At 43.0% G+C, this 60,948-nt stretch overlaps 1 protein-coding gene across 1 annotated transcript; it reads left to right on the top strand.

Annotated features, from left to right (window-relative positions):
* Positions 1-2,063: 2,063 nt before the first annotated feature.
* On the top strand, positions 2,064-29,518 carry WSB1 (WD repeat and SOCS box containing 1). The gene is made up of 9 exons (XM_089678512.1): positions 2,064-2,255; positions 5,281-5,449; positions 7,000-7,268; positions 17,470-17,601; positions 20,064-20,164; positions 22,693-22,865; positions 24,484-24,597; positions 27,829-27,936; positions 28,547-29,518. Exons 1-9 carry the CDS (start codon positions 2,216-2,218, stop codon positions 28,707-28,709), a joined length of 1,269 nt encoding a protein of 422 aa, XP_089534638.1. The 5' UTR covers positions 2,064-2,215; the 3' UTR covers positions 28,710-29,518.
* Positions 29,519-60,948: the final 31,430 nt, after the last annotated feature.

Below are 60,948 nucleotides of genomic sequence, written 5' to 3'. Positions count from 1 at the left end.
CCCTTTTAGATTGTAAGCTCTAATGAGCAGGGCCCTCTGATTCCTCCTGTATTGTACTGTCTGCCTTCATGTAATGTGCTACACAAACTTCTGGCGCTATATACTGTAAATTAATAATGTGTTTCGCGCATGAGTATTCATTCCAATGTCCAGAATGGATTAAAGTGGAGGTCCAGTCAAAGCTACCAAAAAAAGTCAGCAATTACAAAAACTGTAGCTGCTGACTTTTAAAAAACAGACACATACCTGTTCCAAGATCCAGAGGTGTACTCATTGCAGCCAGTTTCACTGGCCGTCCTTGCTCCCCAGTGCTGGCATCTTCAGTGGGGGCTCCAGGCTGTGACAGCTTGCAGCTTCACAGCTGGGTGTCCACTACGCATGTGCGAGCAGTGCTGCACCTTGTGAATGGCCCTGTAGTCTTCTGGGACCTGTCACATGTCCCAGAAGACTACTGGGAGGACAACTTCCAGTTCTGATTGCCTAGGTGATCGCAGCAGAAGTGGGAGTGGGTACCTGTCAAAATTGGGTACCCACTCCCCAAAGGTGGCAGTTTCTCACAGGGATCGGGGGACCAGTACTTAAGGCAGAATTTCCCGTTTTGGGTGGAGCTCTAACCACTTGCCTACCTGGCAATTTCACTTTCTTCCTGCCCAGGCCAATTTTCAGCTTTCAGTGCTGTCGCACTTTGAATGACTATTGTGCGGTCATGCAACACTGTGTACATATGACATTTTTATCATTATTTTTTAGACAGATAGAGCTGTCTTTGGTGGTTTTTCTTAGTTTCTAATATAAAATTTTGCAAACAGGTAATTTTTCTCCTTCACTGATGTGCGCTGATGAGGCTGCACTGATATGCAGCACTGATGGGTACTGATGAGGCGGCACTGATGAGGCTGCACTGATAGGCAGCATTGATGGGCACTGATAGGTTGCCCTGATATGCATTGACAAAGAGGCACTGATGAGGCTGCATTGATGTGTAGCACTGATGGGCACCAATAGGCGGTACTGGTAGGTGGCACTGACTGGCAGCACTGATGTTCACTGACTGGTGGCATTGATGGACACTGGCAGTACTGATGCACACTGTTGGTGCTGGGGGCTGCCTCTGAATTTTTATAATACATTTGTTGATCACCGGCTTTCCCCTACAGCCGATAATCAGCAACTGTATATACATTGTGATCAGCTCTGTCATTGGACACAGCCAGGGGCGGACTGATAACTCATGGGGCCCCCAGGCAATAGGGGATAATGGGGCCTCTGTGTCCTCGCCCACACCTAAAAAAAGCCTATGAAAAAGCCAATTAAAGGTACCAGGGGCATCTCATGGGGCCCCCTACTGACCCCGGGCCCTCGGGCAGTGCCTGAATGCTCGAATGGTCAGTCCGCCCCTGCACACAGCTGATGACGTGGTAAAAGGATGCTGTGATTGGTCCTTCACCATGTCATATGATCAGCTGTGTCCGATGGACACAGCGATCACAGAGCTCGCCGGGTGCGTGGTTCTGGAGGACATCATATAATGCCCTCCCAGAACTAGATGGCTGTGCTGTAGCCATCATTCGGCTATAGTCTGGTTGTCAAGTAGTTAATATTCAAGCCAGTGGAATGAGTGAACGCCTATATGTGCTTGCAAACCGCAACTTTAGGTTTGTTTTTGAAGCTGCTTTCTCCTCTGGAGGAAATGTGGAGGAAAACAAATGTCCTGCATGCACTGTTGCATCTCCTCATGCCTTTGCGTGTACCAAGTTGCCAACTCAACCAATTTATTTGCCATCTTTGTTCACGTAGGTCAGCGGTTAAGCGTGCAGATTCGTTTTTACACAGTAGTTGTAATAAAGCCGAATACCCCTTATATATTACATCGTAAGCGCCTCTGCATTCCACACACATTACTAAACGTCCTAGTTACTGGCACAGTGCCCACATAGAACATGGCGGCAGTCTTTACAACATTCCCTAGGGAGAGGCCAACGCCTCGAGCGTTCCTTACATCCAATAGGAAAGAGACATGCTTGTCCCGCCCAGCCGGCCGTTTTTCCGGACTGCATGAGCCATTTTGCAGTCAGTTATTAGAGTGTGAACGTGAGGAACGGACGGGAGGGGGGAAGTATTCGTTTGGCGGAGATTGTATTGAACGAGCCGTACTGATATTTTCAGCAATATTTCTCGAGACACGTTCTTCCCCCGACGTCTGGTTCCTATTTAGATGGCAAGCTTTCCCGACTTTGTAAACGAAAATGATATAGGTGAGTATATCCTCCTGTGCGCAGCCGTACTAGGCAATCGATGGAGGTGATGAACACTGTCCGACGTCACGTTAGCGGATTTCATTGTAATGCGGCGTGTGAGCGCACTGCTCGGGCTATGCTTAGTGCTGCACGGGAATGGAATGGGGCTGGATGGACACGGCTTCCTCCATGTGTACCTCCAGAATACTGCAAGGTGATTGGTCACTGCACCAACCCTGGGGTTAGACCGAGGAGGCTCATTTATTAAAACTGGAGCACTTAGAATCTGGTGCAGTTGTGCATTGTAGCCAATCAGCTTCTAACCTCAGCTTGTTCCGTTAAGCTTTGACAATAAAACCTGGAAGCTGATTGGTTTCTATACAGAGCTGCTCCAGATCTCACCCTCTCCGGCTTTAGTAAATCAACACCAAGGTGTCTATTCTATACACACAATGCTTTTATACACCATAGATTTAGGTCTGATCAGTAATACAATTGAAAAGATTGATCTACTTTCCTACCATTGGATTGTGCACCTAGGCCACTCAGAATATTTTTTTTTGAGACTGATCAGTGACACAGTATGTGTCTTTGATCCATAGATTTCATCATATTACTCGATTCTGTAAAAAAACAAAAAAATTGTTAGACCACGTCTTCGGGCATATGACTGCCATAACACACACCTGTCGGTAACCACGACGAGCCTCTGCGATCAGACCACAGCTGTGTTGGCAAGCCTGGAGCAGCTGTGCGTGGCAACCAATCATCTTCTGCCTTTTATTTTTGAAGACAGATCGAACAAGCTAAAGATACAAACTGGTTACTTTGCTCTGCTGCTCTAGGCTTAATACATTCCCCCACGTTTATTGGTGCGATGATCTCCAAACATCCACCATCTCGTATGTGTCACCCTAGTATGTATAAGAAGCAAGGATCTAGGCGGTAGATTTGCGTGGGTCATCTCATCAATAAATGGATTCAGTGTGTGCTGACTGGCTGTATGTGTATAATAGCTGGATTAAGTGATCGTTTCTAGGAGATCAGCACAGCTGACAGTAGGTGGGGAATATTAGGTGTCAGAGCTGGTGGGCTGTCAGCTGCCTTCACTTTCTGACCTTCCTGACCTGCACTTTTCAGTAAGTAGGATTAAAGCTGGCTTTACACCAATAAAAATTGCGCTTTTTTTTTTTACATTAGTATACAGGATTTATGTAGCGCCAACAGTTCGCTCAGCGCTTTACAATATAACGGGAGACAATACAGCAACAATACAAGAGGGAAAAGAGGGCCCTGCTCCTTGGAGCTTACATTTGATTTTCTTATGGGAACAAATCGACTACCATTTTTGATTGGACAAGAAAATTAGACGGCTCGGGGATAAAAAAAATGCTTATCTGATTGACAAGACAGGAAAAATAATTGATCTTGCATTTGTATACTGTTGTAAGGATTGGAAAAATGTTAAAGTTCTATACTTTGGAATGGCAATCAAATTACATTCTGAATGAAATGGGCTGACTGCATGTTGGCATCATCAAATGATCTGATGAATATTTCTGAGTCTAACCATGTATGGCCAGCTTAAGTCTCAAAGCTTTAATACAAGAATAAAGATCTTTATTTTTAAATCTCATTGGGATCAGCTGCAGATAATTGCTACTTTATGAAAAGGATTAGCTTTTGGTGTTTTAGATTTGGGACCATTCAATCTGATTTATATCATGTTATTGGTCCTCTAACACAGCGCTTCATTTTATGGCTTTGTTTTTCTATACATGGTCACTCCTTATTAATTGCAATCACTATTCTACATCAGGCTAATCATTTTATCACAAGGCTTCTAGTTTTTTTTTTTTTTTTGTGTGTGTTTTGGTGGACTTTTTTTTTTTGTCTTTTACATGCTTGCTTGAGTTAAATTTAGTGTTGACTGTAGCGCCGTCGTCTGAGATGTCATTGTATATGTTATGTTTCCCATGTCAGCACATTCTGTATGTTCCCCCTCCCCCTTTTTTTATGTGGAATTTACTTCACCTATTTCTGCTTCTTGACACTTAGCCAACCAAAGCCCTTCATTCCTACCCTTCCCCCTACCCTCCCTTCTTCTCCCATCCCCCATATGACACACACACACACACAGGCACGCACTCCCCTCCCTGGACACCACCCTTTCAGAGCTGTAGCACTATCCTGCTGTATGAAGGATGGAAATTGCTGCGTTGGTCATCGTGCCATTTAGTTTGATGTTCTTTTTCTTAATGATTGTTTAATGGATCCTGTCGTACCACATTAAATATCTGAACTTCTTTTCTTCATACCTTAGTTTGAGTTTCGCCTTGTTGCTTTTGTCTCAATGGAATTAGAGTTGAGCTCCAAGTATGATCCTTATTGTATATTATTATTATATAGTGCCAACGGTTTGCGTAGTGCTGTACATTATAATGGGAATAGTTGCATTGCTTTAGCTTGGCACAGTGCAAGTCTGAGTATCTCATACCTGAGAGATTGCAGTGAATGGTGACAATAACTGTAGTAAGGGGTGCTACTACAGTGATGACCTCAATCTTCCAGGATCTTTGCCAAGCGGCTGCCCTACTGCACACTGACTACATGGGATCACTCGCTTGGCACTGTTGCTATTACCTGCATACCCTTTTTTATTGATATGAAGTGTTTGCTGATTGGATGATGTCGGGTTCATGATGTCACTACCCTACCTCGTCAAATCAGAGAACTCTTTGTATTAATAAAAAAAAATATGTGTTCTGTGAATGACAGCAGTGCCAAGCGAGTGTCCCCCTGTTATTACTATGCAGAAAGGCAGCTGCTCAGCACTGGACACAGAACACTGTGGTCACCGTAGTAGCACCAACTACAACAGTGATTTGCAAGTTCCACAGTAATCACAACAGTTGGGATGAGAAACACCATCATAGTTTGTATTAACCTGAATCTCTAAGCATGCAACAAATATATAGACTTCATTTATTTTCTTTTGACTTATAAGTAAACATTTCACTAAATATCTATGATCTCTTTTCAGCAAGATCACGGGCCATTGGGGAACTTATATCACCGACTTCTCCATTTGAACAGAAGTATGGCCGTGAAAACTGGACAGTGGCTTTTGCTCCAGATGGCTCTTATTTTGCTTGGTCTCAGGGTCATCGAATTGTGAAACTGGTTCCTTGGTCTCAGTGCCTTAAGAATTTGTAAGTTTTTTTCCTTTTTTTTTTTTTTTTTTATAATGCGATTAGTTTCTGTGCAAAATTTAAATGCATATAGACCCCTTAATTGGGACCCTTATAGCCCAACTCTAAGAAAATTAAACACACTGCATATTACCCCCCTTCAAGGGTTAAATGCTTGTTTAGCCTAGGGGCAGAGTACTAATGCTGCCTTCACACTGATCTGCTTTTGCGTTTACAAAAAGCTGAAGAAAAACATGTGACCATGTAATCCTATGGAACTCTTCCCACACTGATTTGTTGCAGGTCTGCTGCATTTAGTAAAATCCTGCTTACTGCATTTTTGGTGTGGTAAAAAAAAAACGCACCAAAAGTGCACCTCCCCATTGAAATTCACGGAAGACGCATAAAAAACTGCAAGAGTGGATTTTTTAAAATTTTCTTGGAGTTGGGATTTAAAGTGTAAATGGTGTAAAAGTGCAGCCAATCAGATTGTATCTTTTATCTTTTTTCATAAACTAGTGTAAGGGAACGTTATTTACTAAGTTTCTATTAGATTAGTGCCTGATAATGTTCTTAAACAGAGGATGGTCAGTTTCACTAAACAATAAATTTATTATTAGCCGTTACCTAGCGGCAAAACATTATTGGTCAAAATTATGGCTAATTTATTGAGTAAGTTTAGGTTGTAAACTGAGAGTATATCTCTATTTTATGTTCACGAAATATGCATGCAATGGTGGGAGGCATTTAATTTTTTGTAACCGGAAATGTGCAGTGTGTACAGAAAGTTTATTATTTCCATATGGGATGGGGGGAGGAAAAAAAAATTCTGTCTAATGGACAGTGGCAGAAACATCTCTCAAGACAGATCTCTCTTTTGAGCAATCTCCTTAAATGTCTGAAATTTAAAATAAATATCCTTTTCTGTTTGCCCTCTTATGTCAATGGGTAGTTTTTAGTAGTGTGAAAATATAAAACTTGCAACTTTCTATGATACTGTGTGATGAATTAATGCGGCACATCAATCGTGGACAGTTGTCAGTACCTCTTCACACAAAGCTGTACTTCAACAGGGAAAGTAGTATACGTGGCTCTTTTCCATCATTGTTGTATTGACAGAATGCTTATAATATGAGAAATGTCAACTTGAGTTCCTATGTGTTCTAGGGGAGGAGTACATAGGGGCAGTCCTTTAAAGATCTTCTGCTTTCACAAGAGGCTTTCCCCACGTCCTGTTAAACTGTAGCTGAACTTGTTAAAGTGTATATGTAGTCAAAACCCAACTTTACAGTTTTGAATAGAATAGAGAAGGATTAAAAAGTTTTTTTGACTATAGTTGAGTTGAAATATGCTTTCATAATATGTTGTTGCTATATTATGACAAGCTGGTAGTTCTGTTGGTTCTATGTGCACAACATATCAGTTGACTCACAGTTTAGAATGAGAGTGCTTCTCAAAGTCATTAAGATAAACACAGTGATTGTTTCCTGGGGGCAAAAGGCAGATTTGTGTAGATGTGTAATGTGACCTTGAGCTATGCTTTCATTCATCAGTGTTTTTTACTTTTTCAGTGCTGCTGGCAATACAAAAAATAGTGTTAACTTGACAAATACAAGGTTGTCACGACAGAACAGTGATGTAGCACAGAGAAACAAACCACAGGAGCATACCATAGACTGTGGGGATATCGTGTGGAGCCTGGCTTTTGGATCCTCGGTGCCAGAAAAGCAGAGTCGTTGTGTGAATATAGAATGGCACCGCTTCAAATTTGGTCAGGACCAACTTCTCCTTGCCACCGGGCTGGGCAATGGGCGAATCAAGATCTGGGATGTTTATACAGGTACCCCGAGTTCCTTGTATCCTCCATAGATGTTTTTTCTATATACTGCAAATTCAGTAGTAAAACTTGTATTGCTGGTATATGTATGAGAGTTGTCACATCACTCTTTTATGGCTTAGAACAGCACCTAGTGAAAGACTCTATGCAGTGTTTCACAGTCTTAACTTGGACCTGAGAGGCACATCCTGAACTGCAGTGTATTTGAGCTGTCCTCTTTCTTCTCTTGTAGAACATATCACTTCTATAAGTCATTTAATTTGCATGACCTATCTTATCTGGCAGTAAATCCCGATTGTTGCTGGTTTATAGTTATCTAACAGGAAATATGGATCATGTGACACTGTGTGCACCAGCAATTCGTTTTGAAGAATTCCTGTGTTGTCACGAAAAGTTGAAATTTGCCACACATTTAAATTGCAACCAAAAAGCATTTTTTTTACATATTAACGTTATTTGTGGTCCACATGCTTCTTTCATGGGAATCTGATCATATTTAAAGACATTGCTCAACAAAACAAAAATTTCTACAATCGAGCTATTGTAATCCTCCTTGTGTGTTTTGTGGTTTTTGTTTTTGTTTTTTTCCTTTTACCCTGTGACTCACTTACCACAGGCATGATGTCATGGGTAGCTGATTCTTGTGACCATTATGTCATCCTGTTCAGTCACCTATGGATCACCAGCTATGATTAATGCATGATTAGTGCAGCTCCAACCAAAGCTTACAAATCTCATAGAACTTCTTAGCTTTAAATTGCTGTTTTGAGGTTTGTTTTTCTTGCTGGAGAGCTTTTTCCTTTTATAGACAGTGTTGTCCTGAACGCATTAAGTGGAAATTGTCCCAAGATGGCAGATTGCAATTAAAAACCCTTTCTCATTCTATCCCCAAACATTTTCCATAGTACTCTCAGAATTTCTTGCTTTTTTTTTTTTTTTTTGCATTTAACATAATATAGCGAAGGGCTCTTCTAGGAATTATGTATGCAGAGCGTTTACAGCAGTGGTTCTTAACCTGGGTTCGATCGAACCCCAGGGGTTCGGTGAGTCAGTCTCGGGGGTTCGGCGGAGGTGACCCACACCCGACTCATATGATTTGTGATGACATGCCCCGCTTGTCCATCATTGGCTGCAGGTGGTCACGCAACATGTGTGCCGGGCGCCCGCTCCCCTCCCTCCTCTCGGGCGGCAGGGACTCAAATGCAATGATTGGCCAGTCTCGCTGCCACTCACATCCTGATAGCCAGTGATTGGCTGTCAGGATGTGTGTAGGCGGGGCAGCGTGACGAACGTGAGAGGAGCTAGGCTCCTCTCACAGTCCGCCCTGAAGACCGGAACGGCGCGCGAATACAGCGAGAGGAACGCGTGGAGCAAAGGTAAGTGAATTGACACAGGGGGGACTTGGGGACTTAATATGGGGGATGAATTAATATGGGGAATGAATTACTATAGGGGGGATGAATTACTATATGGGGGATGAATTACTATATGGGGGATGAATTACTATATGGGGGATGTATTACTATATGGGGGATGAATTACTATATGGGGGGATGAATTACTATATGGGGGGATGAATTACTATATGGGGGGATGAATTACTATATGGGGGGAGGAATTACTATATGGGGGGATGAATTACTATATGGGGGGATGAATTACTATATGGGGGATGAATTTTCATACCGTTTGTTACAACATATCTTTGCGAGCAATCCTTTTCGAGGATGCTGGACATAAAGACGAAGAAAAGGAACAGACTTTGTTGCGAAAATGACATGAGAGTGGCACTTGCCAAGGTAATGCCGCGCATTTCTGAACTGGCCTCTGAAAGACAACAGCAGAAGTCACACTGATTTGCGGTAAATATTCATTATTTTGTTTTTGTGTGAAAATCATGTTTTAATGGTTTTTTTCTTAATGGTTTTGTTCATTTTGTGCACCTATGTATAAATATATACCTATGTTTTGAATTTTAAAAATCATATTTTATTTTTCCAATTAAGAAGGGTTCGGTGAATGCGCATATGAAACTGGTGGGGTTCAGTACCTCCAAAAAGGTTAAGAACCACTGGCTTACAGTATAAAGCAGGAGTCCCCAAACTTTTCAAAGGGTCTGTTTACTGTTCTTTAGACTAAGGGGTGCTGGATTTTGGCCAGCTGAGGTAGGAAATGTCCTGGGTGCAGCATCAGTGAGAATAAACATGGCCTCAGGGTTGGTGATCAATAGGAGGCGGAATAGTGCCCCATCATTTGGTATTGGTGGAAGGAATTCTACACCAAATGGCCGCAGTTTGGAGACCCTTAGTATAAAGGCAAAAAACGTTTTGGGATGGAATGAAGGAGGGTTAGAACACCAAGTTTCTTCTCTGTCTGCGTCCTTGTTAGGGAGATTCACCCTATTTGTCCTGTGTTACTGTTATCCTCAAAAGTGACAGTATATAAAATTCCTTACGTTTGTGTGTCACCAGAGCAGAAATAGAGGGGGAAGTCTTCCAATGGGGACATTAGTTCTGGGGACCCTGTTGATAACTAAGGATTCCCTAATTTTTGAGGGATTTCCTCTCACTTCTTGTTATGGCTATGAAACCGGACGTAAGGGAAAGGGGAGACATGACTGAAACCTTTTAAATACATCAAGGGGGTGAATATGGTTCAAGAGGGCAGGATTTTCAATATGAAACCAAGATCAAGAACACTGGAGCATGACATCAAACTAACTGAAGGAAAAAACTAATTGATGCTTGGAATAGACTTCTAGCAGCGGTAGCGAGTGAGTCAACAGTAAATGGATTCAAACATGGAAAAAATCATATATTATATTTACTGGGGAGACGCAGATGGCCAAAAGAAAAGCTGTCAAGGGCCTTTCCTTACTTTACTCTTTGGCAGTGTATGTCAGGAATGGAATAGCTTCAAGGAACCCAGGGAGAGATTAAAACTGTATGTTTCCCTCATACACTGAATGAAGAACTCAAAGTAAATAGGCTGCCTGCAATATAATCCTAGACCAACAGTGCTGTCCTCTGTGTGACTGTTTTCTCGATACAGCAGTGATCTCCAAACGGGCCGGATGCGGCCCTTTGCTTCCCTTTATCTGGCTCTCGGGGCAGTATTCCTTCCACTGACACCTACAGTGGTGCATAATTCCTTCATTGACACAAACTACAGTCAGGTCCATAAATATTGGGACATCGACACAATTCTAACATTTTTGGCTCTATACACCACCACAATGGATTTGAAATGAAACGAACAAGATGTGCTTTAACTGCAGACTGTCAGCTTTAATTTGAGGGTATTTACATCCAAATCAGGTGAACGGTATAGGAATTACAACAGTTTGCATATGTGCCTCCCACTTGTTAAGGGACCAAAAGTAATGGGACAGAATCGTAATCATAAATCATACTTTCACTTTTTAATACTTGGTTGCAAATCCTTTGCAGTCAATTACAGCCTGAAGTCTGGAACGCATAGACATCACCAGAAACTGGGTTTCATCCCTGGTGATGCTCTGCCAGGCCTCTACTTGAACTGTCTTCAGTTCCTGCTTGTTCTTGGGGCATTTTCCCTTCAGTTTTGTCTTCAGCAAGTGAAATGCATGCTCAATCGGATTCAGGTCAGGTGATTGACTTGGCCATTGCATAACATTCCACTTCTTTCCCTTAAAAAACTCTTTGGTTGCTTTTGCAGTATGCTTTGGGTCATTGTCCATCTGCACTGTATAGCGGCGTCCAATGAGTTCTGAATCATTTGGCTGAATATGAGCAGATAATATTACCCGAAACACTTCAGAATTCATCCTGCTGCTTTTGTCAGCAGTCACATCATCAATAAATACAAGAGAACCAGTTCCATTGGCAGCCATACATGCCTACACCATGACACTACCACCACCATGCTTCACTGATGAGGTGGTATGCTGAGGATCATGAGCAGTTCCTTTCCTTCTCCATACTCTTCTCTTCCCATCACTCTGGTACAAGTTGATCTTGGTCTCATCTGTCCATAGGATGTTGTTCCAGAACTGTGAAGGCTTTTTTACATGTCGTTTGGCAAACTCTAATCTGGCTTTCCTGTTTTTGAGGCTCACCAATGGTTTACATCTTGTGGAGAACCCTCTGTATTCACTCTGGTGAAGTCTTCTCTTGATTGTTGACTTTGACACACATACACCTACCTCCTGGAGAGTGTTCTTGATCTGGCCAACTGTTGTGAAGGGTGTTTTCTTCACCAGGGAAAGAATTCTTCTGTCATCCACCACAGTTGTTTTCCGTGGTCTTCTGGGTCTTTTGGTGTTGCTGAGCTCACCGGTATGTTCCTTCTTTTTAAGAATGTTCCAAACAGTTGTTTTGGCCACGCCTAATGTTTTTGCTATCTCTCTGATGGGTTTGTTTTGTTTTTATAGCCTAACGATGGCTTGCTTCACTGATAGTGACAGCTCTTTGGATCTCATCTTGAGAGTTGACAGCAACAGATTCCAAATGCAAATAGCACACTTGAAATGAACTCTGGACCTTTTATCTGCTCATTGTAATTGGGATAATGAGGGAATAACACACACCTGACCATGGAACAGCTGAGAAGCCAATTGTCCCATTACTTTTAATCCCTTAACAAGTGGGAGGCACATATGCAAACTGTTGTAATTCCTACACCGTTCACCTGATTTGGATGTAAATACCCTCAAATTAAAGCTGACAGTCTGCAGTTAAAGCACATCTTGTTCGTTTAATTTCAAATCCATTGTGGTGGTGTATAGAGCCAAAAATGTTAGAATTGTGTCGATGTCCCAATATTTATGGACCTGACTGTATATTGCCCTATATTTCCCACTGACAGCACCAAAGAGGCACTATTCCTATCGCCCAACGCATTACATTCAATCTACTAACACTGACATACAAAGCCATTCACAACGCTGCTCCAAACTACCTCACCGACCTGATACCCAAATACCACCCAACCCGTAATCTTCGCTCCTCACAAGACCCCCAATTTTCTAGCTCCCTGGTCTCCAGCTCCCACGGCCGACCGACTGCAGGACTTCTCCAGGACTTCCCCCATCCTCTGGAACTCACTACCCCAATCCATCAGACTGTCACCTACCCTCCTCACCTTTAGGCGCAACCTGAAAACCTATCTCTTCAGGGAAGCCTACTCCACCCTCACCTAACAGCCGATCTCCTCCACGCCTCCTACCACTCCATCCCCCACAGCCACTTCCTCCTGTACCACTATCCCCTCCCTCCTAGATTGTAAGCTCAAAAGAGCAGGGCCCTCAAACCCCTTGTGTATTGTCTTGTTACTGTATTGTCTCATGTTCTGTCCCCCACTATAATGTACAGCACTGAGCAAACCTTTCTGACGCTATATAAATACTGTATAATAATATAAGGGAATGTTAAAGGGCCAGAGACAAAGAGTGATAATATTGAAAATGCATCCTAAACAGGATGTGAAAGGGATATTAAAAAAAAAAAAAAAACGGGGGGGATTTCGAAAGCACAATAACAGTGCTGGATAACAAATGCATAACTAAGTGTAGACAACGGGTGATATTGTGATATGGGGGATTCTTGGCTCAATAGTAGATGCATTTTTTAGTGAGTTCACGCCAGACAGGAACTAAACTTAAGGGCCTGTTAGCCCACTTTTATTAAACAGTAATTGAAAAGTCTTTTCAACACAAGGTTTCCCACGCAGGGGGTTTCAACTTCACTCAAAATAATACACAGTGGAAATGCCGAGTCACCTGACTCTCTGTTTAGCAGTACCTCTGCTTGGCTGGGTCTCCCAGACCATTGACTATTCGGGCTCTCTCAGCCTAGGTGACAGCTCCTCACTGTTCAGGCCCCACACGGCCTCTTGACAGAGTTTTCCCTGTACCTTCGCTTGCTTCCTCCAGAGACTCACGGATTCCCTCCAGCCCCTTGGACTCACTGGCCTCTGCAGCTTCCTCAGTCTCCCAGACCTTCTCTTGCTCAGTCCTTGGGCCCAGAATCCCCCTCACATGGGTTGTAGTCTCCACCAAGAGTTTCCACCTCTCCTGACAGGGCTCTGTCTTCAGGCTTGTAGCAATAGCAACTGTTATTCCACCACCACCACTTGTGAGCTATGCTCAGATCTGTCTTATAACGATTGTGTGCACCTGGACACACACACGCACCCTGCAGAACTTCTGAAAAACCTGGACACAGGACTGAAGACTTGGTCCCACCCAATACTGTTTGGAGAATTCAAGCTTACAGCCCCGATCCAGACTTACCAAATCCAGGGAAAGCTTAAAGCGGAGTTCCACTCACCTTGTCAAAAAATAAGTCAGCAGCTACTAAAACCATAGCTGCTGACTTTTAAAGAATAGCCACTTACCTGTCCCACGGTGTGTCCCCCGCAGCCCATTTCACCGGCCGTCCTGTATTCCAGGAGGCCGGTATCTTCAGTGTGGGCACCTGGTTGTGGTAGCTTGCAGCTTGAAAGCCGGCTACCCACTGTGCATGTGCAAGAAGCGTTGTGCTTCATGAATGGCCCTGTAGTCTTCTGGAACCTGTCACATGTCCCAAAAGACTACAGGGAGGGAGAGAGGACACCTTCTGCTTTCGATCACCTAGGCGATCGGACTGGAAGTGGGAGTGGGTATCTGTCAAATTCGTTGCTACAAGGTGCTTACACTGGATCTCCAGTATACACCATGTTCCAAATTATTATGCAAATGATATTTTTCTCATTTGCCTAAATAATTGATGTAAATAAGTCAGCATAATTCTCATGTTATCAACTATTAAGAGTACAATTCACATTTTATTGAACAAACCTCCTAATGATAACAGGATTTTTGTTAAATATAAAAAAACTTACAATGCACTGTTCCAAATTATTACGTACAGTAAGTTTCTAAACACTTTATAGGTTGTAAATAACTGAAAATTGTCATTTGTTGTGTTTGCAGCATATTTACTGAAATCAAAAGCTATTTCAATCAAACTTTTACAACATTTTAACTTTTTAAACATTTTAACAGGTCACGTTACATTGTAACATAGGACCCCTTATTTGATAGCAGCTTCACAAGTCTTGCATCCATTGAACTTTGTGAGGTTTTTGGACAGTTTCTGCTTGAATTTGTTTGCAAGATGTCAGAATAGCCTCCCAGAGTTGCTGTTTGGATGTAAACTGCCTCCAACCCTCATAGATCTTTTGCTTGAGGATGCTCCAAAGGTTCTCAATAGGATTGAGGTCAGGGGAGGATGGAGGCCACACCATGACTTTCTCTCCTTTTATCCCCATAGCAGCCATTGATGCAGAGGTATTCTTTGCAGCATGAGATGGTGCATTGTCATGCATGAAGATGATTTTATTACGGAAAGCATAGTTCTTCCTTCTGTACCAGGGAAGAAAGTGGTCAGTCATAAACTTCACATACTTTGCAGAGGTCATCTTTATACCTTCAGGGGCTCTAAAAGGGCCGACCAGCTCTGTACCCATGATTCTGGCCCAAAACATGACTCCGCCACCGCCTTGCTGACGTCGCAGCCTTGTTGGAACAGGGTGGCCATCCACCAACCATCCACTACTCTATCCATCTGGACCATCCAGGGTTGCACGGCACTCATCAGTGAACAGGACTGTTTGAAAATTAGTCTTCATGTATTTTTCTGCCCAATGCAGCCGTTTCTGCTTGTGAGCATTGGTTATTAGTGGCCGAATAGAAGGTTTAAGCACAGTTGCAAGACTCTGGAGGACTCTACACCTTGATGTCCGTGGGACTCCAGAGGCACCAGCAGTTTCAAATATCTGTTTGCTGCTATGTAATGGTATTTTAGCAGCTGCTCTCTTGATCCGATGCATGGATCTGGCAGAAATATTCCTCAATGTGCCTTTATCTGCACGAACCTGTCTGTGCTCTGAATCAACCACAAATCTCTTAATAGTGCGATGATCAAGCTTACGTTTTTGTGAAATATCTAATGTTTTCATACCTCATCCAAGGCATTGAACTATTTCACTCTTTTCAGCAGCGGAGAGATCCTTTTTCTTCCCCATATTGCTTGAAAATGGTGCTCTGCTTAATAATGTGGAACACCGTCCTTTAGTAGTTTTTCCTTAAATTGGGCTCACCTGCCAACCTAATTATCACAGGTGTCCGAGATTGTTTTCAGTGATCAAAGGAGCCCTGACACACAATGCCATCCATGAGTTAAACTGAAAAACAAAATATTTAATCTTTGTGACACTTAAATACAATTTGCATAATAATTTGGAACGCGGTGTAAAGACCTGCAAAAAGAACTATGAAGACCAATATCGGTGGCCCTTTTTGTGTTTTTCTTTTGCTAGCATCAAGAAGTTCTTCCCTGCCTCCACACCCACCCCCTTTGCTGTCTGCAACCTTCTAGAACATGTCATAGGTCCCAGAAGGCTGCGGGACCATTCTCAAAGCACAGTACAGTGGGAAAGAAACCACTACAAGGGTAGGAAATATTTTTAGGTATGCTGTGTGAATTGAAACAAAAAAGCATAGTGGGAGCTTCTCATATTTTGACTGCAAAAGTGAAAATGCACTTTAAAGCTATTGAAGCCAGTGAACCAGTATGACAGCTAGCATTTTAGACAGATGGATAGGTAATGGCAGCCTATGGTGTTTTTTTGGGGGGGTTTTTTTTTTCCCCTCATGAAGTAAAACTAGAATGGAGACCAAGTGATACCAGGGTACATACTATATGTGACAGACTACGCTCACCCCATGGCACGCAGCAGTTTTTTGAGTAAAACTCTGCAAAAAATTGTCTGTCAGTATCTGAAAGAATTTCTTAGATTTCAAGGTGATTCTGTTTGACTTCATTTTAAGGTGAGCCACGAAGTAACTTTGTGATAAATTATTTTGTTTACTTTTTTAGTTTCATTGTATTTAAAGATTTAATGATAAACTCTTGTGCTTACTGTTTGCAATTCAGTCAACCTGATAACCTAAAGGTATCTGAAAGTAAATAGTAGGCAATGCACTTTGAGCTTTGGATTATTTGAATGTTTGACTACCGAAGTGGCTGAGAACTTTTGTTTCTTGATGTTTAGTCTACAATTGTTAGCCAGCATCTTCATTCATTTTTTGTTGTCTACCTATATTCCATTTTAGGTGACCAATTCCATTTATATGGTTATTAAAATCTTTAGTTTTCTAGGATACTTGGATTTATGTTCATTACACCAGTATACCCTGCTAAGGAGGAAGTGTTGGTTTAGGCGGAAGATGAGTTAGACTTAAATCCCATCTTGTAATGCTGTTCTGCAAACAAACTGGCCATATTTTCTCAGTTTGTCTGTTCAAACCTATCACTGATATTTGTAAACAAACCTCAACCAGGGATCTGCAAATTTGCTATGGTAGCATTACCTGGCTGGCACTTGGACAGTGACATTATCCAGGATCCCCTTCCAGTTTGTTTACAGCCAGGATCTGTCATTTTGTCGTAATCGGGCCTCCGGTCTTCTTGGCATATTGGAAACGGTGCCGAGTTGTTGGTCTTTGTTGGTGAGGATCTATATTGCTAGTTGAAATTGATGTTGGATTTGCCTGTTTTTGGGGACATGACTCATAATGGGGACAAGGTACTTTGCAAGGAGCATGCTTTGATGCCCCCCTCTTCCTGGCATGGTACCCTACCAATGGTGAAGGCAAGGGACAGTACACATTATATAATCGTGTGTGTGGTGGGTGGGGAGACAGTGTGAGGTTCCTCCTAAAATTCCAGATTTCTATTTTTTAATGGACTGAGCTGCCTGTGTGTAACAGGCCTACGTTTGTTTCTTCTAGACTTGTACTTTGGGTTAATTTGCTTGCTTGTACCTGAACTGCTTTGGTTGTAGTAAACAATCAAAATATCTGTACCAGCTGAGAGGGGAGACTTATTTCTCCCTCAAGCAGATTCATTTACAGGCAGGATGAATTACCTACTTTCTTACAAACATTCCCCAGTCTGGCAGTAAGCTGCTGGATCAGGTGAATGTTCTCTGATTTGTAGATGTGTTAATTTCAGCAGTGGGTCTTCTGCCCTCCACTGTATATCCCTACAGTGGACATACATGGCATTGTGTTTTTTGATATCAAGAATGTAAATGAATGGATGAAAAATGTCCAACATAAGTAAGCACATGCTGATTGTTACTGTCATTTTGTACATAATTTTTTTTACCTTTTCCTCAGGGAAGCTCCTCCTTAATCTGATGGATCATACTGAAATTGTAAGAGATTTGACATTTGCTCCAGATGGCAGCCTTATTCTTGTTTCTGCTTCCAGAGACAAAACACTCAGGGTGTGGGACCTGAAAGATGATGGTATGTTTCCAACTTCTTTTTTTTTTTTTCCCTCTTTGCCAAAAATATATTTTGTTTTAAAGGCTCCAAATTAATTGAGTTCTCCAGGCTAGCATTTCTAAGCGAAAACTGAACTTTGATGGATATCTATCTATTTATCTTCTCAACCTTAAAAGTTATACTTTAAAATGCATTGGTTTCCTGTTCAATTCTAGGCAGGCTAATAGGTCCAAGCCTGATGGTAGGTAATGGATTCTGTTGTGGTAATATTCTATTTGGTTTAGATTAGCAATACAAGATATAGCAACGGTCTAATCCAATCTTCAGGCAAATGTTTGCTACCTACCCAGCCCGATGGGTAGCACATAATCCTTAGTCATGCAGTGCAGCTTCTAAGATTTCCTGCCTATCTCCAGACTGCTCAATAAAGTCAGCAACATTATCTCTGTTAAGTTAGAAGGAAGGGGGATCCAGTAAGTATTAAAACTGAATCAGAATGTAGCAGTGATTTTTCTGGCTGTGCATTGTGACAGTTGTGTAAATCATAAAATGTGCTAAATTATATTCCATATTAAACACCACATGTTTTTAACTATGAGATTGGATGTTTTCCATTCAGTGTGAAGCAACCGGTTAATTTCAACCGCCTCCTGCCTGCCATATAAGGTAATGACGGGAGGGCAGCAGTTCTCTCATTCTGGGAGGACGTCATATGACGTTCTCCCACTCTACGTGCGTGGGGGCGTGCAGCGATCGGTGGTGCGCTGTGTACTTAGGACACAGTGGATCACCGATCACTGTAACGAGCCGATGATGCCGATGATCACATGTAAATAGGAAATGCCGGTTATTGGCAGTCCTCTCCTCCCTGACAGCTCGAGAGGAGAGTCGGTAATTGGCATTACTCATAGGGGACATCTACACTGATCATCAGGGCACTAAGCCACCTGTCAGTGCCCATCAATGCCACCTGTAAATGCCTATCAATGCCAAATACCAGTGCACATCAGTGCCACATATCGGTGCCTTTTTTTCTCTCTACATTTTCAGTCTTTTTTAGTTTGTTTAGCAAAAAATAAAAACCCCAGTGGTGATTAAATACCACCAAAAGAAAGCTCTATCTGTCTCAAAAAAAGATAAAAGTTTTGTTTGGGTACAGTGTTGCATGACCGCGCAATTGTCATTCAAAGTGCGACAGCGCTGAAAGCTGAAAATTGGCCTGGCCAGGAAGGGGGTAAAAGTCCCTGGTAGGCAAGTGGTTAAAGCCTTAGTGTAGCAAAAATTATAAACAGGAAAATCAGCACAAGGAGCGCAAGTTAGTCAGTAGGATGTATCCCTTGTGCTAATTCCTCCCCTTTTTGAGTATATGCTAATAAATGTACATTCACAGAGAAATATTCTGAATACAGGAGAACACATCCAAATGTCACTTTGGCAAATAACCAGTGTATAAGAAAAAGTACAACGAAGAAATGTAGACAAGGATCAGTTGCATCTACAGTGAATGTATTCAAAATTTTGGCAAACAGATGGCGTATTGACAGTTAACACATAACCAAACTGTAAATCATACAATGATCTAAGCAGAATAAACTGGAGGGGCCTGTGCCTGAAAAAACCCATCGCCCGTGTCCCATCTGCTCTTGTAATGTGTGGTGGCCAAGTATTAAATATGGCCGTCATGGCAATACTCAAATAAGGGAACTATATTGTAGATTAGAATCTGCTATCAAGAAATGGAGAGTGCCTGCAGTGGCTTGGTTAGCTAATTCCTCCTTCTTCTTTTTTTTTTTTTTTTTTTTTTTTTTTTAAGTTCATCCATCCCTGATTCAGATTTCTTCATACCTAGGCTATTTGTGCCTAAAGAAATAGTGGTAAACATTTACTTTTTGGTATGGGGATATTTTTCATTCTTAAGACAATTGGTGATCTTTTAAAATATCTGCCCCAATTACCATTGTTCCCCTGCTGTTAAACTAGTGCCAACAGCTTCTCTCTCTTCCCATTGAGATGGCTAAGATTTCAAGTTTGTGGAGTTATGTGCCCTGAGGATGGTTGTATCATGTATGCACACCCAACCACCATCTGATGTCTCTGACAATGAGATTAAAATATATCAAGACAAAAACCTTTTGTTTTGAATAGTGTGGGAAAGTGTTATAACTTGTTTGGTTGGAACTGGTCTCTTGGGCTCTTTTTAAAGGGGTTTTCCCTCTTTCTGTCCTGATGTTTTACCAGTCATGAAGTGAGGAGAACCCTGGGTAGCAGTAAAAGTTCAGCAGGGGTTCTAGTCTTTCCCCAGTCTGTCCAAAAAAGTTTTGGCTTGTCAAATGTTTTAATATGACCCCTCGTTTCTGTCTAATACATAAAGCTGACGTGATTAAGCTCACTGCTTCCTATTCACAACTGGAATATCCGTTTTTGTCTTTTGTCATGTTTGTTTATTGAAGATTAAATTGTATTTTGCTCTTTATTTTCTTCAGGAAATATGATGAAAGTGTTAAGGGGACACCAAAACTGGGTGTATTGCTGTGCATTCTCCCCTGATTCATCCATTTTATGTTCCGTTGGAGCTGGTAAAGCAGTAGGTGTCAAAGTCCTTTAATTTTAATTTTTTTTGTTATGAATCAATTAAAATGAGAATTAAAATCTTAGCATAAGTTTGCTCAGTGTCTTCTGTGATCTAGCATTTTGATGTGAAGCATTTGAATGCATGATTAAATGTTTATGAAAATATAAAATGGCATAAATAATCCATAATTTGCATTGCTTTTGGCAAGCTGATCCATTTCAAATATCTTAGTGAAAATTAGCAGTATCCATTCCCTGTGTCATGAGACTCATCCCTTGCTTTGCACATGCTAATATGGTTAAAGAATATCTAAAGCCAAAACATTTTTTTAATTTTTTTAATTAGTTTTGGGTAGTTTGGAAGGTTTAGAGCATCTGTCAGATTTTTATTGTTGCTTTTGTCCCCACAGGGGGATTCACCCTCTAATTGTCTTGCCGAAGGTTGTAAGGGAATTTTAAATTTTAGACAAATGTATATTTGAGATTTAAAAAGATTACAAGAACAACCATGTCACCATGGGTATACTAAACAAGTACATATGCAAACCGTGTCCCGGTACAAAGATCTGGTATGGCACTGGGAAAAAGGGAAAATGTCCCGATGAGACACAGACACTCCAATAGCCTGGGCATATGAGAGGGGACAGACCAACCAAGTTTCTCTGCTTACAGAAAGGAATATATCAGCCAGGCAAATGGACTCGGTGAACAGTGAAAGCAAGAAAGGAAAGCGAGGAAGAGATGAGACCGGAGTAGTGAGGTGAGGTTATGAGAGAGGGGGTAGATAAACCCATATTGGTAGTGGGTCTCGATCCGCAGGAACAACTCCTAGGGGGAGCCTTGGGAGTTGACATTTATGACTAAAAGAGCAATCAAACCGCTTTAAGTGGGAAAAATCCTAAATTTGTGTTGTCACCAGCACAACAGAAGAGTGAAAACCTAGCAGTGGAATATTGTTTAGTGGGACAACTGTCTGAGGGTTTTTTCCTCATTTAGGAGAGCTTTCTTCACTTCCAGTTGGGTCTACTATGGATATCTTCCCAGTTATAGACAGATGGCAAAAAGGTTGTTGCGCATCTCCTACTCTATCCAAGATTAGAAGAAAACGTTTCGGCTTTAGATCTACTTTTAAGGTGTATCTGAGCCAATAAATAGTTCTGGAAATGCACATTCTTTACAAATCCTGTTAGTAATTCAATATTAATGGCAGCTGCCAGAAATGATACATACTACTGAATCTGAATATAGTGAAGGGTACTGCTCCTTTTAGCCCATATGGCACAGATAATGATTCATGCCTGTTCATGTATATCTTGTTCTTTAATAGATTTTAGACATTTTATGTAATGAAAAATATTTGCAAAGTAGTTAGTCTAATGAATGTAAAACATTTTTTTCCCAAAGGAGCAGTACAGTTGTAGACTATATAATGTATTTGATAATTGATGTGCATATTTGTTAACCTTTTGCTATTATAGGCTGCGTGTTTTCCATAAGCTTCTTGCTTTCCCTGTCACAGGTGGTGGCAGCAATGTGGGTGTGATTGAGGTTAAGTTGGCACCACACACAGGAGAGCACAGTGGTGTTAGCTGGGCAGAGAGTGGCATCTCTGGCTACCAGGCTGGGGACGACCAATGCCATAGGACGAAGTAACCTTGCTTGCGACTGCAAGGTGTACTGTACGTACGCAGGTGCTGGTTGATGTCCACTTTCTGCTTTTTTTTTCTTTCTTTTCTTTTTTATTTTCATTGTTTGTACCTTTTAGATTGTATTTACTTTCATTGTCTAACACTCCAGTTAAATGGAAGTTTTATAACTAAATTGTAAGCATTTTCCTAGTTATAAATTACGTTTTATATGAAAATGATACTCTGCTTTCACTGTAATAGTATAATCTGACTTGTGAAGGCATCACACGATGGTCACATTCCTATATATTTATATTGTAACTTGTGAGGCTATACATTTTGATATATAAAAATGCTTGTTAAAGTAAGGTGTTAGTCTGTATTGTCCTTGTCTTGTTTGCCAAAAGTGATTTCTTTTGGCTGTCAATTCTCTCTTTTCTTGCAGTATCTGTTTGTCTTCCTGGGCTCACGTTGGTGATGCAAGCCTTTTGTATACAAGTGAACTTATTCTCTCAAAGGGAGTACAACTGGAGTAACCATATAATAACTTTTATACTATGTTCGTACAAATAGCTTTATTATTGTAAACAATGAAAACAGGGGTTGTAATAAAGAACCCATCTGTTCCTTGTGTTAGCCATAAAGCAACATAAATTCAGTATTTATATCTTATCTTGTGCATTTAATAGAACTTGCTTTTAGCAGTAACCTGTTAACTTGAGCTGATTTTTAGTTCTTGCATGCTTAACTTTTTAATGTTATACCATTAATCTATTGGGTATGACACTGAGCAGTTGCAGTATTTTTTGATGGTTAATTAATACTCTGATTATTAAATAATGTTAGCTTTATAGATCTGTCAGCTAGTGTGCTTCCCATTTCATGTCTATAACAACTTTGTTTTTCCTTTCAGGTGTTTCTGTGGGACATGGATAAATACAATATGATTCGTAAGCTAGAAGGGCACTACAATGATGTGGTAGCATGCGAGTTCTCCCCTGATGGAGCTTTGTTGGCTACTGCATCGTATGATACGAGGGTTTATGTTTGGGATCCCCATATTGGGTGTATTCTTTTTGAACTTGGGTAAGCAGATCCTTCTTTCTTTTTTTTTTTTTTTTTTTTTTTTTTTTCTTTTTTTAATAAATGAAAACAGTTGTTTTACATAGCTCATTCTGTTTGAGCTGCAGTAGATCCAGGTAATCCTACAGTTTACTCTGTAGACCACGGACTTCAAGTTAGAAAGCTTATGTCATGCCTCCCAGCTTCTATCAGGCCAGCGATTTTAAAGGGGTTAAAAAAAAAATGGAAACGCTACACAATTTGCAGTTGTGAAAGTGACATGTTTTGTGTTGCAGCGGAAGTGATGTAGTATTTTTTTTACTTCCGCTTTATGGTGAGACACCTAGCTAACAGGTGGGAAGCCTCACTTTTGTCATTCATTGCGTGCTAGTAATACGCAGTCATTTCAGAGCTTACTGAGCTTCAAAGAGAGCTGAAGTTGCCAATTTATATGCCGTGTTGTGAGGTACAGTATCAAAGGTTATGACGGTATATACTGTCTCTGGGAAAATGGCGTCTGATAAGTATAGGCTCTGCTGACATGGTCACCTGACCAAAAGGACATTGCGTGGGATTGTGACCCAGGATAAGAAAACAACTGCAAAAGTAACTGCAGAGCTCAATCTCAGTCCTGTGAATTGCATTTGTATTCTGACAGGTACCCAACCCCCCTCTTGCTTTTTCCAGGAGCTCTTGTAAACTATGTTTTACCCTGTAGTGGTGCTTCTGTTGCATTAATGTACAGGTTCCATTGAATTATTGCAGAATACTTTGATTCCATTGCTCTCTTGCAGATTTCTGAAAATTTCTATATCCTTTAACTGTTTACACCTGACTACCTCTATCACATTTTTAAAATTTGCTCACTGCTTCTTCAAACTTGTGAACACTTAAAACTCAAGTCCAAACAAAATAATTTTTTAGTTGAAATGCATAAATAGTTTCAAGACCGTTTCTGTCTTGCCTTATGAAGGTCCCAGATGTCTCTGCGGCTATGCTACAATTGAGTAGCAGCACTAGGGAACCACTCACTGTTAACTGTGCAGTAGATTTTGACTCACTCAAAATGCTGCCCTCACTTTCCCAATCTAGGTGTAGGGGATAAAAGGAGCATAACATCAATGTAAAAATGTCCTTAACTTGAACTTTTAACAAATACTATTATATGCTGGATATATGAATGTGCTTATTTTACTTTATTCTTTTGTCTGGAGTAATTCGTGATCTAATGGGCTAGTTTCCTAACTCCTTTTTGTTATGAAGGAGACTGACCCAGCAGTTTGAAAAGCCAATTTGGAAAACTAAGGAGCCTAATGTCAATATGTCAATAGAAATATGGGTGCTGCAGTATCAGATTTTTGTTTAATAAGTTATTAGTGGTAATTACCTCATGTCTTGATTTCTTAATGAGTTAATGACTTAGAGCAGACATGTAGCTATTGGACAGAAGTTCTGAACTTAAAAAATAACAAAAAATGTATGACTGCAGGTTTTGTTGTTTTTTTTATTAATGCTTGCAATCCATATGGGGAATTAGGTTTTATCATTTTATGCTAATATAAAATGGCGCAGAAACCTGCAATGCGTTATGAGTTTTATTTTTATAATTTAAATTTATTATTTTTTTATTTTTTTTTTGCAGGCACTTATTCCCTCCACCCACACCTATATTTGCAGGGGGAGATAATGGTCGATGGGTGAGATCTGTCTCGTTTTGTCATGACGGAGTACACATTGCAAGTCTTGCTGACGACAGGTAAGTGTCTAATATTCTTCAGACAGTGTATGACACAGACTGTACAGATGTAATGATGACATGACTTGGTGAGCCCCATTATACTGTTCTATGATTTCTGGTAGCACTGCAAATGAGAGAAGGGTATTATCACTAGTGTGTGCATATCGGGTGTCCTGATTCCCCACTGCCTACATGCTTGCTCCATATCAATGATTTACTAACGGAGGTAAACTTAAAGTGTTACTGAACCCACAACAGTAAAATCAATCTGTATATGCAGTAAAGCATGCTTGTTATACTCACTGAAACCTAAGGGGCCAGGGGTGTGGAAATTTTTGAGAAAAGTACTTGTCCAGGGACTAAATCGGTGCCCCAATCTACTTGTCCTGTTAAAAAAAAAAACATAACTTTTAACCAAAACCATTTTTAAATATGCTTTAAGTAATGTCTGGGTCTTTAAAAAAAAAAAAAAGGGGGGGGGGGGGGCTTTATTCCGACTTAAATGTTTAATTGTTTTTAACATTGCGCTGTTTATCTGCTCCTCCTCTCCCTGGGGAGAGACCATGCAGTGTAATGAGCACTGATTGGCTGCTCCTCAGGAAAGGAGAGTGTCGGGCTTATTCTTTATCCCTTTCGCTGCCAGAGCTGATTTTGTGTTTTTTGCACAGGTTTAAAAAATCATTTAAGGCCTGAAGATGACCTAAAACAACAAACATTATGTATTTTCTGAAATCAGAGATCCTAGTGAATAAAATAGTGATATTATCACAGAGGTCTAGGAAATGCAAAATTTCAGTAAAAAATACACTTAAGTTAATTTTAGGGCACAAAAAGCAATAAATTACCCTATTTTTTTGTAAAATGTAAAAGATGAAGTTGTACCAAGTAAATAGATATCCAACACGTCAAAGCTTAAATTTGCGTGCACTCATGAAATGGCAACAAACGTTTGTACCCTATATTTTCTATAGACGACACTTTTAAAGCCCCTTTTATAGGTCATCAGTTTAGCGTTACGGAGGAGGTCTGGTGCTAGAATTATTGCTCTCATGCTGGCGTAAGCGTCAATATGTAAAGTGTATCGCAATCGACAGTTTCATGTGTAGGCACCCGAGCGTGTGCTTTTACGTTTGTGCATGCATACATGTGTGGGGGGTCCTTCAAGAAAAAAAAATTTACTTTTACTTTTTTTTTTATCATAAAAAGTCCCCATGTGGTGATTTTTCTGGTGACAGGTTCTCCTTCCTTCCTTTTTTTTTTTTTTTTTTTTTGAGACAGCCAGGGTCTAAAATGTCACATCACTTCCAGGTCAGGAGAAGAAGGGGAGGGGAGCGGATGTGTCCACTCTCCTCCCTCCCCTATTCCACATCCCACCGCCACACACTGAGCCAGTCCCGGTCCCGCAGATGGGCAAGTGGAGTCCGGGACATATAGCGTACGGGGGGGGGGGAGAAGAGGCTGACACTGTGGGCTGTATGGAAGCAATCCGGTGGCAGGGCTGCCGCCCGAATGCTTCCACCTGACAGATGAGCCCCGCTGCTTTCCTGCAGCAGGGCTGAAGGCAAAAATAATTACTTGCCCAGCGCCCGCAACTACATGCGCTGGGCATCGGGCGATAGGAATTGCACATCTCTGAGGGATTAATCCTTGGCATTGCGTAAAAAGGCTGTTCGATCCGGGCTTCTCTGATCCTCCCCTTCTTCCACATTCCCCAATCCATCTGCTGATGGTACAGAGCCCTAGAAGGCACTCTGCACACGCTCAGTTTGGTTTGTATTGCTAGATAGTGTTCTTTTTTTGGGAGGGTGCAGGTGATCAGCACAGGGCCAGTCAACTTTGTTCAGACAGAAGGTCAGGGGTCATGCAGCCTCATAGGACAGTCAGAGGAGAATGAAATCTCCTCCTACAAGCTTTACCCAGTGTTTGTCCGGACACTGATAGAAGTCACAAGACTGCTATACAGTATACTGCTTATGAGAAAAGGTGTTTAGCAGTTTATATTTACCAGAATAATTGCATTTTCATGTTCTGTGGAAGAGCGAATATAGTGAATGCAGGGTCCTGGGTTTAGTAACCCTATAAAGTGCTTCTAAAGGCACAAGGTTTTTTTACCTTCATGCATTCTATGCGTAAAGGTTTAAAAAAAAAAACCCCTGTGAGTTGCAGCCTCCCCAGCCCCATCCCAATCCAGCAATGTCCACGAGAGCCTCGATTCTCCAGATGCTCACTCCAGATTGGCTGAGACAGCAGCAGGAGCCATTGGCTCCCGCTACTGTCAATTACAGTCAGTGGGCTAATCAGGATAGGCGGGGGGGTGTGGCCAAACTCTGTCTCTGTCAGAATAGACACTCAGAGCTGCGGCTCGGCAACATGTCTGCTTGGTTGCCCCCATAGCAAGCAGGAGAGAGGAACCAGGAGTGCCTGCGGAGGACCCAAGAACAGGAGGGTCCAGGCTTCTCTGTGCAAAACCACTGCACAGAGCAGGTAAATATAGACATGGTGGTTGTTTAAAAAAAAAAAAAAAAAAAGAGACTTTAGTATCACTTTAAGCATAGCAGGCTTGGTATTGAGTACACCTTTACAAAACATTTCTGCCATATTTGGGATAATTGTATCTCAAATGGTTCCCTTAAACTGCATTGCAGCAAAAAAATTGATTAGAGGCAGTTTTTGGCAATGTTTGCAACCTTTAAGGCTACGTTCACACTAGCCTTGTTAGCAAGCGGCAGGCAGGCGTTTGGGAAGCGTTTTTACCATTTCCCAAACGCCTGCAAAAATTCTGCACATTGCAGCACATGGTGCTGTTCAAACGGGAGCGTTAGCGTTGCGGCAAAACGGACGCCTCTGGTTGAGTTAGGAGGAGTTGAAGCCTCCTACTCAAGTCTCTGGTGCTGCTCTGCAAACGCCCGGCCGGCGTGTGCGGTTGCGGAGCATTAACACCATTCATACTTCATTATAGGCGTTTGTGGTGCGTTTTTAACGCTTGGCAAACGCCTAGCAACCACCGCTAAACCGCACACACGCCGTTTGTGGAGCGTTAAAAACGCTCCGCAAACGCCGGACCGAACCTTGTCGAATGTTATAGGGGAGTTTGACAAGAGTTGTAAAACAGTCAAGTGTGAACGAGCCCTAAGTAAGTCAGCGGTGAGTTTATTTGTAGCATTATTGCTAGAATTTGAGTTTTCTTGGTTTTGGTATTTACATATTTTTGCAGCTGTTCTTCAGTGTGAAAATTGTTTACTGTTGTAGGTTGGTGAGGTTTTGGCGCATTGATCGCTCCTATCCTGTTGAAGTTGCACCTATAAATAAAGGTCTTTGCTGTGCCTTTTCTACTGATGGCAGTGTTCTAGCTGCTGGGTAAGTTAGATTGTTGTAACTGTATTTCCTAACTTTGGTCAGGTATTGCTGGCTTTGCCTTACCACTTTCACTATTACCATGTGTATCGCCCACTTTTACTGCTGCAAGACATCTTTTACCTGTGTAATCTTTTCAGAGTGTTGGGGTCCAGTCAGCTCTGAAATCCCCCAGGGTCCCTGATGCAGCAAGCCTGCTGGTTAAATTTAGCATGCTTTCTCTAGGTACTGCCACTCCACTGATAGATGCTACAAATGTGGGCATATTCTTTTCTTTGTCTGTTCTGCTGTAAACCTCTGGGACCCCATTCCCAGCTTTGCATTTTACTACATATACTGTATTTTGGACTTTTTTTTTGGGGGGGGGGTGTTAACATGCAGATATTTTTGTTTATTTTTTTAAATGCAGGTAAAACACATTTAAGTGGTAAATGGGGCCCTACAATGTTGATGTATACCACCAATGGTTTAGATTCCACACTTCACAAAATGCTGGTTTGCTTTGCTTTGTTTTAGTGAGCCTGTGTATTGGAGGAAAAAAATTCAATTAATTTTGGAGCCAATGGCCTCCTGACTTTTTTTTAATTTTTTTTTTTTTTTTTTGTAATTGCAGAACTCAGGATGGAAATGCATATTTCTGGGCTACCCCCATTTATGTTTCCAGCCTTCAGCACTTATGTCGTATGGCAATAAGAAGAGTGATGACTACAAATCAAGTCCAGAAGCTGCCAGTGCCTCCAAAAATCATGGAGTTTCTTACATACCAAATTTTATGAGGAACTTTTATTCCATCAACTGGTTCCATTTGTTGAAACTGGCAACAACACACACAAATGCATTACACAATTTATGCTTTAAATGTTACAACCTATTTGAATATTTAAAGTACAGTATTTAAAAATATGGATGCATTTCTGATCATGCTGAGCTTTAAATGTGATTTAGGAATTTTCTACATTCCTACAAAAATTGGAATGTGGACTCTCAATCTGTACAACTGTGAAACTGTATATACATGTGTAAGCTGCTATATGTGCATTTCTGTTTGCTTAAATATTTAGAACTTTCAGTATGGCTTATTTTAGAATGTCTTTGTTCTATCTTTGTGTGTGATAAACCAGAGTCTGCTAGGTGTGTGCTGCAAAATGTGCACTGGGACTATCCATTCAATGGTGCTGTAGGCAAGAGGTGCCCTAAATGAGTTTTCCCCTAACTTACTTTTAACTTTACTCCCTTTTTTTGGGGGGGGGGGGGGGACTATTGTCACAAAATACAGATTAACTCACTTTTTTAGTTTTTACTTCAGGTCTTTCGATCTCTCCAGTCTGCACAACAGTTAAGTAAATGTTTTAGAGATGAGTTTGTGGGGTTAGATTGTATTGCAATATTCTACATGTGAGCCCTCATGAAAACCTTTTAGGGGTTTATTTTGGTTGGCTGCCAAAGATGAGCAAAGTGTTCTCTACTGCCTTCTGCTGTTTATTTGCACTTGCAAGTTAAACGAATGTATGTAGTGCACCTAATGCTAACCATATATTTTTGTTGAATTATGCCAAAAGGTCTATAAATAAACATTTTTTTGTAATCTTGTGGTTATTACTTCAGCTTGAAAATGTGTTGTTTTATATATACATCCGTCTTGCAATCAGTTTTATAAAATGGATGATCATCAATTTACATCGCCTACATCCATGTCAGTTCAAGTCTATTTTTCAAACTGAACAGCCAATGTCCAGATCCATTGAAATGGAATGGATGTAGACTGATGTAAACTGAATAGAACTGAACTGATATAAACCGATGTGAATTGAACTATTATAAACTGAAGTGTAAACTGAACTGGACTGAAGACAGATGTGCAAACTGATGTAAGCTCAATCAGTTTTTTCTTTTGGAAAAACAATGACTGAAAGGATGACGTCCTGTGTGAAAGAGGCATGAGAAAAACAAAAAAAACGAATGCAGCCGCCACTTCTAAAAATTGGTAAGCTGAAAATTTAATACATTTTGGGTTTAATGCAGTTTTACATAAACCCAGCCTAGTCTAGATGTAAACAGATTAAAGCCGCATTAAACCCAAAAGTAAACATTATATTGCAACTTACAATTTCATAGATGTGATGGCTGTATTAATTTTTCTCAAAAATGTCTTCAAGAACAGCCCCTTGAGACATAGAGCTTTGCCTTCTGGGATAGGAAACACGTAAGCCCATAACCTTAAAAGGCTGACCTCCAGGCCTCCTTTAGTATTAATGTTTCCACCAGAAGGATAGGTTACATGTTATAGGAGCCTTAGGCTCAAGGGGGTGCTGGTGGCTCCTGTTTAGGTAAGTACCTCCTCCTTGCCTAGAGCAATCCCTCAGTTTCAGTAGAGGAGTGGAGCTGCGCTCCTGTTTGCTTTCCAGTCCTCACAGGAGGAGGACCGCTGAGGGTGTCCAGTGCTACCGCCAGTGGCCAACTCAGCTTCCTTACGGCCGGGCGGTCGTGACTGTGACTACTGGGAAGCGGAGCAGCTGCGCTTCAAGCTGGTTAAACTGGAAGTTCCAGTCGTGGCGGTGTTATCGACGGGCGCCGGGAGACTCGTGATTCCGGTCTCCGACAGCGCAGGCGACAGTGCTCGGGTGGCTGGTGCAGTATGAAGAGACCCAGCAGAGACTGTGGCTACCACCTCACAAGGAAACTAATGGAGGACACTGCCCCCCAACCCCCCCCCCCCCCCCCCCAAGCCCAGGACAAGAAACAGAGTCAGGCTCCCAAAAGGAAGTGTGCAGTTTGTGCAGCAAAATTTGGTTCAGCTTGGAAAAACCCCTTATGTCGCAATTGTGTGGATAATCTAAGGATGAGTCATTTTACAGCCTGCCATAGGGTTCTCACCTTCATTAAGGATGACATAACTACATTTCAGTCATTTAGATCCCTGCTGTATAGAATGCAGATGCTGCTGGGGCCTTGGACCCAGTCTGCAGGTACTGCGGTGTCAGAGGCATTGAAAAGGGAGGAGGACCAGGATGAGTATCCTAGGCCCCTTGCTTCCTCACAAGCGGGGTCAGGCTCAGAGGAGGACAACTGAGAAGGTTGCTCCTCCAGGGGTTCCAGGTACAAATTGGCCCTTGATGTTGTGGATGACCTCCTTAAGGCTGTCTATGAAACCTTGGAGATCGAGGAGGAGGACATATGTCTGTCTAAGCATGACCTCACCTCAGGGTCTACATGCTAAAAAGACATGGGTCTTTCTAGTCCATAGTTCCCTGGTTGATACCATTAAGCTGCAGTGGGAAAACCCTGAAAGGAAGACCTTTTTTTTCTGGTACTCTTAAAAGGAGAATCCATTTTGAGGAAGACTAATCCTAGCCATGGAACAAAGTTCCAAAGTTGGACACCCCCTTATCTAAAGTCTCTAAAAAGGCAAACTTAGCATTTGAAGATATAGGGGCTCTAAAGGATCCCGTGGATAAGAGGAGAGAAATCTTGCTCCGGAGGGCCTGGGATTCTACCTCAGCTTTAAGCCGGCTTTATTGGCCACCTGTGTCACCAGAAATCTGAAATGCTGGCTTACCCAGTTACAGATGCATCTCTCAGCAGGGACATCCAGGCAGCAAATACTAAAGTCCTTTCCTTTGCTGTTTAGAGTGTTCGGTTTCCTTGCGGATGCCTCCAATGAATCAGTTAAACTAGCTGCGAGAACATCTGCCCTGGTGAATTCAGCTAGAAGGGCGTTATGGTTAAAGACCTGGGTAGGGGACTCGGCATCCAAGCTATGTCTTTGTGCCTTACTCTTCACAGGCGATAACCTTTTTGGTCCATATCTCAAGGACGCTTTGGTGCATACAGCCGATAAAAAGAGGGCGTTTCCAGAGAGTAAAAAGAGATCTTACTCCAGGAGGGTTTTTTTTTCAGAAAACGCAGGTCCAGCAATGTATGGATGTTCAGCCCAAGAAACATTGGACATGGTACAAGAACAAGGGTAAGAGGGAGATCTTATTCTCGAGGACGCTTTGGTGCATACAGCCGATAAAAAGAGAGCGTTTCCAGAGAGTAAAAAGAGATCTTACTCCAGGAGGGTTTTATGTCAGAAAACGCAGGTCCAGCAATGTATGGATGGTCAGCCCAAGAAACATTGGACATAGTACAAGAACAAGGGTAAGAGGGAGATCTTATTCAATCCTCAGGGCCCCGCCAAGTCTCAATGACTCGAGCATCACAGTGGGAGGAAGACTGGGGACTTTTCTCCCTCAGTGGGCTTCAATCTCCTCAAACCCATACATTCTGGACTTGATAGAAAAAGGGTACAGGTTGGAGTTTGACTCCATTCCCCCCGCCAGGTATCTGGTAACCAATCTTCCCAGGGATTGGGAGAAGGCACAGGCTCTGTGTGGCCTAAATGGAAACCTGGTGGATCAACGGCCCTTACTCTGGTTCCCTGCAACAAGCAGGGGATGGGATTTTATTCCCATGTTTTTGTAGTGAACAAGCCCTCAAGCAAGTTTTGTCTTATCTTAAAACTGCACCCTCTCAATCAGTCTTTAAGGTACAAACACTTCAGAATGGAATCGATCTTCTCTGTAAAAAAACATCCTTTACCCAGATTGTTTCATGGCTATACTGGATCTGAAGGATGCGTATCTTTACATCCCCATTCAACATGCATGTCAGAAATACCTAAGAATAGCAGTAAGGATTGGCACAGAGATCCACTACTGGTAGTATCGGGGCTCTACCTTTTGGTATGGCCTCAGCACCGAGAATTTTTACGAAAGTGCTTGCGGAGGCCTTGGCTCCTCTAGCAATGAGGTCTATTACGATCATTACCTATCCGAACGATCTCCTCTTCGTGGCCAGGTCTCACCAACAGTTGATGGAGGATCTGTGGATTGCCCAGGGCTTCCTTCAGGCCCTCCCAGAGAGTTGCCTATCTTGGGTTGAAGAAAGATCTTCCTTCAATGGGAAAAAATTCTCAGGATAGTTCAGGTGCTGGCAGAGCTGCAGAACAATTTGTCCATTACAATATGGGATATCATGAGGGCAGTAGGTCTTATGACATCCCGGCTGTACCCTGGGCGAGATTCCACCAGTGTCAACTGCAGTTTTGTTTTTTTTTGTTTTATTTTTTTTTTCTTCTTAGGTTTTGGAACGGGGACAGATCCTCTCTGGATCTTGCAGTCCGGCTCCAGTCCAGAATCAAGAGATCCCTTTGGTGGTGACGAATGCAGTACAATCTAGTCAAGGGTCTGGAATGGACCACACCTTATCCGGTTATCATTCCGACCGATGCCAGCAGCTAAGTGACAGAGCAGCCCAGGGGTCGTAGTCCTTGGGGGAAGCTCGGAGATCCTCGAATCAGAGAGAGCTTCTAGCAGTCCAGCGAGCACTAGATGCCTTTCAAGCAGATATAATAGACCGTCGCCTGCAGATCAGACGATATGGCTACGGTGGCATAGATCAACAAGCAGGGGCGTACAAGAAGCCCTTCTCCCCAGGCAATTGCAGACAGCATACTGTCTAGGGCCGAGCAAAATTTGTGTTCGATATCTGTCATCCATCTGAAAGGAGCGCATAATTTCCTAGCAGACTTCCTAAGTCAGCATCCAGTCAAGCACGAGGAATGGTTTCTCAACCAGGAAGTGTTTGCGGCCATCACTTTGAGATGGGGCATGCCGGAGGCCGATCTCTTTGTTTTCCAGGAAAACAGTAAAGTCAGCCAGTTCTCCCTAAATCCGCAGGATCAGGCCTTGGATGTAGATGCCTTCGCAAACTTGTGGGAATTCAATCTTTGTTATGCGTTTCCTCCAGTGAGGATGATCCCAGCAGTCCTGCAGAAGTTTTTGTTGAAAAGGACAAACTTCATGATGGTGGCCCCATTTTGGCCACAGAGACCATGGTTCTCTCTGCTGTGGAGCCTGACCTCGTTCTCCCATTCCCTCTTCCAGAGAGGGGGGATCTTGTCTCCCAGGGCCTGGTGCTGCATCCCCAGGTTAAGAGTTTTAAGTTGGCAGCGTGGCTACTGAAGAACAGCTCCTGAAAGCTCAGGGGTTTTCTGACAAAGTGAACTGCTGCAAACTAGTAATCAAAGCTATATATACTAAGGCCTGGAAAAGATTCAACTCCTGGTTGTCAGAAAAGGGTCGGAGCCCTCTAGATATCCCGGCGGTGTTAGATTTCTTCCAAGATGGGAAGATCATGGCCTTTTGGTCAGCACTTTAAAGGTGCAGGCCTCGGCCTTAGTGTTTTCCTTCAGGTTACCCTCCAGCAGGATCCCTTTATAGCAGATTTTTTTCTGGGTCCTTTCCAAATCCAAGGTGGTGGCGGTCAGGTCCTGTCCAGTTTGGGATCTGTCTTTGGTCCTAAAAGCTTTGGTCCTTTGAACCTCTGGAGAAGTCTTCAATAAAGTTTTTAACTCTAAAACTGTATTTTTGGTAGCAATCACTTCGGCCCATAGGGTGAATGAATTGCAGGCGCTTTCCATTAGGGAACCATTTTTGGCGGTTTTTGAGGATAGAATTGTTCTCAAGATATAATTTTGCCAACCTTCTGTTCTGCTCCCACAAGCAAGGAAGAGGAAAGATTAAGTTTGTTAGATGGAGCCTTCTTTTTGCGGGAGCGCGGAAGGGTTCCAATGCTTCCAAGTCCACCATTTCTAGGTGAATTAGGATTGCTATCGCAGAATCATATACAGTTGTGTTCAAAATAATAGCAGTGTGTTGAAAAAAGTGAATAAATCTCAAAATCCTTCTAATAGTTTTTATTTCCATACACACAAATGCATTGGGAACACTACACATTCTATTCCAAATTAAAACATGAAAAATATATCAAATTTGTGTTGTTCCTCTAAAAAAAATTGAAGAAAAGTGAATATTAGACTGTTCAAAAAAAATAGCAGTGTTTTTGTATTCTTTACAAACTCAAACATTCACTATATAAACTGAAAAATGTTTGAAGATTTTGCTTTCCTTTGAATCACTTAATATTTAGTTGTATAACCACTGTCTCTGAGAACTGCTGTACATCTGTGTTGCATGGAGTCAACCAACTTCTGGCACCTGTGAACAGGTATTCCAGCCCAGGATGATTGGACTACATTCCACAGTTCTTCTGCAGTTTCTTGGTTTTGCCTCAGAAACTGCATTTTTGATGTAACCTCACAAGTTTTCTATTGAATTAAGATCCGGAGATTGGACTGGCCACTCCATAACGTCAATCTTGTTGGTCTGGAACCAAGATGTTGCACGTTTACTGGTGTGTTTGGGGTTGTTGTCTTGTTGGAACACCCGTTTCAAGGACAATTCCTCTTCAGCATAAGGCAGCATGACCTCTTCAAGTATTCTGATGTATTCAAACTGATCCATGATCCCTGGTATGCGATAAATAGGCCCAACACCATAGTATGAGAAACATCCCCATATCATGATGCTTGCACAACCATGCTTCACTGTCTTCACAGTGTATTGTGGCTTGAATTCAGTGTTTGGGGGTCGTCTGACAAACTGTCTCCGGCCACTAGACCCAAAAAGAACAATCTTACGTTCATCAGTCCACAAAATGTTGCGCCCTTTCTCTTTAGGCCAGTCAATGTGTTCTTTGCCAAATTGTAACCTCTTCAGCACGTGTTTTTTTCAACAGTGGGACTTTGCAGGGGCTTCTTGCAGATAGCTTGGCTTCACATAGGTGTCTTCTAATTGTAGCAGTACTCACAGGTAACTTTAGACCTTTGATCTTCCTGGAGCTGATTGTTGGCTGAGTCCTTGCCATTTTGGCTATTCTATCCATTCGAATGGTAGTTTTTCGCTTTCTTCCACGTCTTTCAGGTTTTGGTTGCCATTTTAAAGCATTTGCGATCATTTTAGCTGAGCAGCCTATCATTTTCTGCACTTCTTTATATGTTTTCCCCTCTCCAATCAACTTTTTAATCAAGGTACGCTGTTCTTCTGAACAATGTCTGGAACGACCCATTTTCCTCAGAATTTCAGAGAGAAATGCACTGTAACCAGCATGTACAACATTTGCTGCCTTCCTTCCTTAAATAAGGGCAATAATTGCCACCTGTTTTTCAAAGAATGAATTACCTCACTAATAAAACTCCACACTGCTATTATTTTGAACATGCCCCTTTCAATTAGTGATTCAATGACACAGAATCAGCAGCATGCATGTCATGACTGTTGGGTCTGTTGGATTTCTATTACTCTACTACACCTGCTAGTAAATTATTTGCCATGTAGAAATATCATTTCTACCAAAAACAGTGATTGATCAGGTTAGTGATGTCTGACTGCTATTATTTTGAACACAACTGTAATTTATTAGAAATTCCACCCCCATTTGTTAATGCATGCTCAACCAGATCCTTGTCAGCATCCTGGGCAGAGAAAGTGGGTACCTCACCAGAACAAATCTGTAAGGTGGCCACTTGGTCCAGCTTTTCTACCTTTGTGAGGTATTATTGCCTGGATCTGCTTTCTAGTGAGGATCAGGCATTTGGGCGCAAAGTCCTCCAGGCAGTAGCCCCGCACTAGTGGGTAGGTTCTTGATTATCGTCTCAAGGGGCTGTCCTGGAAGACGTTTTTGAGAAAACCAGAGTTAGACTTACCGGTAACTGCTTTTTTTTTATAAGGATTTTATATTTCCCACCCTAAGTATTCTATGGTAATGTATGTTTATGCCTAAATGTCTTTTAGTGTCTTCCTGTGGTTCTTGGGTAAAATTGAAGTGGGAGGCCTGGAGGTCCGCCTTTTAAGGTTCTGGGCTTAAGTGTTTCCCATCCCAGAGGGAGGAGCTTTACGTCTCAAGGGGCTGTCCTGGAAGACTTGTAGAAAAGGTGTTACTGATAAGTCTAACTCTGGTTTTCTCAAAAACGTTTTTCCTTTTTTTTTTTTTCTTTTTTTAAGCCTTTCTTCTGTTTTCATTTCGTGATCCAGCTAGTACATCTGATTTCTTTTAACAGAAAAGCCCTGTTGCAGTTCCAGGGATGAGAAGCCATTTTACACTGGCAACAGTGCCTAAAATGATCAGCTTTTTTTTGTAAACCTTTATCCAAAAAGGGAACAATACTGCTGTAAGGGCTTGTTAACGTGTGTGGTAATATCCTGTGTTTTATGTAACATTTATTTAGCATTTGTAAAGTCTCATAACTGCCCTTCAACACCTGCCATGAATATTACAATGGCACCACAGTGCTATACACACAGGAGCTGTTGTGTTGAAAATGAAGCAGCATGTCACTTTCATGAAGCATTGGCGCTTGTCAGCCTACTCCATTCATTTAAATGGTATTGCTCTGTAACCACTTCCCGACTTCCTATAGCTGAAGTCAGGAAGTTATCCAGTGAAGTCCTCCCAGAACCGCATGCTCCCGGCTTGCTCTGTGATCGCTGTGTCCTTAGGACACAGCTGCTCACATGACACAGTAAAGGGCCAAACAGCGGTCTTTTACCACGTGATCAGCGGTGTCCAATCACAGCTGATCACCATATAAACACATTTGCCAGTTACTGGTCGTACCTTCCTCATGCTGTCACAGAATGCAGCCAGAGAGGAGAAATGATTGTTTTTACAGCCTTTATGGGTGTAAAAGCAAGCAGTGTAAAAAGAATATGGTGACACTGTACTGCTCGGATGACAGTACGTAAAAAAAAAAAAATTAAAATGAAAAAAAAGTTTAAAAATTATTATTTTTGGTTATAAGCTAATTTGGGTTATTTTTTTGTTACTAAAAAGATAACGGAATACATTTTGGCCAAGATTTATGATGACATATTGTTTATTTGCAAGATTTTATAAGAAAAACACTTTTTTTCAAAATGTTTGGACTTTTTCATTTATATAGCAAAAAAAAAAAAAAAAAAAAATCCCAGTGGTGAATAAATACCACCAAAATAAAGCTTTATCTATTTAAAAATTTCATATGGGTACAGTCTTGCATGACCGCGCAATTGTCATTCAAAGTGTGATAGCACTGAAAGCTGAAAATTGGCCTGGACAGGAAGGGGATAAAAGTGTCCGGACTTGAAGTGGTTAAATACCACAAAAAGGAAGCTTTGTGTGAAAAACAATGATAAAAAATTCATATGGGTGCTGTGTTGCATGCTCACACAATTGTCAATCAAAGTGCAACAGCACTGAAAGCTGGCCTGGGCAGGAAGGGAGTAAAAGTGCCCAGTAGGCAAGTGGTTAACAGCATCCATTACATTTATGTATTCGTGATGCATATTCTTAGTGTTAGTTGGGCATTGGGGGAAAGGCAGTGGATGTTCCTGTACTGCAGAATGCACTGGAAAATATTGGAAAACTAGGACAGAGCAGCTCCAGCTACTTCCTGTGTGGACAGCAGCTTGTGTGCCAGCAACACTGACAGTGTACCAAGCCAAGTGTGCAAGAGATTAAAGTATAAAAATCCATCTTGCAGAGAATTCACCAATGACTGCTAGCACAGTGCACCTCAAAGCAGATCATTTTCCTCTACAACCATTTCAGAATAGAAAAGCAACACTTTTCATGGACATGTATCAAGCATTCTTTTCTGGTGCTCCATAGACATGTCATACATGTTATAAGAGTGTTAATGAGCATTGCTTTGTTCTTCATAATCACCACACGTGTTAATGAGCCCTAACTGTATATAAAGTATTCACTGGAGTTTGGCTTCAATTTGTTACTATATTTAAATCTGCTATTAGAACTCTCTGCCCCTAGACTGACAATGCTGCTGTTCAAATCTGCCTCCTGTGCTCATTCATGCAGAGTGGGGACACTCTAGTACAGAGGGTGTGTTACTGGCCAGATCACCAGGGGAAGAAAAGCCGAAAAGAAAAGAAAACTAATAAAGCCACCACATCTAGTGATTGTTAAGGTGCAATATATTACATTTTTGGTTAGGGGTTAATATGGCTTAAATGTTTTTTTGTGTAAGCAAAATTGCACTAGTTGCTGAAAATCATAAAGAGGAATCTGAGTTGATTATGAAGTTCTTCCAGCATCTGGACAATGAGACAACATTTGTCATTTTCTCTTTGTGCCAAGGACAAGAGACATGAAACAAACGTCAATTGTCCTGCTAAAGTACCTACACTATATTGCCAAAAGTATTGGAACACCCTCCAAATGATTGGATTCAGGTGTTCCAATCGCCTCCATTGCCACAGCTGTATAAAATCAAGCACCTAGGCATGCAGACTGCTTCTACAAACATTTGTGAAAGAATGGGTCACTCTCAGGAGCTCAGTGAATTCAAGCATTGTACCGTGATAGGTTGCCACCTGTGCAATAAGTTCATCTGTGAAATGTCCTTGCTTCTAAATATTCCACGGTCAACTGTTAGTGGTATTATAACAAAGTGGAAGCAACGGAAAACAACAGCAACTCATAAAATGACAGAGCAGAGTGAGCACGCGCTGAAGTGCGCAGAAGTCGCCAACTGTCTGCAGAGTCAATAGCCAAAGACTTCCAAACTTCGTGTGGCCATCAGATTAACACAACAACCGTGTGTAGAGAGCTTCATGGAATGGGTTTCCATCAGGCCCAGACTGGGACAAACAGTGGCCCGGGCACTTTGGACTGAGCAGCCCAAAGCCCGGGGACCCTTTCCTCGGAGTCCAGTGGCGGATAGCCAGGGCCTGGTCGCAAGAGCGACCTTTGCAACCCTGGTAATTCCGCCACTAGTGTCAGTATGTTTTCATTTTTGTTTAGTTTTTCACAATCTTATATTTTATTATTTTTTAAAATTTGTTTTGTGCCCTATGGCCAGTCTGGGCCTGGTTTCCAGCTGCATCCAAGTTTTACATCTCTAAGTGCAATGCAAAGCATCAGATGCAGTGGTGTAAAGCACGCTGTCACTGGACTCTAGAGGAGATGTGTTCTCTGGAGTGACGAATCATGCTTCTCTGTCTGGCAATCCGATAGACATTTCTGGGTTTGGTGATTGCCAGAACGGTACTTGACTGACTGCATTGTGTCAAGTGTAAAGTTTGGTGGAGGGGGGATTATGCTGTGGGGTTGTTTTTCAGGAGTTGGGCTTGGCCCCTTACTTTCAGTGAAAGGAACTTTTAAGGCGTCAGCATACCAAGACATTTTGGACAATTTCATGTTCCCAACTTTGTGGGCACAGTTTGGGGATGACCCTTCTTGTTCCAACATGACTGCGCACCAGTGCACAAAGCAAGGTCCATAAAGACATGTATAAGTGAGTTTGGGGTGGAGGAACTTGACTGGCCTGCGGAGTCCTGACCTCAACCTGATAGAACACCTTTGGGATGAATTAGAGCAGAGACTGCGAGCCAGGCCTTCTCATCCAACATCATTGCCTGACTTCACAAATGCGCTTCTGGAAGAATGGTCAAACATTCCCATAGACACACTCCTAAACCTTGTGGACAGCCTTCCCAAAAGAGGTGAAGCTGTTATAGCTGCAAAGGGTGGGCCAACACAATATTGAACCCTACGGACTAAGACGCCATTAAAATTCAAGTGTGTGTAAAGGCAGGTGTCCCAATACTTTTGGCAATATAGTGTATGTCTACAAAGACTATATTCTCATTTTGGGGCACTAGAGACATGAAGGGAAGAATTGGGCTAAAGCAGAACAGTTCGCGCCACTTGTATGCGAGCAGGCATAGATGATGTTGCAAGTTTATGAAGCACTCTGATCTGGTGATCTGAAAACCCTGTAAAGTCTGGGCTGCCTAAACAGCTCTGCCCTTGTAAACTGTAGGAAAGTTATATATAAAAAGTACTCTATGAATGAGAGATCTACCTCCTCGTTTCATTCAAAGAACACTTTTCATTGTTAGAACTGATAATATAGCTTCTATAAATGGGGCATGAGGGTGGACACTTCACGAGTGCCTATGATGGGTCCGGCAGTTTGTATTAACCCCAAAGCATAGGAGGATCACAGCTTTGAGGTATTTGGGACAAAACAGCAGAGGAATGAGCATTTCAATAAACAGCACCCACCTGCACAAGGGACACTTCTCATTCAATGTAAGTACTTTCCCTTGTGCTGATGAAATACCCAATTCCACAAAAACTGCACTTACTTTCAACTATACAAGTTCTGCTTCCAAATATAAAATATCCACCAGCTTTGCCTCAACACAGGCTTTCGCAGATGTGTATACAGGTAAATGACTGTCTTCAAACTGACTTAAATATATCAGGGATGTGCAATTCCTATCGCCTGAGTCCTGGGCGCCAAGCAACAGTTTTTTTTTTTTTAAATGTAGTCCTGCTGCGGGCAACCAGAAGGGTTTAGAGTCGGTGGTCGGATCTCTTGTAAAAGCAATTCTAGTGGCTAACTAGCCACTGGATTACTTTTAAAAGCAGCGGAAGGGACTGTTCCCACTTTCGGCGGTCTGTCCTGTGTACAGCCGGTCCCTGGACTCTCCCCGAAGATCCTCCTGCTCCCAGGAAGTCTCTCTCCCCTCCCTGGACTTTTGGCCTGCTGTACAGTGAAGTACAGTCTCATCTTACTTCGGTGTGTTTCCTGTCCCCAGAGCTCCACCCCCTCCCACCACATCACCGCTGGCCAATGCGGCCCCCCCATCCCCGGGCCTGCTGTACAATAAAGTCTGGGCCCATCCCACTCTGGTGTGTGTCCTGTCCCCAAAGCTCCTCCCCCTCCCAGAACGTCACCATGTGCAGTGCGCCCCCCCTTAACTCCCTGGGTCCACAGCCTGCTGTATAGTAAAGTCCAGTCATGCCGGTGTGGATGCTGGGAGTTGTAGTCCGTTCTCTGTGTACCTGGATGTATAGAGTCTCTAAAGAAAGTTTGTTACTTGGGGGCCCCTGGTGGGCTATTCAGACTTTATACAGGTGGGAGGGGTACCTGGTAGTCAGGGGGGAGATCACCATACAGGGAATGGAGATCCTACAATATCTTTCCTCATATTATCCACTAAGAGTACGGGCTATACTGGCCTGCCCTCACCCCCCCCCCCCCATACATCCCCTGTGACGGGGCACCCTGGCTCTCTTGTAAAATCAATCCAGGTGGATAACTAGCCACTGGATCACTTTTACAAGCAGCAGGAGGGGATGTCCCGCCTCCTTCCACTGGCTGTACCATCCCACCTAGACACCCAATCGACCAGCCGGCACTTCCACCTGCTGACCATAGAGGCAGATAAAGACCAGAACTGCTCTGTCCACCTCTATGATATAGGAAAAAGGACGTAATGAGTATACATCACATCCGGTTTCCCCAGATGTAAACGGCACCATTTTTAAAAATGGAAACCATTTGATCACACCGATCTTGCTGTGATCAAATGCTTTTAAGGGCAGAGGAGGGATATGGGGTCTTATTGACCCCAGATTTTACCATAAAGAGTCACTGCCTATTGCTGTTTCCTTTTCTTGTGACAACACTAAAAGTGATAAAAAAAAATTTAAAACGACCAGTGTAAAAAATAAATAAAACTGTAAACGTCAGAACATGTGCAGTAATTCTAGTACCAGTTTTCCTCTGTAAATCTAAAGTGGTAACCTGTAAAGGTTTTTAAAGCGTCGCCTAAGGATTATAAAATGTATGCTGTTTGCTGCCATTGCATGGGCGTGTGCAATTTTAAAGTGTGACATGCATCTATTTACTCAGTATAACATCATCTTTTATATTTTACAGAAATAATTGGGCTATGTATTGTGTTTATTTTCATTCAAATTCAAAAAAGTGCATTTAAAATAAAAAAAAAATGCGTTTGAAAAGTAAGATTATCATGAGGGACAAGTAGATTGGGACCCCAATTTAGCTCCTCCAAAGATAGTTTTTTTAAAAATGTTGTATTCTGTATAAAAATAAATATTTTTAGTAACTGTATTTCATAATGCACAAAAATGCTCACTAGGTATGTATGCATTATGATAAGCATTCCACAAAGATTGCCTTTTAAAACCGGGGGTAAGAGTTTATATTTTACTGATGTATTCAACAGCACCTAACAAAGACCAGTGGACAATTCACATAGCTCCCCTACCTCACTTAATAGTAGTGCAAGCTAACAAACCTGCCAGTAATGTCAGTTTTTGGGAGGAAACTTGTCAACCTTATGGTGTTACTAAACCCACAACAGTAAGATCAGCCTGTATATGCAGTAAAGCATGCTTGTTATACTCACTGTGTAAAAAGGTTGTTTGCTTCTGTCTTCTCTGATCCTCCCCATTCTACTGTTCCCAAGCCATCTCCTGATAGCACAGGGCTCTGGGTCACTCTGTACATGCTCAGTTTGGTGTGTATTACTAGAGAGTTTTTATTTTCTTTGGTAGGGTGCATATGATCAGCACAGGGCCAATCAGCACTGTTCAGACAAAGGGTCAAGAACTATGCAGCCTCATAGGACGGTCAGAGTACAATGAAAACTCGTCCTACAAGATTTAACCGGACACTGATAGAAGTCACAAGACCGCTATATGCTGCTTATGAGAAAAAGTATTTAGCAGTTTATATTTACTAAAACTAACCGAATTTCCATGTTCTGTGTACTGTGGAAGACCAGATATAGTGAATGCAGAGTCCTGGGTTTGATAAAACTTGAAGGAAATCTAAGGGAATGTGGAGAACACAAACCCCTGATGAAAAATGAAACTGAGTACAGAGATCCAATGCTTTTTTAATAGTAACCAATTGGTAATCACTGGCTGTATTATAAAGTGTTTCCGGTTACCCAGTATTTCACCATCAGCTAGTGGAAATTTCCAAGGCCTGTAATTTGATCTAGTTTGAGACTGTTTTGGGATGAAGTAACCACATATTTAAGTAATTAGGCTTGGAAACACAGGTACCAGTTTATTCTGGTTGTAAATTAGTAATGATAGCAGGAATACCGCTGCAACCTAGCTCTGACAGTACAAATGTAATTCTAAGCATGAAACACTTAATCAGGACAATACTAAAACACACATATTACAACTAAGTAGGCTGCAAATAGGTATTCTAAGTGACTTCATTTGTAAATAGTATGTCTATAGATATTACACTGTATGACTTTTCTGCATTAAGGAATGTTACATCCTAGAGTTAAAATGGATGCGCTTGGATCTTAGTATTTGCAAAGTGGTTGTTAAAGCTGTTGCCCAGTCTTCTGTGAAAAAAATTAAAGTCGGCCGCTACAAAAACTGTAGCGGCTGACTTTTAAAAAACAGCCACTTACCTGTCCCATGATCCAGCGGTGTGCTCACCCCAGCCGACTTCACCTGCTGTATTCTTTCCTCAGTGCCGGCATGTTAACTAGGCACCTGGCTGTGACAGCTTACGGCCTCACAGCCAGGTGCCCAGTGCGTATGCGTGAGCAGCTCTGCGAATTGTGAATAGTCCCGTAGTCTTCTGGGACCTGTCACAAGTCCCAGAAGACTGTGAGGAGGGAGGGGGGAAGGAGAACTTCCGCTTCCAATAACCCAGGCAGTAGGAGCGGAAGTGGGTACCTGTCAAAATTTACAGGTACACTTTAAGGTGATGTTTCAGGGGAGGATCCACTTTTCTCAAGCCTGCTAGGGTGCCACCTACTGCACAGTCTTAAAGCGGAGTTCCACCCAAAAGGGGAAGTTCAGCTTTAAAGATTGGTCCCCCATTCCTCATTAAGGATTGGCACCTTTGGGGAGCAGGGGGGAACAGGTATCCAAATTTGACATGTACCCCCTCCCACTTCCGCTGCGATTACCTAGGCGATCAGAAGCGGAAGTTGTCCTCCTACCCTCCCTCCTCAAAGTCTTGTGGGGACACTTCTTCCACATTGGCTGAGACAACAGCGGAAGCCCATTGGGACCCATGGGGGGGGGGGCTGGCAAGCCATTGCTCCCAATGGGCTTCCGCTGTTGTCTCAGCCAATGTGGAAGAAGTGTCCCCAGACAGCAGAGGATGTTGAGAACATCGCTGGATCGGAGGGGGCCCAGGTAAGGACTGGGGGGGCTGCTGCACACAGAAGGTTTTTTACCTTCATGCATAGAATACATGAGCCCTTAGAACCACTTTCAGCTATGTGCCTCACTTTGTGCCTGATGTGTTCAGGGACAGCTGCAGAAGATTGTTTGAGGTGGATTTTTTTACATTGGCTACAGCGTGTTCCGCGATTTAAAGGCACGTAGTGTGAATAAGTGATAAAGTGGTTCTCTTTGAATATTCATAGACCCTTGGATATAAGCTGGTACTTTCAGGTGATTACAATTCTCAAATATTAAAAAAAACACTATAGTGTAAAAACACCTTACACTGCCTTTAATAATAAGTAACATGTAAAAATAAATCAAACCAATAAAAAAATCAAACCAAATAATATTCCAATTTAAGTCCAAAATCGTTAAAAGTCATTGCTGTGAAATTCTTATATTCTTATATATTTCTAGAAGTCTTCAAAAATATGTAATTCTCCGCCATGTGCTCATATCCCTCTGGTGGGAAAGGAGGCTTACCAGGGCATATTGACTCCTTATAAGTAAGTGATTCATGTAGTGCTTTTTTCCAATATGGTCCCCAATTGCGATGTGGAACCCCACATGGCCATGCTCCTTTCAAATTATGCCAGCGAGTATGGGGAGAAGATCCCCACCTGCTTTCACTGAGAAGGAGGGATCAGGGGGAGAGCTGCAGGAACATGTTGCATTTTCCACCCTAAAGACAAATGGAACATGTAACATGCTCTTGAAGGTGAACTTATCCTTTAATTTCTGTCTTCCAAATGGCAGTTAAAAGGAGTAAGACTATGAACAGGAACAGCTACAGCAGAAACCTATTTGCTATTTTGTGCTGATGGTCTGACACAGGCTATGATACACTTTCCAGAATAGCTCTAATCTCAATTCACATGTGCAGAATCATGTGTTCTCAAAGCCTGGTCATCTCACACGTATGCCCTTTGAAGGGGGATGTCTGTTTGGTGAGGCATATGACAAATTTATAAAAGATGTCACAGGAGAAAAAGTCCTCCCACAGAGAAAAGTTCCAAAACCTCCATAAAATGCAGAGCACCTCAATCCAGGATTCCACTTCCAAGCCTAAACTTAGCTTCGGTATTTTACTTGGCCAACAAAGCTAAGCAAATATTCCCAAAACCCTCTTCCCAAAATAGGAGTGCCCTCACTCTTAAAAGTATAGGGGTGTCCCAGACCAGTGGATTCAATGGGTGAGGTAAAAAATTGAGTAAAAAAAATTTCCCCTCAGAGCTTTCTTTCAAATCATTCAAAATCTGTCCAAGGAAAGTCAGATTTGCAGAATGCCCTGAACAATCTCTTGTCCCAGAAAGCAATTGTATCAGTTCCTCCAGAGGACTGGTTCAAAGGCATTTATTTAAACCTGTTCATGGTACCAAAGCCAAAAGGAGTAGTATTCAACTTATCCTGCACCTAAAATCTCTAAACAAATACCTTCAAATTCCAAGGGGAATATTTTGCAACCATAGACAAGATGCCCATCTTCATGTTCCCATTTATCCTCCTCATTAATGTTTTCTACACTTTGCAGTAGGAGACAATCATGTCCAGTTTGGCCTATCCTCTGGTCCCAGAGGTTTCATAAAAGGTACTTGTACCTCTCCTAGCCCTCATCAGAACTCAGGGAATCCAGGTCATAGGCTATCTAAATTACCTGCTCTTGAAGGACTCTTTCCCTTTCCAGCTGTCTGCAAACATCCACAAAACAATTCAGGCTTTCAGCTGGGTGATCAACTTGGTCACCTGAGAATGCCAGCTCCCCTTCAACATCCTGGGAGTCAGAGCAAAAGGGATGACTCTTTACCATTGGACTCCCATTCTAAAAGGACACATCAGGGTGCAATCAGACAATGCCACGGCTGTGGCATACATCACTCACCAAGGGGGTACCAGGAGTCATGCAGTCTTGAAGGAAGCAAGCCAGATCATATAGATGGAGAAATATTGTCCAGCAATCTCTGCAGTCAATATCCCACAGCTGGAGAGCGGATTACCTCACCACCTGTATCAAGAGGAATAGGCCCTTCCCCCTGACATCTTCAGCCTGATATACCAGAAATGGGAAACTTCAGACATGGACACCCTGGCCTCCAGGTTTAACACCAAGTTACCTCTATTTTTGGTCAGGACTAAGGATCTTCTAGCACTAGCAGCTGATGAATTAGTAATCCCCTGGCCTCAGTTAAGGCTAATCTATTCCTTTCCCCCAGTGTACATTCTGCCTCAACTGCTCCAAAAGACAGAATAAGAAAATTCATTGGTGATCCTCAACACACCAAACTGTCAAGGAAGAACCTGGTACACAGACATACTCAGAATACTAGGAGATGACCCCTAGCCTCTTCCCAACAGGCCAGACCTGCTGTCTCAAGGCCCTCTATTCCATCCTGTTTCTTAGTATCTAACTTTGAGGACATAGCTGTTTAAAGCAGAGTTCCAGTCAGTTTTGTGTTTATTAAAAGTCAGTAGCTACGAAAACTGTAGCTGCTGACTTTTAATAAACACACACTCACCTGTCCCAGGGTCCAGCGATGTGCTCACCCATGCTGCCCCTTCTCTACCTCTTCCCCCCCCAGTACTGGCATCACAACTGTGGGCACTAGGCTGTGACAGCTTGTGGCTTCACAGCAGGGTCCCCACTGCGCATGTGTGAGTTGTGCTGCACATTCTCATTGGTCCGGCAGTCTTCTGGGACCTGTGAAGGTTACCTAGAGACTGCGGGAGGAAAGAGGGGGGCCGAACTTCCGTCTCACTTCCCTGCAGGTATCCACTCCCCCCCAAAAGGTGCCAGATATGGCAGTGGAGGGGTGGGGGAGGAGGCAAATATGCGGAGCTTCTACTTTTGAGTGGAACTCCGCTTTAAGCATGAATCTTAAAGGACACAGGGGTCTCTGAGTCTGTCATTTCTACCTAACTATAAGGGAAAAAGCCACTTCTAGAAAAATCTACAATGATACCTGGAAATTGTGTTTTGCCTGTTGTGAACATAGGCAATTCAAGCCTAGAGAATTCTCTGTGCCTCACCTTCTGGCCTTCCTGCAATCGAGTCTTGACCTGAACCTGGCTCTTGGCATTCTGAAAGGCCAGATTTCAGCCTTGGTTATTCTCTTTCAAAAGCCTTAGCCTCACTCTCCTTTGCCAAAACGTTTAATCAAGATGTTTCTTGTATCAGGCCCCTTGCAGCTTTGTGTGCTTCCGTGGGCTCTTAATATTGTTCTTGTGCCCTGGTGGTTTTTCAATTCACAGATCCTTTGAATGTACACTATATTGCCAAAATTATTGGGACGCCTGCCTTTATACAAGCACATGAATTTTAATGGCATCCCAGGCTTAGTCTGTAGGGTTCAACATTGAGTTGGCCCACCCTTTGCAGCTACAACAGCTTCAGCTCTTCTGGGAAGGCTGTCCACAAGGTTTAGGAGTGTGTCTATGGGAATGTTTGACCATTCTTCCAGAAGCGCATTTGTGAGGTCAGGCACTGATGTTGGACGAGGAGGCCTGACTCGCAGTCTCCACTCTTCATCCCAAAGGTGTTCTATCGGGTTGATGTCAGGACTCCGCAGGCCAGTTAAGTTCCTCCACCCCAAACTCACTTATACATGTCTTTATGGACATTGCTTTGTGCACTGGTGCGCACTCATGTTGGAACAGGAAGAGGCCATCCTCAAACAGTTCCCACAGAGTTGGGAGCATGAAATTGTCCAAAATGTCTTGGTATGGTGACGCCTTAAGAGTTCCCTTCACTGGAACTATGGGGCTAAGCCCAACCCCTGAAAAACAACTCCACACCATAAATCCCCCCTCCACCAAACTTTTCACTTGGCAGGATTCAGTCAGGCCGTCAAGTACCGTTCTTCTGGCAACCACCAAACCCAGACATGTTCATCGGATTGCCAGACAGAGAAGAGTAATTTGTCACTCCAGAGAACATATCTCCACTGCTCTAGAGTTCAGTGGCGGCATGCTTTACACCACTGGATCCGACGCTTTGCATTGCACTTGGTGATGTAAGGCTTGGATATAGCTGCTCGGCCATGAAAACCCATTCCACAAAGCTCTCTATGCACTGTTGTGCTAATCTGAAGACCACATGAAATTTGGAGGTCTTTAGCTATTGACTCTGCAGACAGTTGGTGACTTCTGTGCATTATGCGCTTCAGCATGCGCTGACCCCGCTCTGTCATTTTACGTGGCCTAACAATTTGTGGCTGAGTTGCTGTTGTTCCCAGTTGTTTCCACTTTGTTATAATACTGCTAACTGTTGACCATGGAATATATAGTAACAAGGAAATTTCATGGATAGACTTATTGCACAGGTGACAACCTATCACGGTACCATGCTTGAATTCACTAAGTTCCTGAGAGCGACCCATTCTTTCACAAATGTTTGTAGAAGTAGTCTGCATGCCTAGGTGCTTGATTCTATACACCGGTGACAATAGAGGTGATTGGAACACATGAATCCAATGATTTGGAGGGGTGTCCCAATACTTTTGGCAATATAATGTATCTGTGACTGAATGACGTGGCTGTGCGCACACAGCCACATACAGCTGTGCCAAATTCAAAAGCATACAGAATGCTGCTGGGAAAAGAACCCCTGTTCCAGGTAAGATGGAGGGAAGGGGGTTTGAGCATGGGGGGCTATAGAATGGCATCATGTTCCATGTCACACATTAAACATAGGTGTAAAATGGAAGAGTATTTTCTGTTCTCAGTCTCCCCGTAACATTTATTTTTTTACCTGTTGATCCTGCCAGTAGACCTTTTCCATATATTCATTAGGCCACATTGTATAGCAAAGAAAGCAGTTAAATTTAAATTTTAAAGTCCCAGTCCCAGGCAAGCAACAGCTTTCAATTAACAAGCAGGATGCATTGCCTGCAGAAGATTGGATGAAGCACAGAGAGAACACTGGGAATTGGGAGCTGGTGGTCACCATATTCAAAAGTAATTAGAGCAGAAACTGCCAGGATCAGTGGCTATTTATAAAACATTTACTCAGACCAATTTAAATGTTAGCAGGAGGTGTGTGTGTGTGTTTTGTTCAAATCCTGGGACAGTCCTGGAGGATCCAGGGTGATTGAGGTGGTATGGTTGTGGCTGTTGATGGGGGTGCTAGGAAAGTTTTCAGGGTGCTATAATTTATCCAAACTACCCATGGTGCCACCACTGCCTCCTTACCTGTTTTTTTTCCGCACAACATTTTCTATGCAGTATCATGTTTGTACCACATTTTTTTGTTTATCAAATAAATTAACAGTGCGCTGGGAAATATTCAAAGTAGTGGGCATTTGTCCATAACCCAACCCTGATTGTTGTTTCTTTATCAAGAGCTTGTTTTGATAGCTTCTTAATCTTCATGATTTCGTTAGTTTAAATTTTCTAATCAACTGTTAGGTCTTCTAGGGAAATGTGTTTTATTTTGAAGTCATGAAATTCTGAAGGACCCTCTGCACACTGGTATATACCCTTTCAAGCAAACTATGCAACAAATAGGGATATTTGGTTCACACATATTGCAATACATGTTTAAGCTGGCCAACTGCGTCAAAGTAATCCCTCTATGGCCAGTCCTACTCTGCCCTGCCTACGCAAGTGCTACTGTGGACACAATACTAGCATAGGGGAAAAGACACAATGGGGAGAGCTACAAGGTTCAGGTCTGGCTACTGACCCAACAATACAACAAACAAGAGATCCCTGTGCTCAAATCCATACAGCTAGTGCATGCATTTATCCATCAGGTGCTAAAGGGGTGTAACCACATTAACTCTAGAAATTCTGAAGGACCCTCTGCACACTGGTATATACCCTTTCAAGCAAACTATGCAACAAATAGGGATATTTGGTTCACACATATTGCAATACATGTTTAAGCTGGCCAACTGCGTCAAAGTAATCCCTCTATGGCCAGTCCTACTCTGCCCTGCCTACGCAAGTGCTACTGTGGACACAATGCTAGCATAGGGGAAAAGACACAAGGAATGTTGCATGTTGCATAGTTTGCTTGAAAGGGTATATACCAGTGTGCAGAGGGTCCTTCAGAATTTCTAGAGTTAATGTGGTTACACCCCTTTAGCACCTGATGGATAAATGCATGCACTAGCTGTATGGATTTGAGCACAGGGATCTCTTGTTTGTTGTATTGTTGGGTCAGTAGCCAGACCTGAACCTTGTAGCTCTCCCCATTGTGTCTTTTCCCCTATGCTAGCATTGTGTCCACAGTAGCACTTGCGTAGGCAGGGCAGAGTAGGACTGGCCATAGAGGGATTACTTTGACGCAGTTGGCCAGCTTAAACATGTATTGCAATATGTGTGAACCAAATATCCCTATTTGTTGCATAGTTTGCTTGAAAGGGTATATACCAGTGTGCAGAGGGTCCTTCAGAATTTCTAGAGTTAATGTGGTTACACCCCTTTAGCACCTGATGGATAAATGCATGCACTAGCTGTATGGATTTGAGCACAGGGATCTCTTGTTTGTTATTTTGAAGTCATGTCACATTTTATTTGGGCAGAGATGGACAGTAATGATCTTTTCGAAAAGTATGTACTGTTTTTTTTATTTTGACATTATACAATATTTTGAGCAGATCATTGCATTTTGGTATAGACATGCATCATTTTCACCTACAGCTCCTTGCATAGCTAAGGATGGAAAACTTTTAGTATATTAATTTCTAATTTCATCTGTCTAGAGCGGGTGTCGGCAACCCGCGGCTCCAGAGCCGCATGCGGCTCTTTTTCACCTTGCCTGCGGCTCCGGAGCACACTGCCCACCAGGTGACAGGCAATAGGGTCTTCTGTGTGCCGGGCGCCCGCTCCCCTCCCTCCTCTCGGGCGGCCGCCCCAAAAGTCAGGACTCTGCAGCTAGCCCAGCAATGGGCAAACTACGGCCCGGTGGACCTTTTAATCCGGCCCGCGGAGCGTGGCAAACATTGGCTGTCAGGATGTAGGCGGGGCAGCGTGACAAACTCCTCTCCTCTCACAGTCCGCCCTGAAGACCGGAACGGCGCGGGAACACGGCAAGAGGAACGCGCGGAGCAAAGGTAAGTGAATTGACACAATATGGGGAATGAATTACTATGTGGGGAATGAATTACTATGTGGGGGATGAATTACTATGTGGGGGATGAATTACTATATGGGGGATGAATTACTATATGGGGGATGAATTACTATATGGGGGATGTATTTTCAGTTTTAAAAATGTGGCTCTCAAAATAAATTTCAATCGTGGTTTTGGCGAGATTTGGCTCAGTTGAAAAAAAAGGTTGCCCACCACTGACCTAAGGCTATGATTGTGATTATGACGATACACTGTGGCCCTAATCAGGGTTAATCAACCCTTTGCTTACTGGGCCCTTAAACCCCCTTCATGACCAGAGCGCTTTTTGCAATATATGCAGTGTCGGATTTGTTTTAAATGTTGCAATGGTTTTGCGGCTCCCAGTCTTTTTTTCCCTCTCGGAAACGGGTCCAAGTGGCTCTCTATGTCTTAAAGGTTGCAGACCCCTGGTCTAGAGAATAAACAGAAGAAGCAAGATATTTCAGGGAACATTGAAAACAAACAGTCACTGATTGCAGAAATAGCCTACACAACTTGGCACAAATTACTTGATGATAAAATACCCCCTAATTTAAAGCAATATTGAACCCAAAAAGAAAAATGTACAATATTCTTAGATGCAGTTGCTGCTTTCGTTTTATTTTTTAGGCCTACTTAGCTTTTATGTGTATTTATTTTTCTTATTCATATTCATTTATCCCAAAAGAAAAAAATGTTGCTGCAACTTCTTAAAAAGTGTTAGCTAGAGTTTGGCTTTAATTTGTTAGTCAAATTCATCTAAATATTCCAGTACATCTAGTACTACTCTCTCCTTAGATTGACAATGCTGCTCTCCAAATGTGTCTCTGTTGCCCCTCCTTTCAGACTGGAGACATCCTAAGACAAAAAGTGTGTTACTGGCCAGATCATCAGGTGAAAATTATGGGGAAAAAATTTAAAAGAAAAAAATTGCAGCCACAACATTTAAAGATTGGTAAGCTGCAAAATATGTAATTTTTTGTTTTGGGGTTTTTCACCGCTTTAAGGAATCTAGTGAATTCAAATCTTTTCAATAATACATTTATTGGCACCATTCTAAATATACCATATCTGCAAGCTGTAGGTGGAAGTACACACAAAGGAAGCAGTACAAAGAGAACAGGATACGTTTTCATACAAGTACATGGTACAGAAGGCACATATCAGGAATATGATATGTTGAGTTGACATATTCCTTAAAGAATTTATTAGGCCAGGAGCAGCCTAAAAGAAGAGAGGATTAGCAAATGTACTAACAATCAATAAGACAAAATTGTTACACTGGGAGATATGGTTAAACACCTGCAGTATTCTAAATAACAGTAATTAACAAAACTGAACTGTATTTAGCTAGCAACAGTATATAAAAACAGTTCTAATTTGTTGTACTAGCCCCTGTTTTGTCACCCTAGCCAGTGAATGATAAAAAAAACCCCATTGACCAACAAAGTTAGGGTCCTTGAAGAAAGCATAAAGGTTCCCAGCAGACACAATATTAACCTGTATGATGTTCGTCTCTCAGGGGTCTCCGGACACATGCTCTGATTCAGTAAAAGTCCAGTTTAAGTCAGACAGGGATATAAGTTGCTGTAATATCTCTCTTTCAATCTTGCTGAGACAGTCTCTCTTTTCCTTCCTTACAAGTGGTGGCAGTGTTCTCTAGTTCAGTCTTTATAATCCAAAGGGGCACTGGATTGTTCCCAATTAAAGAGGAATTAAGGTAACCACAGTGAACCAAGAGCAGACCTCTGGTTAGTGCGTTGTAACATTGCAAACATGGCTATTCCTGCATTAAACTCGCACGAGCTTGCATCTCTTAAAGACATATGTTCTTTATATTGGATTCAGTTTTCAATATTTATGAGTGCCAGCTAAATTCTGGACACACCTAAAACAGAGCATACAGCATTAAGATGTGTCTCGCACTCTGCCAAGTCATTCATTAGTATTGAACACAGAATAATAATTTTTTGCAAACAAACTTAATAGTTTTTATAAAGGTAGCATTGCACTGGTATCATTGTAATGTCTCAACAGCTTTTACCTTCACCCCAATGTTTTATAAACCAGGAAAAAAAGGAAATGTAATTCACCTGCTCTTTTTTACAGCATGAAAGAGTTCCCAATCCTTTTCCTAAAAAAGCAGATGAGTTTTGGAACAACTGTAACCTACAGTATATTTCAGTTGGTCATACAATAGTAGGATATCATTTGAAATTTTTAATTTTAAGAATGTTTGTTTAATTTTCTAATTAGCGTGGTCAAATAAACATTCCTTTTCAACTTCTGTATTGAAAAAAAAAAAAAATCAAAGGAGCTGGATAAAAAATTTTCTCAAACAGATTTCTAACAGTGTATGTGATTTTCATGTGGGAAAGTCCATTCATTTTAAAATGGAATGTTAGAAGCAAATTAGATTTTGACCTTTACTGATATACAGTATATGTTACATTTAGAGATGAGCGAATCGAAGTATCCGAAGTGGAATTCGAGTCGAATATCGGAAAAATTTCGATTCGTGCCGAATCCGAAAAACAGCCTAATTCGGACGCGCGAATCGAAATTTTTCCGAAAATGGCGGCTGACATGTGCAGCGACGGAGCGGGGATGTCGGGGAAGGCGCGCAGACAAGGCGCGCTGCCCCATAATGCATTCCTCAACGACATGTGATCGCATCAGCCAATCAGCAGCCAGCCAGCCAGCACTGTGTAATGGTCGAGGTATATATAGCGGCCATTTTGGAAATCTTCATTTGCCTGCAGTCATTGAACAGAGGCAGACCGCTCTGTACTAGGGACAGGGACAGAGTTAGGGCCACAGAAACGAGAATTGGGGACAGAGAGAAGTTACTTAGGGACAGAGAACCATTACTCAGGGACACAGACTTGTTAATGAGGGCCACAGAATCGTTATTTAGGGACAAAGAAACGCTAGTTAGGGCCACAGAATTCATACTCAGGGACAGACAGAATTGTTACTCAGTGCCAGAGAATTGTTACTTAGGGCCACAGAAACGTTATTAGGGCCACAGAATTTTTACTCAGGGACAGACAGAATTGTTACTGAGTGCCAGAGAATTGTTACTCAGGGACAGACAGAATTGTTACTGAGTGCCAGAGAATTCTTACTCAGGGCCACAGAATTCATTCTCAGGGACAGACAGAATTGTTACTCAGGGACAGACAGAATTGTTACTGAGTGCCAGAGAATTGTTACTCAGGGACAGACAGAATTGTTACTGAGTGCCAGAGAATTGTTACTCAGGGACAGACAGAATTGTTACTGAGTGCCAGAGAATTGTTACTCAGGGACAGACAGAATTGTTACTGAGTGCCAGAGAATTGTTACTCAGGGACAGACAGAATTGTTACTGAGTGCCAGAGAATTGTTACTCGCACAGACACAAAATTGTTACTTGCACAGACACAGAATTGTTACTCGCACAGACACAGAATTGTTACTCAGGGCCACAGAATTCATACTCAGGGACAGACAGAATTGTTACTGAGTGCCAGAGAATTGTTACTCAGGGACAGACAGAATTGTTACTGAGTGCCAGAGAATTGTTACTCAGGGACAGACAGAATTGTTACTGAGTGCCAGAGAATTGTTACTCGCACAGACACAAAATTGTTACTTGCACAGACACAGAATTGTTACTCGCACAGACACAGAATTGTTACTCAGGGCCACAGAATTCATACTCAGGGACAGACAGAATTGTTACTGAGTGCCAGAGAATTGTTACTCAGGGACAGACAGAATTGTTACTGAGTGCCAGAGAATTGTTACTCAGGGACAGACAGAATTGTTACTGAGTGCCAGAGAATTGTTACTCAGGGACAGACAGAATTGTTACTGAGTGCCAGAGAATTGTTACTCAGGGACAGACAGAATTGTTACTGAGTGCCAGAGAATTGTTACTCGCACAGACACAAAATTGTTACTTGCACAGACACAGAATTGTTACTCGCACAGACACAGAATTGTTACTCAGGGCCACAGAATTCATACTCAGGGATAGACAGAATTGTTACTGAGTGCCAGAGAATTGTTACTCAGGGACAGACAGAATTGTTACTGAGTGCCAGAGAATTGTTACTCAGGGACAGACAGAATTGTTACTGAGTGCCAGAGAATTGTTACTCGCACAGACACAAAATTGTTACTTGCACAGACACAGAATTGTTACTCGCACAGACACAGAATTGTTACTCAGGGCCACAGAATTCATACTCAGGGACAGACAGAATTGTTACTGAGTGCCAGAGAATTGTTACTTAGGGACAGACAGAATTGTTACTGAGTGCCAGAGAATTGTTACTCAGGGACAGACAGAATTGTTACTGAGTGCCAGAGAATTGTTACTCGCACAGACACAAAATTGTTACTTGCACAGACACAGAATTGTTACTCGCACAGACACAGAATTGTTACTCAGGGCCACAGAATTCATACTCAGGGACAGACAGAATTGTTACTGAGTGCCAGAGAATTGTTACTCAGGGACAGACAGAATTGTTACTGAGTGCCAGAGAATTGTTACTCAGGGACAGACAGAATTGTTACTGAGTGCCAGAGAATTGTTACTCAGGGACAGACAGAATTGTTACTGAGTGCCAGAGAATTGTTACTCGCACAGACACAAAATTGTTACTTGCACAGACACAGAATTGTTACTCGCACAGACACAGAATTGTTACTGAGTGCCAGAGAATTGTTACTCAGGGACAGACAGAATTGTTACTGAGTGCCAGAGAATTGTTACTCAGGGACAGACAGAATTGTTACTGAGTGCCAGAGAATTGTTACTCAGGGACAGACAGAATTGTTACTGAGTGCCAGAGAATTGTTACTCAGGGACAGACAGAATTGTTACTGAGTGCCAGAGAATTGTTACTCAGGGACAGACAGAATTGTTACTGAGTGCCAGAGAATTGTTACTCGCACAGACACAAAATTGTTACTTGCACAGACACAGAATTGTTACTCGCACAGACACAGAATTGTTACTCAGGGCCACAGAATTCATACTCAGGGACAGACAGAATTGTTACTGAGTGCCAGAGAATTGTTACTCAGGGACAGACAGAATTGTTACTGAGTGCCAGAGAATTGTTACTCGCACAGACACAAAATTGTTACTTGCACAGACACAGAATTGTTACTCGCACAGACACAGAATTGTTACTCAGGGCCACAGAATTCATACTCAGGGACAGACAGAATTGTTACTGAGTGCCAGAGAATTGTTACTCAGGGACAGACAGAATTGTTACTGAGTGCCAGAGAATTGTTACTCAGGGACAGACAGAATTGTTACTGAGTGCCAGAGAATTGTTACTCGCACAGACACAAAATTGTTACTTGCACAGACACAGAATTGTTACTCGCACAGACACAGAATTGTTACTCGCACAGACACAGAATTGTTACTCAGGGCCACAGAATTCATACTCAGGGACAGACAGAATTGTTACTGAGTGCCAGAGAATTGTTACTCAGGGACACCTAATCGTTGAATTAAATAGTATGTCAGACAACATGCAGAGGAGTGGCAGAGGAGGCAATGTTTTAGGAGCGAGCAGACGTGGCAGCAGAGGAAGGGGTCGAGGCAGCAGTATTCGCAGCCAGAGGCCAGTGCTCCCGGTGTCATCCAGCGGTCGTGTCTCCACCGACAACCCTGCCGTCATTGATTGGTTGGCTCGGTCGTCTTCCTCTTCCCAGGTCACCTCTGACACCTACAGCCAACGGTCGGTGGGTACGTCAGACACAACCGTTAGTTGGCATGGCCCGGGACCAAGCCCACTGAAATCACGTGTCCTCTACCTGCCCCTGTCCTTTGCTGTTCCCTCACCAAGCGTAGTATCGCATGCTGTGGGCTCAGCCCCACTGTACAGTGAGGAAGAGCTAACAGAGGGCGGTCAGGAACGGGGGGAGACATCGGCCTTTTCAGCAGCCAAGCGAACAAGTACTGGCGAGGAGAGTGGCTCGGTAGCCGGTCTAGAGACAGGTCTGTCTCCTGACCCAGACGCAGCCGAGGGGGCTAGTAGTGAGGCGGAGACCCTACTTGATGATGAGGAGGTTGATCGCACTTGGCAGCCTCGTCGTCATCAGGCAATTTCTTCCGCATCATCAGGAGAAGAGGGTGGCAGCTTGGCAGCGAGCAAAACAGTCGGTGGGTTGCCCAGGAGACAGCAGCAGGGTCGCATCAGTGTCAGTGGAGCCAAACGTCCACGGAGTAGAGCACCAGCTCCACTGCAGCCTACCACCACGGCCAGTAGTGGTGCCGGTGCGCACGGAGGAAGTAGCAGTCAGCCAGTGAAGAGTAGCGGGGGCAAAGTTTCCTACTCGGTGGTGTGGCAATTTTTCCTCAAGCCGCCCGAGGAAGTAAACGTAGCCGTATGTCGACTATGTGGCCAGAAATGCAAGCGTGGCCAGGGGGCCCATGTTGGGACTACAGCGTTGCGTCAGCATATGCAGCGTCACCATTCGGTGGCCTGGGAAAACCGTGATAAACATACGGCGGTTCTGCCTGCCCCAGCCCCCGCTCCATCACCCGCTCCGTTACTTGCTCCGTCACCCGACGTCGTCAATCGCCCTCTATCAGCCAGTCAAGGCTCCAACACCTCTGCTGAGGGGAGTTGTCGCTCATTGGCATCTTCCGCTCGTTCAGATGCTCCTTCTCCTGCTACTCCTCTTCTCGGATTCCGTCAACAGTCTTTCTTGGAATCCGTATCCAAGAGACAACAGTTTGCGAGCACGCACCCGACGGTGCAAAAGCTGAACGTCCTCCTGTCCAAGTTGCTGGTGCTGCAGTCCCTCCCTTTCCAACTGGTGGACTCAGCACCTTTCCGAGAAATGATGGCTTGTGCCGCGCCGCGGTGGAGAGTGCCAAGCCGTCATTTCTTTGCCCAAAAGGCAGTGCCAGCCCTGCATTCACATGTAGAAGAGATGGTGGGCCAGTCTTTGAGCATGTCGGTCTCTGCCAAAGTGCACGGCAGCGCCGACGTGTGGAGCTGTAACTACGGTCAGGGACAGTACATGTCATTTACGGCCCACTGGGTGAACGTGGTGCCGGCACAGCCGCACCAGCAACTTGGACAGGTCACGACGCTTTTGCCTCCACGTTTGCACGTCCTTGGTCCAGCAAGCATGTCCGCCTCTACCACCTCTTTTTCCGCCGTGTCCTCAGCCGCCACCCCCGTGCCAAGTCCCATTACCCGACCGGCATATCACATGTGCAGGGCGCAACGGTGTCACGCTGTGCTGCACCTGGTATGCCTTGGCGAACGTAGTCACACAGGGGAGGAACTGCTGAGTGTAATGAACAGAGAAATCGACAGATGGCTGTCTCCGCGCAAACTAAAAATCGGAACCATGTTGACTGACAACGGAAAGAACATGGTGTCTGCTCTGCGTCAAGGAAGGTTGTGCCATGCGCCATGCATGGCTCACGTGTTCAATCTGGTTGTCAAGCGGTTCCTAAAATCCACCATCCCACTGCAAGACATCCTTAAAATGTCACGTAAACTGTGCATGCATTTCAGCCATTCCTACACCGCAAAGAACACCCTCATTGAGCTGCAGCGGCAGAACGGAATTCCACAGCATCGCCTGATCTGCGACGTTGCAACAAGGTGGAATTCAACCCTACACATGTTAGACCGCCTTTACGAGCAGCGAAAGGCCATCACCGATTTCCTGATGTTACAAGCGGATAAAGGTACTCCCCTGTGTAACTTAGATGTCAGCCATTGGCAGCTCATGCGTGACACCTGCCGCTTGCTCAGGCCCTTTGAGGAGGCCACGCTATTCGTGAGTCGGCAGGACTATGGGATGAACGACGTCATTCCTCTGTTGCACGTCCTGGAACAAATGCTGTTAACAATGGCTGGTCAGGGTGCGGTAGACGTGGCGCACAGATGTCAACGCCACATGACCCCTGTGGGGGCAGGACAGGAAGAAGAGGAGGAGGTAGAGGAGGACATTTGTGCTCAGGAATTATTGAGTGAAATGGGTGGTTTTTCCACTCAGCGGACAGGAGTGGAGGAGCAGGAGCATCTGGTAGAGGAGGAGGAGGAGGAGACAGAGGACCCAGACGCACCGTGGCAGTATGCTGTGGAGATGGAGGCAGGGAGTCCCTCGCATTCCTTGGCACAAATGGCCCATAGCATGCTCGGTTGCTTGCGTAGCGACAGCCGAATAATAACCATCAGACAGAGGGATGACTTTTGGCTGTCCACCTTGTTGGACCCTCGCTACCGGTCCAAAATGGTGGCCTTTTTCACACCTGCTGAGAGGGAGGCCAAAATTACGTACTATAAAAACCACCTATGTAGTCAGTTGGTCTCTGCCTTTGTGCGCCAACGTCCATCCTCAGACACTGTGGGCCCTGTGCGCTCGCGTTCCGCTGGCATGGCAGCAGGGGAGGGGTGGGGTGGTAGGAGCAGTGGCAGCTCCACCAGCAGTGGCTGCCTCAGTCTGCAGTCGATGATGAGTAGCTTTCTTCACCAGCGCAGTGAGGAAACTACTAACCAGCCGCAGCAGCAGCAGCAGCATCAGGTGGACCTGGAGCAGGAGCTCAAACAACAGGCTTGGGCCTACTTGGACAGCACCCTGCCAACCGAGGTAGACAATCCCCTTGACTACTGGGCAACGAAACTTGACCTTTGGCCCCAACTAGCTGAATTTGCCCTTGAAAGGCTGTCATGCCCGGCCAGTAGCGTGGCATCGGAGCGCGTGTTTAGTGCGGCAGGAGGTATTGTAACTCCGCGGAGGACACGACTGTCCACCCAAAGTGTGGAGAGACTCACGTTTGTGAAAATGAATCAGGCGTGGATTAGTCTGGATTTCAAACCACCAGTTCCTGACACAACTGACTAAATCCGCCATGAATCATGCCTCAAACATGTGCCACTTTGAGGTCTCCTCACACACTGCTGGTGTGTTGAATTTTTTGACATAGGGTGCTGGCAGATTATGGGCCTCCTATAGCTGCTGCCAGGCCCCTA

Source organism: Staurois parvus, unplaced genomic scaffold (genome assembly GCF_062004578.1).
Source record: "Staurois parvus isolate SC_StPar_1 unplaced genomic scaffold, SC_StPar_1.0 ptg000206l, whole genome shotgun sequence".
Classification (NCBI taxonomy): Eukaryota; Metazoa; Chordata; class Amphibia; order Anura; family Ranidae; genus Staurois; species Staurois parvus.
This window is presented reverse-complemented; position numbering and strand designations above follow the sequence as displayed.

What these genes read in the sequence shown, in the direction of transcription:
- WSB1 (XM_089678512.1), top strand. Translation starts at nt 2,216, where the DNA reads ATGGCAAGCTTTCCCGACTTTGTAAACGAAAATGATATAG. An exon ending in TCTCAGTGCCTTAAGAATTT is followed by an intron (nt 5,450 to 6,999) that starts GTAAGTTTTTTT and finishes TTACTTTTTCAG; the next exon opens with TGCTGCTGGCAATACAAAAA. An exon ending in TGTATTCTTTTTGAACTTGG is followed by an intron (nt 22,866 to 24,483) that starts GTAAGCAGATCC and finishes TTTTTTTTGCAG; the next exon opens with GCACTTATTCCCTCCACCCA.